Source organism: Capra hircus, chromosome 10 (assembly GCF_001704415.2).
Source record: "Capra hircus breed San Clemente chromosome 10, ASM170441v1, whole genome shotgun sequence".
NCBI classification, from domain to species: Eukaryota; Metazoa; Chordata; class Mammalia; order Artiodactyla; family Bovidae; genus Capra; species Capra hircus.
In genome coordinates, this window is record NC_030817.1 from 90,312,601 (window position 1) to 90,384,689 (window position 72,089).

The following is a 72,089-nucleotide window of genomic DNA, read 5'->3' on the forward strand; positions in this document are numbered from 1 at the left end:
CCTATATCTTCTCTCAGGCCTTTGCCAAACACGGCAGTACATTATAGACTTTCTCCAAAGCTACGTTAGACTTGAGACAAAATTGTGGTCTGCTAGACAAAATGGTACCTCCTAACCATCTCTAGTTACCTCAAATATGTAGACCTTATTTTACCAACTATCCCTTTGAAAGCACAAATACAAGTTTCTATTTTCTTACTGCCCAGCAGGGTGCTGGGCATATAGAAGTTGCTTCATGAACTTGTTTAATGGTTTAATTCTAAACAAATACTAATAAGTATTGATAGTGATTTCACGGCACTGATAATTCTACTCTGAGTGAAACTAGGATTTTTATAGGACTACTTAGAAGGTTACAGGTAGAATGTCCATCAAAGAGTTTACAAATAGGAGCTTTCCTGGTGGTCCAGTGGTTAAGCATCCACTTTGCAACACAGGGGATGCGAGTTCAATCCCTGGTTAGGGAACTAAAATCCCACATGCTGCAGAGCAGCTAAAAGCCATGCACCACAGCTACTGGGCCCTCGAACCATAACTAGAGTCTGTGTGCCATATGAAAAGATCTTGCATGATGCAATGAAGATCCTGTACAACTAAGACCCAACACAGTAAAAAAAAAAAAAAAAAAAGTTTACAAATAATAAATGCTGGAGAGGGTATGGAGAAAAAGGAACCCTCCTTAAAAGAACTAAAACCAGAGTTACCACATGACTGTTATCCCACTCCTGGGCATATATCTGCAGAAAAACATAATTCAAAAAGACGCATGCACGTCAATGTTCACAGCAGCACTTGTCAACAGCCAAGATATGGAAACAAGCTAAGTGTCCATCAACAGCTGAATGGATAAAGATCTGTTTTCTATATATACACTCAGTGGAATATTTCCTAAAAAAGAGTGAAATAATGCCATCTGCAGCAACATGGATGGACCTAGAGATGATCATACTAAGGGAAGCAAGCCAGACAGAGAAAGACAAATATCATGTGATACTGCTTATATGTAGGATGCAAAAAAATGATACAAATGAACTTCTTTACAAAACAGAAATAGAGTCACAGAGATAGAAAACAAAATTATGGTTACTAAAAGAGAAAGGGAGCAAGGAATAAATTAGGAGCTTGAGATGAAAATACACACACTACTATATGTAAAACAGATAACCAACAAGGACCTCTGTGTATAGCACAGAGAACTATTCTTAATACCTTACAATAAAAAAGAAAGTTAAAAAAGAACAAATATAGATATTTTGTTGTACACTGTCTCACACACACATATATCTGAATGACTTTGCCGTACTACTGGAAACTAACACAACATTGTAAATCAACTATATTTCAATAAAAATTTTTTTAAAAGATGAAGGCTACAGGCAGAATGACATAGTGTTTAAGAGTATGAGCCTAGAATGCCTGGGCTCCAATCCTATCTCTATCACCTGTTGGCTGGGTGACCTTGGGAAGGTTAATTAACAACTTTGGGCCTTAATTTCCCTCCCTGAAAATAGGGGAACATTATAGTACTTACCTCATGGAGTCATTATGAAGGTCAAATGTGTTATGTTGGATACTTAAAACAATTTCCAGCATGCAGAAACTGTTCCATGAATGTCAACTATTATTAAATGCTTATCAGACACAAAATGATGGTATCTCAGAACTACTTCCTTTATAAGTGAGTGAGTCGAGGAATAAAGGTAAATAATTGGCTCAAGGTCATAGGGCTATTTAGAAACAAAGTCAGGAAACCGGTTCTCCTGATCTCCATTCAGTATTTGTTATTTTCCTCCCCAAGAATTCCATATCTGAACATGGAAATGACTTATACAAGTTTAGAGTTAAAAGCAACATTAAAGGATTTCTAGTTCATAATGCACCATCACTTGTTACTTTCATCTTTGCTGACAGCACCATTTCCCAGATTCTTAACAACCCAGACAAAGGATCCTAACAGAATCTGTAACACGGCTCCTAAGTTAAGGAACACATGAGGGATAGGAATGGATGCCAAGATCAAGTCCCTGGAGTCCAGATGACCATCACTAGATGAAACTATTTTTAATGTCTATATTTTGAAAAATAAGATTTCTTTTTCAGGGAAAACATTGTCTGGAATACTCATTATAAAATTGTAATTCAGGTCATCCCACACATACATAAATGTTTTGCAGATAGTATACTTCCTGGTAGGAATCTGAAATTATGATTTTGACAAACTTTGAACAATATTCTTTAGCAGCCATAAAAATGCACAGGGGCCAACTACCCATACCATGCATAATTCCTGAAGGTTTCGGCTTTCGGTGTGGTTCTCTGGAACAATACTCAGCCTGGGTGTGCAATCAACTGTGCTAGGGTTTTAAAATTCAATCTAGCAAATATAGACTCTCCAGAGAAACTGCAGTAATAAAAAAACTGCTATTAAATAGATACAAATAAACCTGTGTGTAAAGATTCTCTCATCAAAAGCAATAGCATGCCATTCTCTGTCTCAACGCAATGCTAAGAGATTAAATTTCCCTTTAATGCAAATGAAACTGTCTTTTGTAACAGTAGCAATAAGGGAGAAGGCTGAGCTGAGTAATTAATAATAACTGTGTGTACACAAAGAATGTACATCCACTTTAACCCCCCTCCCTTCCATAAACAAGACTCAAGCAACATAAATTCTCTGTGTACGATTATTTTAAATGCCTAATTGTCATATTTGGACTCTGAGATTTATGGCTTGGGAATTTAATCCTCTAAATAGGGAGTCCAATTACTTGAATCCAAAAGTTGAATTACCTTCTTTATACTGAAGACTACACATAAGTTTCCCCTGATTCCACAGAGAATGTATCATTCCTGCTCTCTGCTTCCACAGTATTTTATTTTTATCTCTAACTTTTCTCATGATAATCTGATTGGTTACACCTAATTTTTGTCTCCTTTGTAGACTATAAACTCCTGAGAATAGAATTAATAACTTATTTATCTCTGTTTACCATCTCAGAATTTTACAGTGTTTTGGACATAGCAGCTGCTCAATAAATATTTTGACATTTAATTTTAATGATATTTATGTTCCACGTTTTCCAATTTTAAGTATTGTTAATGGAATCTCACCTTTGACATAACTTCTCTAACCATTTCTGAGAATTTTCAAACTCTTGCCTTTGAAACATGAAAAAGGACTCTAGCAGATTGATACTGTAATTTAGATGGCTATGTAAATGGTAAGGGACTGTTTAGCAATTACTTGTTGAGTTGTAACTTTATGAAAATTTGCAGAGATTTCTTTTGAGTTTTCAGTTGTTTAAAGGGACCCAACCGTCTCAGGGGCATGGGAAAGGAAAGAGCTCAGAGGAATGCCTGAGAGAATATCCCAGAAAGTCTTCTGTGCCTTCTAGAAAGACACCTGGTAAGTGAAGTCGCTCAGTCGTGTCTGACGCTTTGCAGCCCCATGGAGCCTAACAGGCTCCTCTGTCCATGGGATTTTCCAAGCAATAGTACTGGAGTGGATTGCCATTTCCTTCTCCAGGGGATCTTCCCAACCCAGGGATTGAACCCAGGTCTCCCACATTGTAGACAGACGCTTTATACCCAAGTCCTAATTTCAAGACCCAGAGAGCACATTATGATCAAGGCATTTCCAGGGTCCATCTTTCTTTTCTTCAGTTTTTCTAAGAAGTTGTCAGTTTGATGTTTAAGAAACATGTAGTTCACGCCCACAAGGCCCACAGACACGACTGATGACATGTTGCAGGGCCCTGTTGAAATAAAAAACTCAGGGCCCTCTGTTCAAAAATTATTAAGAATTTCAAAACAATAACACCAGAACATTAAGGCAAGTGTGAGCTTTCTAAGCACAGGTCTCTGTGTAATTGCTTAGGTCTCACACGTAGGAAGCCAGCCCAGTTCTGTCTTCTAAGAACTTTCAGTACACTGAAAGGCAAAAAAGTTTGTATCAGGTAGAAGCTACAATTCAAGTATGTACAAGAGGCTGCAGGAATCTAGAAGTTCCTGACTTCGGAAAACTGTACCAGGGAGATGACCGTTAAGCTCATCTTTGAGGGAGCAGAGCCAGGGAAGAAAGAAAGATATTCCAGACTGAAGAAGGGCAGAATTCTTCAAACTCCAGGAAACTTGACAAACTCCAGGAAACTCGCTATTTTTAGAAAAAGTGTAACAAGTAAACATGCAGGTGACTGAGATTGAGAATGGCAAGAAGCAGAAGCCAAATATACAGGGGAAAGGGGTCAAACAATTAGAGTGCCTACTATGTATGTCTAGTTCTTTACCCCCATGTCACAGTTTTAAAGAGAACAATCTTGTGACTAACCTGCTATACTTAGTTATACAAATGGGTTAGTTTAGACCCAGGGTAGTAATGGTCCAAGGGCTTGGGACACATTGCTTGCTTTAGTCGCTAAGTCGTGTCTGAACCCCATGGGCTGTATAGCCTGCCAGACTCCTCTGTCCATGGGATTCTCCAGGCAAGAATACTGGATTAGGTTGCCATTTCCTTCTCCAGGGGACACATTAGGCGTGCAATAAGTATCTGGGGACTTACTACTGGCAGGCTATCTGACTTACTGCCCAGGACTTTCAACCCCTAAGCCAAGCCGATTCTAAGCATGCGATTAACCCCTCCAGGGGTCCTTCCCGCACCTCTCCGGGTCCCCAGAGATCTCTTCTCTCTTTCTCGCCCCGCCCCCGTGATTCCACCTGCCGGAAAGTAGGTGGCAAAAGCACTTCCGGGATAACAAAGGTCGGCCCCGGCAAGATGGCGGCCCCCTTGGAACTCAGTTGCTGGGGAGGCGGCTGGGGGCTCCCGTCGGTGCACAGCGACTCCCTGGTGGTGATGGTGAGGCCTTCTCCCTGGCGCGGGCGCGGGCAAGAAGGGGCGGGGCCAGAGGCGCGAGGCTGGCTGGCCGGGTCCCGGCGTCTAAAGGTGGTTCCCGCGCGGCGCACCGGCCCGGGCCGGCCGGGACGCTGCTTGCTGCAGCAATCTGGGCTCCCTCGCGTCCGAGAAGATACAGCCTAGCCTGTGTCCCCGCCGAAGCTTCGGCGGGGAAGTCATGGCTTCACCGCTTGGCTCCGAGTGTTTTCAATCATGCAAAGCTGTCTGGGCGGTGGAATGAAAGCCCAAAGCAGGGGGCGCGCGCTCCCTGCTCTGTATCCCTTGAATATTGGGGTGGGGGTGAAATAAACCCCCAAAGCCCCGGTAGCTGGCGTGCCAACGGCGGCTAGAAGTCTGGGGAGGGATGCAGCCCCGGAGTCTGATGTTTCTACCTTTCGGGGGACCCAGATTTGAAGCCAAGCTGCTCTACAGGTTTCCTTTAGTACTCAGTCTAAAATGTTCTATTGCAAACTCTCTTTCAGGCTTACGCCAAATTTTCTGGTGCACCCCTGAAAGTCAATGTCATAGATAACACCTGGAGAGGTTCAAGAGGTACACTGTAAACTTTTAAACGCTCCTTTCTGCCCCTTCCCCCCTCTCATTTAAAGCTAGGAGGCATGTCGCCATGGAGTACCTTGGGGTTTTAGTTCTCACCATGACCTTGATTGTATGTTGCTTATGTTTTGATCATTCTGAGTAATACTTAAAAGGACAAGCCAAATAAATGGAAATTATGAGAAATGAAATGCTCTCCAAAACTCTGTGTGTGTGTGTGTGTATGTGTGTGTGTAAAACTGCAAAAACCTAAAATATCTTACTCATTTTTTCCTCCTCCAAATGTGATTGGTATAGTTTTAAGGGTACTGGGATCTCTTCAAAGGATATCGAAATGCTTCCTTGTGTGTAAAATGTTTTTTGATTATAGGAGATGTACCGGTTTTGACAACTGAAGACAATACTATTTCTCAGCCAGCAAAAATACTAAACTTTTTAAGAAAACAGGTGGGTGGTCCTTTTTGAATAAGTAGATTCTCCATCCCTGCCTGTTACTTAAAAAAAAGAAAAACATTAAAAATATTTGTTTAGAATTCTTTTTTGGAGACACATGCATGCATGCATGCTTCAGTTGAGTCCAACTCTTTGTGACCCCACCAGGTTCCTCTGTCCATGGGGATTCTCCAGGCAAGAAACAGAGTGGGTTGCCATTCCCTTGTCCAGAGGATCTTCCCTGCCCAGGGATTGAACCCCGGGTCTCCTGCATTGCAGGCAGATTCTTTACCACCTAACCACCTTGGAGATACATAGGGTTTGATTAAAAATAAATAGCTGAGAGTCACCGCTCTAAATTATGAGTTGTACTGTGACTCAAAAGCCATATAGTGAGTTACAGTCAACTTACATGATCATGCACTTCGCTTGGCTTTTATTGAAGTTTATGTATAAGTAGATTCAATTTAGCTGTCTTCACTATTACACTTATTGATATGATTATAAATTTAGTTCCATAACTGCTACACATTTTGTTCTTGGTATGAGGTCTGAGTTCCTATCAACTAGCAACTAGTTTTTAAAAGTACTTAAACTAATAGTTGCAGTGAAATGTTTCATGAAATAATGTATCCAAAATATCTGAACATGCCAAGGTTTATATATTTAAAATGTTTAAACATGTAGCAATTTATATAAACGTGAAAGCTATCATCAGTTTTGCCAATAGATAAGGAAGTGCTATGTCAACAAAATTTAGAACTTTTCTAAATGGGGAAGTTTTCTCTTTTCATGGGGAGCACAACTAATTAGAACTTTTCCTTGTTATAAATTAACAAAAATAATAATAGCTTCTATTAAGTTTGTCCTACATGCCACGCACTAAACTAAGGTCATTAACAATCATTGAAATAATAGTTAATTTCAAAAAAAAAACTAACATTTATGGACCTTACTGTGTACATGAGGCTATGCTCAGAACTTTATTTGCATTAAGTAGAATTTGTTACTGAATTTGTATCTCTCTTTTCCTTTTTAATATGTTTGCCATTTTTGAAGAAGAATAGGAGTCCTAGTTTATTTAGCTTCACTGTTTTGGGATGTTCTTGACTTATGAGGTTTTGGGTTTTATATTTTTTAACAGAAATACAATGCTGATTATGAACTTTCAGCAAAACAAGGGGCAGATACGCTAGCTTACATTGCTCTCCTTGAAGAGAAGCTTCTTCCTGCAGTGGTGAGCATTGGTGAATATTACATTATTTTAGTGACTTACTGAGAATGTACTTAGTCTGTTCAGAAGAACAATAATGGAAGAGGCTTAAGAGAAGAAATTTCATTTATGTATTATTTTCGATTGTTTCATGTAACTGTGAAACTGGGTTGAATCTGTTAGACATTCAACTAGTATAGCAACCAACAAAGTGAAAGATAGTGTCATTTTGGAAATAAAAATTCTCTGTGAAAGAGTTTGTTGCTCCATGTATAGATTTGGGCCAACTGTAATTCATTTAGAAAATATTCATTAAGCACCTAGTATGTTCCAGGCCTTATTCTGGATGCTTGGGATAGAGCAAAACAAAACTCACATGTTTAAAAATCTTGGTTTATCCTTGAATCACCTAGCTGGAAAATGGGTATGAAGTTAACTTCACTCAGAGATATTTATGAAAAAGTTTTACATCTACTGAATGATCTTCTTTTAATGAAAGAATATCCTTGTAGTGTTTTTTTCTCCTCCTTTTGCAGCTTCACACATTCTGGGTTGAGAGTGACAATTACTTTACTGTGACAAAGCCATGGTTTGCTTCACGAATGCCTTTTCCGTTGAGTTTGATCCTGCCTGGAAGAATGTCTAAAGGAGCACTGACTAGGATTCTCCTAACCAGGGGAGAGCCTCCCCTCTACCACCTTCGAGAAGTAGAAGCTCAGGTATGGTTGGAATTACCTTCAGAGCAAGGGCTTTCTGCAGGAGGGGCAAGAGAGAGCAGGGATGAAACTATTGGGTTGGTCAAAAAATTTGTTCGGGTTTTTCTGTAAGATAAGATGGTACAGAAAAACCTGAGCAAACTTTTTGGCCTGCCCAATACTTATCAATGCCAGCCTGAAAAGGAGTTCTCGAGCATCTTTCCTACTTTTGAGATCTAATTTCATCCTTATTAGATATACAGAGATGCGAAGGAGTGCCTAAATCTTCTGTCAAACAGATTGGGAACATCTCAGTTTTTCTTTGGAGATATGTGAGTACATTCCCTTATAAAACCATTTTAATGTTTTGTTTGCGTATATCCATTGAGCAGTTACTTAAAGCAAGTTCCCTTGCCTGGTCCTTTTACCCCATCCCCAATGAGTTTGCCACTTAAAAAAATACTTAGTGGATTTTTTTACTATAGGAAACTTTCTGCTGGGGTGATCTAACATTGAGTTCATATGTTGCATATGTGACTTTGAAACTTTTAAGACTGTTCGTACCCAGTCTCTAGTCTCTATATGATGCCTGTGAGTAAATCTTTTAATTTACAACTTAAATTTTCTTCTAAATAAAATGGGTAAGAGTATTTTAAAAAACTACTAATGAGTAAAACCCTAGTTGCTTCCTTTTTATAAGCCCAAATGGGTAGTAAACCTTTTTAAAGGCTATATTGTATACTGCAGAATTGATAAATGTAGTTGAGGAAAAGTTTTTAGCATAATCCCAGATTAATATTTTCTTAGTGCTTTTTAAAAATCCTTAATTCATTTTCAGGCCTTCCACGTTGGATGCCTATGTGTTTGGCTTTCTCGCACCTCTTTATAAAGTACGTTTTCCTAAAGTTCAGTTACAAGAACATTTGAAGCAGCTCTCCAACCTGTGTCGCTTTTGTGATGACATCCTAAACAGTTATTTTAGGGTTAGTCTTGGAGGTAAGTTGGTTCTTCTTCAGCTAATCTTTGTTTGCATAGAATATTTGCATATTCTCCTAAGGATGTATACACCAAATCCATTACTTATTTAAAACGTGTGTATATTGTCTTTAAACCTTGGTTTGCTGCTGCTGCTGCTAAGTCACTTCAGTCGTGTCCAACTCTGTGCGACCCAATAGATGGCAGCCCACCACGCTCCCCCGTCCCTGGGATTCTCCAGGCAAAAACACTGGAGTGGGTTGCCATTTCCTTCTCCAAAATCCTGGTTTATAAAACTTCAAAAAGTGGCATTTTTCCAACTTTATTTTTTTCCCCATGTGTTAGTTCTTCTTTCAGTAGAGAAATATCTATTTGCCTTTTGTCTGTTCTCCTGGATTTTATACAGTTCTCGCTTCTTGTTCTTTAAATATTGCCCCTTTGAAGTGGGTAATTTTCTTCTAAAAGTTAACCACAGGTATTTATTATGTCCCTACTGAAAGATAGCCTTTATCCTAATGCAAATGGGCAATTACTTTAAATGTTGCTTCTAGCATTTTCCTGCGTGAACAGAAATGAGCAGCAGATTGATTTTGGTGAGGTACACTCCCATGATTCCACTACTTGCAAACTGATTGCACCAGACTGGAGGTATAGTAAATAGAGGGCACCTGTCACTTAGGCGCTGCTTCTTTGGGAGCATGGGGCCTTGTGCTTAAGTGATTGGGACACTAAGTTTGTGTGGGGAGAGTTGGCAGAAATTGTCCTTTTAAGAAACAGAAGTCATCAGGACCATTGGCTTAGGAACAGTTTACTTTTTTATATAGTGGGTTATGTGTTTTGTATATAATACACTTGTATGTAACAAGGGAGGGGTTAGTAGTTTGGAAGTCATGAAACAGTAATTTTCAACCTTGTTGCTTGGGAGCAGTGGTTAGCAAACCTAACCACAGAACAAATACAAAATCTTAAGCCCTGTACCAGATTCACTGAATTAGAATAGAATCCATTCCTGGAATAGATCCCAGAAAACTGTATTTTCTTAAAGTCCGTTCAAGGACTTTGGAGGTGTGGATACTTGTTTGGCCCTTAGAAAGCTCTTCAAATGCAGTAGTTGTAACTAATGGCCTATTTGAAATGGGTGGGGAAAAGGTGCAAGTCAAATTTGAGAAGGCAGTGAGGACTGCTGTGCTCTTATTAATGACCTTGGCTGTCTGCCTAACACTTGGCTAACTGGCTCTCCTTAAGGGCACATTTAGTCCTTTGGCTTAGGGTTTGGTTTTGGAGTATTACCGTATGTCTTAAGTTTGCCTTTGAACCGAGAATGGTTTTTCCCTTTGCCTTTTTGGGGAGGTGGGTGGGGGATGGAGCACTTAGCGGGTGGATAGACTCAGTATTCTTTGAATCTAAACAGCTTGTAAGGCTTTCAAAATTTCCTCTTTCTGATTTCTGTCCTGGCTTCTTAGGCATCTCTCCTGCTGGACAAGAAACGGTAGATGCAAATCTGCAGAAACTGACACAACTTGTAAATAAGGAATCCAACTTGATTGAGAAGGTCAAGTTTACTTCAGTCGTTACTTTGTACTAGTTCAGCATTTTCCTTTCTGCAGTTAATATTGTAATTTGGGTTATGCATTACCTTTACCCTTTTCCTTATTTTTTTTAAGTTTATTTTTTTCAGAAAGTTGTTTAAATATACATTTACTAAAGCAATACAAAATACAGTGTTTTGAAGCCAGTAATGGATTGATTGTTTGGGGGAAAGATCTGATAATAGCACTGGGTTTACTTTTGCCACACAATTAGCAGTGCTTTTCAAGTTAGGAGACTTTAGCTTTTAAAAAACAAGGGGACAGCTGGGGAGAGAGAAAGAAACAGAAAAACACTTTTTGCTTGCTTGTCTGCTCCTTTCCGTCTCTCAGGGTTAATGTTTCTTGATCATAAGCTCCTGTGCTTATTCTTTCTTACTAATAGCACTATGGTGCTTTTTCTTTCTTTCACATAAATGTTTTTATTTTTTTCTCCTTCCTATCCTCTGTTCTAAATGTTGTTTACAGTTTTTGGCTAGTGTGGATATTTGCCACTTAGGGACTGCAGGGGAGGGAACCAACAATGGAAATTACAAGGGTGATTCTAGGTGGAAAAAAGAGAGTTATACAGTTTTTTCCTCAAGTGTTTGATAAACTTGCTTTTTTCATATACAAATGGGTAATGCTTCATTCTTGCACAAACTAAGGGGTCATTATGGCCTAATAACACTGGGTAGAGGTTTGGGGGATTGAGTAACAGGCACTGTATCATATGGGCTGTATATGAGTTATCTCATTTAATCTCAAACAGCAACCCTGTGTATGCAGACTCTCTGTTATCCCCATTTTACAGATGAGATAACTGAAGCTTCAAGGGTAGCTTATAACATCATCTGCCTGAGGTCATTCAGCTGGCAAGAAGTAGAGAGAGAATCTGAACCCTAGTAATTGGATTCCAGCATGGGCTTTGTAGTTAGTCAGCTATGTAACTCATGAATGAAATTATGTAACATTACTGCTGGTGGTAATAGCCAGGTTTACAACTGCCACTCTCTGGAATGACCATTTTATTTCTTTTTATGGTATATTCTTGGGCTTCCCTTGTGGCTCAGCTGGTAAAGAATCCACCTGCAATGTGGGAGACATAGGTTCAATCCCTTTGTTGGGAAGGTCCCCTGGAGAAGGGAAAGGCTACCCACTCCAGTATTCTGGCCTGGAGAATTCCACGGACTGTTTAGTCCATGGGGTCGTGAAGAGTCGGACACAACTGAGAGACTTGCACTTCACTTCACTTCATGATCCCCTGGAGAAGAGAATAGCTACCCAAGGATAGCTTGGATTCTTGCCTGGAGGATCCCATGAACAGAGAAGCCTGATGGGCTACAGTCCACAGCGCTGCAAAGAATCAGACACAACTGAGCAACTGGCACTTAACTTCTTACTTACGTACCTCTTGTTAAAGTTTGGGTAAGCTGAATGAAAGCCAAGTTTGTCTTAGCCCAGTGCAGTAAATCTCATGAGAGGAAATACACCAAGAGTTAAGTGTGGATAATGGAAAAATCATTCAGACTGTTGTAGGTACTTTTCTGCTGGATGAAGACTATCCAGTGTAGTTTTCATTTCCATCTGTGGCAAATTCATTTCAGACCCACATTTGCAGAAAGTGAAACCAAGAGGCCCCACCACCACTTCTGTGCCGTTCACTTCAGCATCATCACTACATGAGAGTCTCCTAACCCTGTGTCAGCGCCTCTCCCCACGCCACTTCCCATCTGCTCTTCAGTACGGATCACCGTGTGCTACAAGACAGTAGAACAACAGATTCTCTTGACTACCACTGTTCACCATTTAGACAAAAAATCTAGAGCTTAAAAAAAAGAAAGAGTTATGTTTGAGGAACTTAGTTCTTGCAAGGAAAAAAAGAACTGATTCAAATAGTTCACTGGGAATACTCTTGTCCATTGGAAAACTGAGTTAATCTTCTCTTCTTTTCCTTTGATTATAAACCCCATGTACCTCTGCTGAAACATTTCCTCTGTGCTTTATAAAAGCATCTTGAAAGGAGAGAGTTTTGCGCTACGCATGTTAAAACTCTAAAAAAAGCCTGCCTACCAGCTAGGTGGTAAGACGCTGTATTCTGTTGGTTTTGGGTCATCAATGGCAGCTGCTTTCAAGACTTTTATGAAGTATCTTATCACCAGGACCTTGCACTATGGTTTTGGGGTGCCCTGGTTAAAGGTAGTTTTCTAGGGTCTGACTCAGATCTAAATAACCCCTCTTCTGATGTTTTCAGGGATGCTAATGTACTCCTGAAACTCTTGGACATTTTCTAAATGTGCTCCATGTTACTTTGTTTCTCTGGAGCAGACTTAGAACTGATCCATTGTTTGCAGTGCCTCTGGATGAGGTCTAAAGTATTTATCCTTCTGTCTCTTTTCCTAGCCTTCCTTGGTCTAAATACTCAGAGCCTAAAAGAGGTGATCTTTTCGAGTGGAGTACAGGTCATTTTTATTGAGACATTGAGGTATAGTTGAAAGAACAACAGTGTTAGAATAAGGCCAGGGTTCACATTTCAGCTCTAATGCTAGCTTTGCTAATGCAAATCTGATAACCTTTCTGAGCTTCCTTTTGCTAATCTGTAAAATAGAGAATGATTGTCTTTTTTTCTTTATAATTGTCTTGGGAAGCTCAAATGAGAACATGCTTTGTAACATGTGGAAAGTAGTCTAACAGAAATGTTGCTTTTACACTTAATATTAGAAGGTTTCTTAAACCAAGTTGTACTGTGGTTGAATTCAATAGACTGTTCATTTTGTGGCATTATTGTAATTTTGTGAAGACATCAGGATGAGCCATACTGCTTTTATACATATACTAAGTGAAAGTGAAAGTCACTCAGTCGTGTCTGATTCTTTGCAACCCCATGGACTATACAGTCCATGGAATTCTCCAGGCCAGAATACTGGAGTGGGTAGCCTTTCCCTGCTCCAGGGATCTTCCCAACCCAGGGATCAAACCCAGGTCTCCCACATTGCAGGCGGATTATTTACCAACTGAGCCACAAGGGAAACTCCATACATGTACTAAGTCAGGTAGTATTTAGGTATGTTGTTTAGAATTCTTTAGAGATTATTTGCAAGAAAAGATTTCTCTAGCAGTACTAGAAAGATAAGGTTCTGTCCTCTTCTAGGCTATAGTTTGTATGGGGATGCCACAGTCCATATTAGTGTTACCATAGCTATTAGTCAGATGTACCTTTTGTACTTTCCACAGATGGATGACAATCTTCGCCAAAGCCCTCAGCTTCCTCCTCGGAAACTGCCAACACTTAAATTGACTCCAGCAGAAGAAGAAAGTAATTCCTTACAACGGCTATCACCCTGACAGTCATCATGCTTTGTGTCCAGAGTCATGTAATTGTTGCAGCAGTCTCTTACACTAAGTGTGTGAAGGGCAAAAAGAAAATGCTAAAAATAGATAGAAGGAAGACTCTAAACCAAAAGAAACTGTCTATGACAGCAATTTTTTTTCGTTAGGAAGCTTCTGTTTTAGCTTGGCAATGCACTTTAAATAACATCAGCGTGAATGCTAAATGAACTTGGGTGGGGGGGGAGAGAAAATACATTGTACTGTATATAAAAACCAGCCTTAACCTTGGCAGATTTTTGCCTTTGGTTCACATGTTGCTGGCCCAAAGCTCCATTTCTGTTCTGAATGTGCACACTTAATTTATTCAAGTTAATTTATTAATTTAGTATCCTTAGACCAGTCTGAATATTTAATATGTGGCTCTTTGTCTAAGGCCTTTTCTCTTCTGTTTAGAAATCTGATGCCTAATTTAGACACCAGGAAAAATATATTATTCTAGTATTCTGTTTAATAGAAAACCTGTGTTTAGTGTTAAAAAACAACAAGGAATGTGTTTCTTAATTATCTCACAAGTCTAACCTTTGGGGGAGTTAGTACCATATATATACATATTAAAGGTGGTAACATATAATATTTGTCTGACTATATGCACTTCAATATAACAGTATTTGCTGATGTGTTCAGTATATGTTAGCAAGGGCTGTTTTAATTTATTGAAGCTTTACTGCTGCTGCTGCTGCTGCTAAGTTGCATCAGTCGTGTCCGACTCTGTGCAGCCCCATAGACGGCAGCCCACCAGGCTCCCCCGTCCCTGGGATTCTCGAGGCAAGAACACTGGAGTGGGTTGCCATTTCCTTCTCCAATGCATGAAAGTGAAAAGTGGAAGTGAAGTCACTCAGTCGTGTCCGACTCTTAGTGACCCCATGGACTGTAGCCCACCAGGCTCCTCCATCAGTGGGATTTTCCAGGCAAGAGTAATTGAAGCTTTAGGCCTGTGTATTTGTAGTACATCTTTAACACTAGTCATCTCTTTCTTGGATTGATTTCAGGAGAGCTGAATGTTAGCACCACTTTTATGTTAGGCTGTAAAGTCTTACGACACTTGCTCAGTTGTTAGACCCTACTCAGGAGGAGCCCGCCACCACAGAACTGGAAGCACCTACTATGCATCTGGTCCAAGTTCACCATGCTTGGCTCAGACCAGCGTTCTTTCCTGAGAAACATACCACGTAGTCAGAAGCTTTATGACAACTAATTATTTTCCATAGAGCTTAACTACAGTTGAAGAATTCTTTGGAATAATCGGAAATAGCATATTTTAAGGAACATTTTCCATTTATTGGTTGCTGAACTGTTAAAAGATTTGCTGTGTGGGTAATTTTACTTAGAATCTTGCTTATTTTAGTGGCTGAGGTGCTTCTGCTGTCTTAAAACCACTTCTGGGTTTTTTTTTAAATATAGGACCATGTTTTTGATTAGTGTCTTAAAAGATTACTATGGTGCTCAGCAAATCTTATCTCATCCTGCTGAAACCCCCATGTTAGGAAAACAGCTTTGGAGTCAGTAGACTTGTCTAATTTGAGCTGAGTGGAGCTCAGCAGTGCTTGACCTGCATCCTCTCAATTTGATATGTATTAGGTAGCTATTTATATAGGAGTCTTTAAGTCATCATAAATATTTTTTCTTGAAAGTGTTAATGAGAAACAAGGTAATCTTCAAGGTCTTGGTTGTCTGTTTGGCTACGCTGAGAGAAAGTCACTCCTCTGTTTCACATTACTTCTGCAACAGGTGCGAGAGTGGGGGCGTGGGGGTGGGGGTGGGGGTGTCTGGGGGTGTGTGCGTGTTTTATATTATTAGTCTTCTGTTAGATTCCAGCAGTCGGAAATCTGTAGAGAGGGTGTGTGTGTGTGTGTGTGTGTGGTGGTCTGTGTTAGTCTTCTGTTGGATTCCAGCAGTCGGAAATCTGTATGAATATTCTATGTTGGAAATCATGACTGTAGGACTTTACTATCCTCTGGGAGTAATGTATACTGAAGAAGGGTGGTTAGCATACTAATCAGACATCTGTTTATGCTTTAGTGGTTAGTCATTTTCAATTACGATTTCTATTAAAGCTTTCAAAAAGCATTTGAAGTGACTTACAATTGTTAAACATGTGTAAAATAGGTCAGTTAAAATTGGGTTTTGGAAAAATAAAAAATTTGTAGGAGATAGAACTATACTAACCCAACCCTAACTATACTAACTCTAAAATTGAATGGTAAATTTAATTCCCAAGTTTCCCTGTGGACAAAATCAAAGAATAATACGGGGTTATGTAAAGTTTTCTGTCAATACAGTGACTAATGTCCATGAGTAAGAAAAATATGTTTACATTTTTATAAGAATGTGGGGTATTGTGTTATGACACAAAGATGCAGCCAGTACGCATACTGTAATGTTTGATGTGTTGAAAGTTGAATCAAAAGGTATCATTCTGGAATAGCAAGTTTTGTCCTTTTTTTAGTAGAAAAGATGACTGTAAATATGATTTTATTTCCTTTCAGTCATTCCTGCTTTGAACTGCCTTTAGCTGTGTGCCGTATAGGCCATGATACTTCCAGACTATCTTTGCTAAGAGGCGAAGTATGAGTTAGATAAGTGAGAATTTATGTGCTGGGTTACTTAGTTTTGCTTTTTTGGTAAAAGCTAATGAGATGCTAGGAAGCTATCACTGAGCACAAACCACTCCAGGCATCAGCTGCACACATAGGAAACTCTTGGAAAGGAACAGCTTTCAGGACTCGACAGAGAGCTTATGATCAACCTGTCAGAATATGCTTTGGATAAAGTTTGAGTTTGCTGAGATAAATGATCCACAGTCTTAAACACTGTGGTAGAGGATAATATGGTAAAAAGGATGGTGTTGGTGTTTATGGCACTATAGAATGAGAATATTGGTCAGATAATTCCCATAAGATAAAAATCTTTCATCCGCAAACCGTCATCAGTTGTCCATAAGGCTGACCATTCTTATAACACCAAAGAAACTGCAAAAGACCTCAAAGGATAGTCATTCCTACACAATATTTTTTTCCCCTAAAAGTTTGGCACTGGCAAAGGAATCAAATTTCAATCTAGATATGTTTATTTTTTGAGTGCTAGAGATTTTACATTAAATCCAAAGAATTTTGATTTCCATTTGTAATTTCTGTTCATTTAATATGGCAAGATACATTAACTTAAAAGAATGGGAAGGCTTATTTCAGTCAGAGCTAACTTACAGTTCTCAGAAGTCTACAAAAATGGAAAAAAGTAGACATCAAAAGAGGCAGAAATTGGTAACAGTGATAGCATCTCATAAAACCAATTTTTAAAGGTAGTATCATGTGATAAAAGTGGCATTTAAAGTCAGTAGTGTGTTTTCTTAGAGCCTCTTCCAGGAATAGTCATTTACCAGGTTATTAGAGTTTTTCATCAACTGTTTATTTTTCACAAGCTGTCAAAAATTGTATCCCTCTAAAACCAAAATACAAATGCTTACATGTGAAGACAAGAAGCTGAGGGATGGCTCTCTCTGTACTATTTTTGCAACTTCTTTTTGTGAGTCTGTAATTATTTCAGAATAAAAGGGTTTTAAAAGTAAATTCAATAGAGTGAATTTATCTTTGGATAAACTGATTTACAATTTAATGCTTCAGACATAGTATTCGGGATTCAGTTCCAGATGAATAAATGCATAATATAAATCTATTTCATTCCAAGTTTAAAGACAAAAACAAACTCAACTTTATAACATGATTATCTAAAGATTTGGTTTGCCTTATCAGCAAAGAAAACGAAGCTAAAACCAAGAACCCCTTTTCCTAAGATGTAAAAAATTCTATGATCTTTATGTTTATAATTATATCTTTTCTCCCTATGGTACCTGGGTTTACCTGGGTTTAAAATATTTTGAAAAAAGCTCTTCCATGTCTCCATGTGGTAATCCTTCTTTACTTTGCAGGTGTCCTCTCACTAACAGTAGGACCATGCTTTGATGGACAAAGTGTACTGTGTGTCTGTGTTTTTTGTATTAGGCTTACAGGGGTTTAGTGATTGACTTTGTCTTGGTTTAGTTATTTATCTAATCGAAATCCTGAGCAGAGCCACATAGCATATTTGAGTTGTAATGATGGTATTCTGTATATGTTGTTGGCACTTGAGTTATTTTTTGCCTTTTCTCTAGTTCAGCTCTGTGTAATTTGTATTTACTTTTCAATGTTTTCATATTTCCTGAGAAAGTACTAGATTATTAAGAAATTTGTTAATTACATGAACCAAAGTTCAGTAATCCTAGTCTCAAAGGTTTAACTGAAGCATAATTAAATCTTCAAAATGTTGATTTTCATAGAGACATAGAGTGATTTGCTTTTTTTTTTTAAGCTTTTGTAAAATTATTTATCCCAAAATTCATGTTGGGATATAGTTTCTTTAAAGCCCAGATTACCTGCCCTAGACTTAAAATTATTGTGATTGAGGTGGAGAGGTATTCTCAGAATCAGAAAGCATACAAAAATTTTTTGTCCTGATAAAGAGGCCAATGATTACTGATGAGAACTAACATTCTTGAACAGTGATATAAGAAATGGTTACTTTGAATTGGATGTTTATAAATAGAGAGTGAAATGTTATAATAAAAGACTGTTCAAAGCAAAACAAAATAGTTCCTTTAAAAAATGCAGGAAAATAAGGGTTTTTATATCCTCATTATTCTTAATTTGAAATTATATTATAAGATTTAAAAAAAACACTATATTTTAGTTCTTTGGAAAAGCAGTTCAAGATATATTTTGGCAGAATATATGGTTATTATATGAATCGAGAGGTCTTTGGCCAAATAGGTTTGGGAAATTCTGGGTTAGACAAAGTGAAGTTACTGTAGGCGTCTCAGAATCTTTGATATGTTATTGGTGGTTTCAAACTCCAATGAGGACCTGTATTTTACACACCATTTTCCTATTTTTATGTGGAATTGTTTTTTAAAGTAAGTGTCATGTGGGACTTGTGTTCTGAGAAATACACTTAGAGAAATGCTGCCCTGCGAGTGTTTCTGCTTGCTTGTACTCATTGCAAAGGCTTCCAGCTGTTGGCTGCCCCTCTAGTGAGTGCTGGGAAAATGGGAAGAGAAGGTTAGTACTCCCTTGGACTATAGAGCTGACTGGGAAGTGGCTTTGGGTTTCAGTAGGTTGCTGTTTAGGCGCCCGTGAGGCCTGTGGTCAGTCCAGTCACTTTCTCTGGAATCCCAGTTAGCTTGGAACAGCTGCACAGGGCTGTGAACTGGTGGGTTCAGAGAACCAGCCACTTCTTAGGCATCTACAAGACAGAGGGAACCAACTTGGGAATCCAGAACAAATTTCCAAACTGATTTTGGCTGTGCTTTAAAAGCACCAAAAAGGCAGTGAGTATTTATAGCATTAAAGTCACATACGAGCTGGTTATTTTATGCATATATATATGCATACACGCATAGTGTCGTAGAAAGTTTTCATTTGCTTCAGTGACAGAAGCAAAGAAAGTTTAATATTTTCAAGTTCTGTTACTGAAGACATTGTCTAGACAAAGATTGCATGTTTGTGTATGCTTTTTCTAGGATGAGTGTTTACAGCTTTTATTCTGAGCAGTTTCTATATCTTTCCCCTCCCCCCAGTTTAAGCCTCACGAGACCTTCTTAGAGGACCAAATATGTTTGATTTCATCTCAGAGTACAAAGTCCTTCTCCGCATTGTAAGGAGGCTCTTTGTTTTCTGCAGTGTATATGGTTGCATATTTGGAACTCCATGCTTTGGATATGAATTTGATGGAAAGCCTGCCATTGGATTTGAGTTGTGGTGTAATGGTGAACATCTATTCATGTGCAAAGCAGTTGGATCTTTGTTCTGATTCTTTAGACTTCCTCATGCAAATTCAGAAAAATGCCTTTTAATCATTGAGTTTACATATCCAAGATCCTTGGAAGTCTAGAAAAAATGACTTGCCAGAGTTTGCATCAGTCCTGAGTAAGTCATGCAGAGTAGAGAAGGCTGTGTGCTGGCCATCCACTCTTTGGCCTGTTGGCTGCCTGTCTTGCAGGGCTGGCGTCTCTATTTCTTGGAGAAGGATCGGTGTACTCAAGCTTTTATGTTAACTGCATAAAGATGAGCTTTATTCTTCTTCTGACTTGGTCTTTTATTTTGTAAAATAGGAAATAATGTCTTCTCATTTTTCTGCTCACTCTGAAGTGGAAATTTGAAGTGTTTGTAATATAACTTCAGCTTTCTGAAAGACTGATAGCAAAGAAGACAAGAAATTTATGTATACTTATATTGGTTTTGTTCCACCAAGCTTATCTTTGAATGGCAAACATTTGAAACATCTGTTCTAGTGTACAACTACTATAGTTTTGTTATTAACAAACTTAAGCATTGTTTGTCATAGTTTCAATATTCTAGCCTTGCCTAGTGTGACTATATTTTACTCAGAGATTATGTACAAATACCCAGAAGAGGTGATAATGATCAGTGTTGTAAAGAATTTATTCTGATACACGAGAAACTGGATATTATGTCAAAATAGCTATTTTCAAAATAAAGTCTCAAGTTGCTTGAATGTTTATTAACTCTTGGTTTAATGTTATTTATTTTTTGAGGTGAGTATTTCATTGGGAAGAATTTTGGGATGCTTGAACATAGTTCTGTGCTGGGACTGAGCTACATAGAGGGTTGCTCTTTTTAAAATGCCCATTCTTTCCATGATGCATTGAGGTCATTTGTGCTTTTCCCAGCCTGTGCTCAAGGAGGGTAGGCGCCTGCTCCTAGGCCATGCTTTGTGTGTGGCCTCAGAGAGCTCAACTTCTCAGGGCTCATCCCTTCAGCCCCGTAAGTTGCTTTAAAAATTTCTCTTTTGCTCACCTGGGAAGTCCAGTGATATTCCACATAATTGGATGGAAGACATACACTGAGAAAAATAATTGTAGTTAAAGGGGAAGATATTCATATTTTTTTTGCTGCTTTTTGGAAAAAAAAAAAATTGGGGCAGGATATGGAGGTATAGAAAACCCTGTGAGAGCTGCTAGTTTAGTATCAGCAGGCTCCCTGAGGGGGTGAGTCTGTTAGTAGAGTTTTTTGTTTTTTGTTTTTTTTTAATTGAGGTATAATTTATGTGTAGTAAAATGCATCAGCCTTCCAAGTAGAGCTGTTAGTTATGTATTTCTCACATGGAAAGCCAGCTACATCTTTGTTGATACTTCTGTTCCAAAGAACACAAGTCTTAATTGCATATGAACTTTGGGTTTCAATTCACCCATGGGTGGACTGGGGTGGTTAGTAACAATCACCTGCTTTCCACAAGAGAGCAGGAAAGAAGAGTTGGTATTGGTGGGATTATAGAATTCTTTTGGGGAAAGACAACTCTGAGTCACAAAGCTGAGAACCTTTCACCAAAGACCTGCAGAAATTTTGGTTCTTAATTGCTCAGCTCAGAGCCTTGACTTTGGCCTGGGACAGTTCCGGGTGATCAGATCTCCTGGATGCGTATTGCAATGCGATGCCCCTTGGTGGACAGAAGGCTACAGTGTAAATAGTGCTGTTTTTCTTTTGGCACTAATAGCAGCTATTGATGTTAAGTTTTGCCACACTGGAATATTGTCCTAAGGAGACTGAGATAAAGGGGAAAGTGCTAGGATCACTGAGTACTGCCCACATGTTTGAGACAAGTGTATATGAGAACAGGAAGCAAATGGCGGTGGAAAATGTAAGGACTTGTCTTACTCAAGATCGTCGTACGTACCTAGTTGTAAAGCAAAGGGGATACTCATCCCTTCTTAATCTGACAAGAATTTCGGGGGAAAGGATGAGAAAACAGTACATTTCTCCAGGTACATTAGTCAGCTTCCTGGAATGCTTTAGACATCTGTGATTAAGAAATGAAGACAGCTGTGCATCATCAAAGACATTTCTAATTTCTAACACAGCCAACTCAAGGCCCCAAATGTTGTGCTTCACCAAATAAGAGAGAGGCTGTGATATTTATCCTGCTTTTTGAGTAAGTGAGTGAAAATAGGGAAATCTTGACATTTATAAATAAAATTAGGGGTTGGTGTTTCAGATCTGAGTTTGGGGCAGGTGGTCTTTTCAAGAATTTACATTTTGGAAAAGTTAAGAAATCTTTCGGTATAGAAGGAAGCATGACGCTTTCCAAATATCACAGTTAAGACCAAACAGATTTCAGTTTTATTTTAAATGCAAGAAGCAAGCTGACTTATTTGAGGGCTGTCAGACTGTGTCTGTTCTGATATGTGTTGTCCCAGTTCTCTCCATGAGTGAGGATTTGCCTTTTTCACCAATGAACATGGTTTGGGTTTTATATGACACATAATATCCAGTACACAGCATGACTACTGATAAAATAGCTTAGAAAAAGGTGGGAAGGGCTACAGTAGATGTAGAAAGTAAGAGGAAAGAGAACCAAAGAGAAAGAAACTCTAAATATAATGTAACCGGCTGTAGGTAGGAAGGGGGATGCAACGCAGAAAGACAGTGGATTTTAGAGTTAGAAAGCCTGGCTTAACAGCACACCAAACTAGTGATTTTAAGCATGTCACTTAATTTTTTATTTATACTATTCATTACAATGCAATGGAATAACTGAATCTGGATATATGAATGTTTTTATATGTTTGTTTTTTAAAAATATATATATTAAAATTTAGAAGCTACTGATAAAGAGTCCCATGCCACCTCTTATGAATAACCTGTTTCCATATTGGTATCTAGTCTTTCAGTCTTTCGTTTTCTACACAGACACATATACACACACAATTCTGTATGCTGTAATTCTGTAATACATATTTATACTGTTCAGAGTATGCTTTTTCACTTAATGTTCAGAAAATCTTGTAGGTTATTACATATTCTATATAATTTTTAAAGGGTGTGTGCAATTTCAGTGTAAGATGTTATGTTGTTTATTTCTCACCCTTGTGATTAGGGTAAACTCTTCTTGTAATGGTCCATTTGTATTTGCAGTCCGTTTGTATTTCTTCTGTAAGTGGTCTATTCATACTCTGCCTAAAAGGAAAATAACTTCACTTCTCTGAAACCCTGGCTTCTCCACTGGAAGCTGGGGTTTCCATGTGGTCTCAATGCAGTAACACACGGCAGATCCAGGATACAGCAGGTGTGCAGCAATAGTCTTTGCTTCCATGTGATTTCCTGGATTAAGAGCTCCCAGAGGATAGAGACTTCTTTCTTTATTTATCCCAGCACCTAGTACAGTGCTTGGCGCAGAGAAGGAGCTCAAAAAGTTCTTGAGGAAGGAGGAATAGCTGGGATTCGAAAACGTTTTGAGTATATCAGGAAAAAGAGTGAGAAAAGTCGAAGCCAAGAGCCGATGAATCAGCAGTGAGAAAACTTACTCAAAAGCTTACTATTAAAATGGAAGAATTTAGGTTTTATTCTCAAAGCTATATAAGAAATAATTGCTTATAAAGACATGAAATACCTATAAGTATGTAGTCTTGAAAAACTGAGGTGTTTTTGTGTGTGTGTGAGCTAACGGGTACATACTTTAAGTACACTAAGAAAAGTGACTAGTTAAAGAGTCACCTTAATTATAATGAATTATATCATTATACTTTATATTATAAAGATGATAATTTTTATAATTTATTATATTTACTTATAAAGATAATATAAATATTTATATAATACAAAGCAATATTAGTTGTTATATTACTCATAATTATTTACAATAATATTGAAATTTTGAAAAGTGAAAAACTTCATTTTAAAACATGATTAATTCTGGTTTTCGTGTACCCGATTTGCCTCGACTAGGAGTAAATATGCAGTAACATATGCATATTGTATAATGGTAATAAGGTAAAGTGATCCCGAGCTCTGGTGCCTCAAAAGGAAGGAGGTGAATTGATGTCAGGTTTTGTTTTATCCAACTCGCCCTGGGATCAAGGGGGAGAGAGTCAGTGGCCCGCTAATGAGATCTGCAGACGGCTTTAAATTGAGAGGTACTGTAAACATCAGGGATGACTGAGAAATGATACAAGAGGAGCTGGGAAGGTTGGGAACATGGACAGGAAATCAAATGATTCAGTCTGGAGTAACGCAATCCAATCTGACATCTGGGGCCAAATAAGAAATACAGATATGCCATGAAAGTGACAAACATGGAAAACAGTCATCTCAAAGGAGGCTGAGGTGGGGGCAGTGCAGAGAGGCTGGAGGAAAACGAGAGAAGTAGGAAGCAGGAACTACGCTCATTGCTATGATGTGGCTCTTTATACGCTGATTTCTTTTTGACTAAGGTTCAGCAACTTAGTGCTAGGTAAGAAACGGGGATTTGAAGGTTAACTCAGCACCTAATCACACGAAAGCACAACCTCTCTTCTAGTTGGTCCTAATGACTGTTAGAGTATCGTCAGTATAGAGAAGACCGTGGAAGTGGTCTGGAATCTGAAGAAAAGTCCTAATTGGAAAGACCACTTGCCATACGCCTACCTGGGCATTGCTCATTCAGCGGGTGTTGCCAAGAATTCTTGGAACAGCTCCCTCCAGGCTATCCAGTTGCCTGCAGCATGAGGGGGCCCTACAGAACCTTTGTGAGTTAGTACAGGATCCAGCCTACGCAAAAATAAGATGTGAGTCCATGAGGCAGTCTGTTCCTTCCAGCCATGCCCCACTCTCTCTTGCAGTTGCTGCTGTGTTTGCGTCTGCTTGCCCGTATCATGGCCTCAACATGTTAACCCTTAGCAGCACAGAGTCCCCTGCCTGTGTTGCCTGCTATCCCTTATCCTTCTCTCTTGCTATAAACGTCTAGTGATGATCTGTATTTTCTCTAGATGTCAATAAACTGAATCAGATATATTGGTGATATTGGCCCCCTTCAGGAATTTCCAACTTTTTTTTTTAACGGAACCACCACATTTAATTCTTTCAGTTACGAGAACTTGAGGAATTGGGCCACAATGAGAACTTCGTGGAGATGAGAAGAAGACCAAATAATTCTAAGGAGGACAAACCCTGAGCAGGTAATGCTTAATGTATCCATTCCCCACTCCGAAGAGAAGAGCAGAACATCAGTGCAGAGAATCTCCTGAAGGAGTGAGCTGGAAAGGAGAGGTGTCAAAGGCATATTTCTTGTAGTTGCAGGTCCATCTTGTAAGGTATGTTAATGGCTCATATTGGAAGCTTGAGGCTGAATGTGTTACCTATCCCCAGTCATAGTTGGGGACAGAAGGCCCTTAGGCTAAGAAAATTCATCCGCTTATTCAACAGGTATTTACTGAGTATCTCCTATGTTCCAGGCACTGTTACTAGAACCGAGGATACAATGAACAAAACACAGGTCTCTGCTGTTGCAGTTCTACATTCTAGAAGGGGGGACAATTAACAATGAACCTAATGAACAGCAGAGTATACAATGTGGTGGAAAGTGGTAAGTGCTATGGGAAATGAACGTAGAGCAGGATAAGGGGGTTGGGAGTGCTGGGACTGAGGGCAAGTGACAATACTAAAGGGTGGCATAGGCCCACTGTGAAGATGAGCCAAGCCTTGAATGAAGCGTGAGGTGGCCTGGATATCTCATGAGAGCATGCCGGGCAGAGGGCACAGGTGGAGCAGTGGTCCTAAGGGAAGTTTTGTCGAGCTTGTCTGAGAATCAGCAAGGAGGCCAGCGTCTCTGGAGGAGCATGAGCAAGGTACAGAGTGACAGAGATGAAGTCAGTAAGATATGGGGTGGGGGCAGCCCAGGTAAGAGCCTACGGGTATTTGTAAGCCTTTGTTTGACCTTTACTCTAAGCAGAGAAGTGATGTCGCTGATTGCTTTTTAAAAGGACTCCTTGAATTGTGGTCCTGAGGATTGACAAGAGTGTGAGCAGAAGGACCGTGGGGAGCATTGTATAGTCATCTAGCCAAGAGACGGTAGTGGCTCAGATGGATTAGAATGGCATCAGGGGAAGTGGTAAGAAGAGGTTGGATTCTGAATGTATTTTGTGGGTACCACCACCAAGATTTCTCGACTGATTAGATGTGGGTTGTAAGAAAAAGAGAAAAATGACTTAAGGAATTTGGGCATGAGCACCAGATGGATCGAGTTGCCATCAACTGAGATGGGAAAGACTCTGAGAGGAACAGATTTTGAGAAGACTGGGGGTTTCATTTTTGACATGTTGAATTTGTGATATCTGTTACACATCCAAGTAGAGATGGTGAGTAAGCACTTTTGTAGACGTAAGTTTGGAGTTCAGGAGATACAGCTGAAGAGTCATGAGGATGATGTTATTTAAAACCACGAAACTAAATGAGATCATCAAGGGCTTAAGTGGTAGAGAAGAGAAGAAGTCTAAGAACTAAGACCAGGATGCTGAACATCAAGAGACCATGGACAGAAGCAGTGAGGAAGCCTGAGACCAATCAAGCTGGAGGAAAATCAAAGGAAGGTGATGTCCTTGAAGCCACATGAAGAAGGAAGAGGGAGAGATTAAACACAATGACTAGAGTGATAGCCTGTGTAGGAAAGGGACCACGTGACTGCTGGATTTAGCAAAATGACCCCGAGGAGCAGTTTCCATGGACTGGGGGATAGGAATTAGTTCAAGAGGGACTAGGAAGAGAGGAGTGAGAAGAAACAAATGACTGTGAAATGATGACTGAAAATTGTAACCAGCACAACAGAGCTGGGAAAGATATCTAGAGGTAAAACTGCCTTCCCTTGGGTCCTTGAGCTACCACCAGGGAGGCAGCCACCTATTTATGTATGTATATTTATGTATAGCTGCAAATCAAGTCAGCATGCAGCCAGCAGTGTTGAGCTAGGTCATTAGGAAACCGTCCCCAGTAACAGAGATTCAAATGGGGTTTAATTGAGTTTGTCAAGGGACTTTTTATTTATTACAAAAATATTGCTGCTTCAAACATGGGCTTTTTCTCAAAATGATGAGCGAAATTCTTTTGTGAATAAGATCTAGCATATGAGTATGTTTATACTTAGTTAAGCCAGAGGAAGCAGAGACCAAGTCCATCCCTGGAGTATTCTTTGTCTAGAGGATTTCAGCTTCTGTGGTTTAGGTAATAGAGTTGGTTTCCTCTGTCTAGGCCTGGGGCCCAGAGAACTGAGCCCACATGAAGTAAATCTGCATCTTTATTTTCTGTTTGAGCTACTTAATGACTGTGCATTCATCAGGGGACAGGATGAGAACACATTTGAAAATTAAAGGGTTATTGCTATAGAAAGCATTGAGAATGCCGTGTGAAGCCTAAGTATGTTTCAGGAAAAGCGTAGTGTTTTAAAGGCACAGACTAGTCTGTAAACAAACCAGAAACCCTGGTGTTAACGCTTTCCCTATCTAGTCACTCACTGAGTCCTGTCTGTTTCTCACTGTGGTTATCACTGGAATCTGAACGGTGCCTACCATGGTTCACTGCCATCCTGGGTCACCGCTGCAGAAACACCGTCAGCCTCCCACCTTCTGGTTTGATCCTTTCCAAACTGTTCTCCACAGTGTTCAAGAGCGATCTTTCTAAAATGCATAAAGAACATGCTTCACCCTTGCTTAATACCTTTTAATGGTGCCTTGTGGTGTTGGAGAAGACTTGAGAGTCCCTTGGACTGCAAGGAGATCAAACCAGTCAATCCTAAAGGAAATCAGTCCTGAATATTCATTGGAAGGGCTGATGCTAAAGCTGAAGCTTCAGTACTTGGCCACCTGATGCGAAGAACTGACTCACTGGAAAAGACCTTGATGATGGGAAAGATTGAGGGCAGGAGGAGAAAGCAATGACAAAGGATGAGATGGTTGGATGGCATCACCGACTTGATGGACATGAGTATGAGCAAGCTCAGGGAGGTGGTGAAGGACAGGGAAGCCTGGCGTGCTGCAGTGCATGGGGTCACGAAGAGTTGGACATGACTGAGCGACTGAACTGAACTGTTATGTTTAAGCTCCTCAACACAGCTTATAATGCATTTCATTGTCTGGTTCACGTTCAGTTGTGTCTCACCTTCTGTCCTCACCATGGAAAATCCAGCCACCGAACCACCTAAATCTCCAAATAACCCCATACTTTCTTTTAAATCTTCAGATGAAGAGGCTCCAGTGAGTCACAGAGAAGCCACAAAATCAACCTAACAAGACTCAACAGAGAATTCTATTTTTAGGCTCCATTAAAATAGAAATGGAAGGGAGGGTGCATGATCAGGACACTCAAAATGACTGTTTTCTCGCTTTTTGTTATCTGCTCGACCAGACCCTGCTTCACCTACTCCTTTCTCACCTGAACCTGCTCACCCCCTGCCCCTGCTAGTAACTGTTCTAACCTTTGGGCCAGAACAGCTCCACCTGCTGGTTTATGAAAGGGGAACATCTGCCCTTGTGACGGTGGGTAACCTGAGGGGCGGTGAGGGATGTGCCTAGCTGCCGGTTGCCCTGGTAACTGATGAGCCAGCCCGAGGACAATTCCTCCTGCAAATAGAAGCCCTTTGCTTCTCCCCCAAGGAGTTAAGATTACTGCCACATCCTGTCTGCTGGGGTAGGGTGCCTATTTTTCAGACGTGTAAGATCCCCTCTCCATTAAACCACTGGTGTCTCTGTGCTGGCTCTGGGCTCCTTCTTCAGGCTGGAGGAAGGGCAACTACAAGGCTTGCAGGCTAGTGGGGTGCAGCCCAGCAGAGGTCCTTTGTTTCCGTATTCCGTATATTCACATTTTGCCAGCGGCTTCTCTTTCTGCTTGGCTCGTGCACATGTGTAGAAGCACTGCACCTAAGTCATGTTTGACTTCTCTACTCAGCTCGGGCTTCCCTGGTGGCTCAGATGGGAAGGAATCCACCTGCAATGCGGGAGACCTGGATTCGATCCCTGGAGTGGGAAGATCCCCTGGAGGAGGGCATGGCAACCCACTCCAGCATTCTTGCTTTGGAGAATCCCTCATGGACAGAGGAGCCCGGCGGGCGATAGTCCATGGGGTCATGAAGGGTCAGACACGACTGGGCACTGCTCAGCTTTGAGCGCTCTGGTGGCTTAGTTCTTGGCTATGCTTTCACATTTCACTTCACACACCCACTTTAACACTTTCCCTTGTTTGTCTTTTCCATCTCTGGTCTTCAAATCCTGCCTATAATCTGAAGTCTCACAGACTGATGTCTCCAGCTCGGGCATCTCCTGTGAGACCAGACTCCTGTTCAAAGGGGATCTAAGAGGTGTGCAGCAATCTCAAACTTGTGTCTAAACCTGAACTCTGATCTTCACTCTGCCATAACCTCTTCCTCTGCTAGTCTTTCCCATCTCAATAAACATCGCCCGTACTACCCCACTGCTTAAAAATCAGAGACCTGAAAAGTTACCTCTTTCTCAGTTTGTGAGAAAACCTAATCACATGCCAGGCAATGTCCAAAATAGTTTTATATGTAATAACTCTTTCTTTTAACGAATCTGCAAGGTAGCTATTATTATCACTTACATCATTGATGAGGAAACTAAGGGACAGAGAGGTTAAGTGATTTTCCCAAGGCCACACAGCTTACTGAATAGTGGAGCTGTGATTTAAACTCAGATGATACAGCGTCAGAGTCCATGTGCCTACATCAATTTCTACACAAACTATTATTCTTGGAATCTCTTTGTGATTCACTCCTGATCAGTTCACATCCAGCTTATCAGAAGTACAAACAGTTCAACCTCCAAAAATGCCTTGAATCCATCTTTGCATCACAGTTGCCATCACCCAGCCTTTTGCCAAGACTTTCATAATATTGCCTTGGAGATTTCTAATTCTGCTCTTGTCCTTCCCACCTCCCTCAGTTCAGCATCCCCAGCCATTCTTTCCAAAGAAGTCAGATCTTAGCTTGAATGTTTGTTTGTTTGTTTGTTTTTTCTGAGAAGCATACCTTGACTCCAGTAAATGAACTAATCCTCCCAATTATTCTTTCTCTCATCACCCTACTCATTCTTTCATGGTAAATTTCATAATTGATAATTATAAATGTGTCTTTATTTTCACACACCCCCTGAAAACAAGAGCTTTGCTTTATTTTCCACTATCTCTCTAGTACCTAGCAGAGAGCTTGGCCCATAGTGGGCTCTTAGTAATATTTGTGAATGATTGGATGGATGAGTGGCTAGTATTGAGTAAGACGTGACTATAATTTTTATTTTATGTGTTATCATGAAAATAACAGTTTCACTTGTTTATAGTGGACCAATGGGAGGAAGCTGTATGATTTACTGAAAAATATACAAAGTATGATTTTTTTTTAAATAAAATGTAGTTTTATTATTTCGATGAAGGACTTTGTATAGTTCTACTAAGCACTGCTTTCACCCCAACACTCCTTTCTAAGAGATTCCACCCCTGCCCTCACACCCCTAACTCAGCTCACTGGACCAGGGACAGAAACTGACCCAAGCTGAGCTAATGACGGGATTCTCCTTGTTCAGACTTCAGAGTCAAAAAACTAAGGAACAGGTTTTTGAGGCAACTGCATTTCATTCAGGCTTCAAATATTTGTCAAGCATCTGGAATAAATGATCATTGGGGATATAATGAACAAGATACTTCTCTCCTTGAAGGCATTTACAGTTCAGAGGGAAAAAACGTGCTACTGCAATCCAGTGAGTTACACGCCATGACATGGGGATTACACAGGAGTGCCTGGGAGAGGTACCTTAGGCAGTACTGAAAAGGCAGAGAAAGCTTCCCAGCAGAGGTAATGTCTCAGCCAAAAGAAGGCGTCATAGATCCAGAAGAGAGAGGGCATGAGGGGAAAGGGTATTTATTCTAAGCAGAGGGAACAGAAAATGCCCACTTAGTACATTCAGTCTGGTGTGCAACGACAGGGGAGATTTTCCTGAGGGGGGAAAGCGGTCTCCATCATGAAGGCCCTTGTTCGCCTGTGCAAAGTCTGGACTCTATGCTGAGGGCCGTGAGTGTCTGAACAAGGGTTTTTAGCAGAGGAGTGTCACGTTCAGATGTGTGCTCTAGAAAAGTCCCTGTGGTCTCAGTTAGAGGGAGCATGCTGGAAGGAGATATCCCAGTTAGGACGTTGCGAAAGAAATCCAGACACAAAATGATGTTGGCAAGAATAAATGGGGGACAGTGGGAAGAGACAGAGTGGACGGCTAAAGTGTGTTTAGGGTGATGATAGATGGGCAGAGAGGAATTAAGGACAATGTCCAGGCTTGCAACTTGGGCTCGAAGGAGACTGTGAGATCATGAGACAGGAGACACATGAGGGACCTCAGTGGAAAGGTCAGGGCTGGAGCCGTAAATGGGAGTGTTGTCTCTGAAGAATTATTGAAGCCTTTGGATTGGCGTTACCCAGTGAGTTTGTGAAGAAGAACGAAAGAGCCTAGGGGTGGAATCCCATGTAACTCCAGCATTTAAGAAGGTGAATGAGGAAGAAGAGCCTATAGACCAGTTGGAGAAGATATATTCTGAGAGCCAGTTGGAAACCCAAGGAAGAGTGATACTGGGGAAACCAATGGGTAGACCCTCTCCAGAAGGGTGTGATGAATGTCAGCATTCTAACAAAAACAAGGACAGACTTCCCAGTAACTAAATGCTTAGTGATCTCTAACAGACATGCTTCTCTTGATTACATAAACGTCATTCTTAACAATCAAGGGCAGTATTCATCTCTTTGTCCCTAAGAAGATTCCTGATAGTCCCCTTACCTTCACTCTCTGCAGATTCTCTAAGAGCAGAGAATGCTCTTAGAGAGCATTCATGAGGGTTTTCTGAATTTGGTTTTCAAATGTTATTACATGTCGGTTCATGAAGTACACTTGAATGTCAGAGTTGAGAGTGTGGAAAAAAGGAGACATAAGGAAATTTTATTTAAAAAATGTTTTTCAACTTTCAGCAAAGCATCTAACAGCCCACTAAGTTTAGCATTTCATGTGTGTTTATGACCTGTCAAAAACTGCCAGAACTTGACTTGGGATCAAGAAGAAAAAGATGTTGCCTGTTTGTCATCTCTCAGAGCGTCCAACTTCTGAAGGCCACTCTGCAACCAAAAAAGAACTTTCCTTCATCAGGGGACATTTGTCGAAAGAGAGGAACGTTAGTGATAGGATCCAGGCCGTGTTATGTTCATTAAACAATTAGATACTGATGCCAGTCAGTAATCGCTTTTTTCCATTTTATTTTCAATAATGTCAGTGTTCCTAAGAGACTTGCATGGGATTGGATCTGGTATTTTAATCAGAATTTTAGTGTATTTTCAGTATTGGTAACATCTCCCTCCCTCCCACTTACACTGAGCAATAGACTCTCCTGGGCCTGGTTTGTGCTCCTATTTCTGAATGTTTAGTCAATTGAATATACACAGTGGACGTATTCTGGGGGAAAAATGCTAGGCTTCCCAGCAGAGTATTTTAAAGATTAGGTGTTGTTTAAAAACAAAGCCATACCATTCATCACAATTATAAGGCAGGAAATACAGCACTCTGCAGTGTTTGATAAGAGCTTTCCTTTAAGGACTCTTGTTTTCCTGGCCTCACAAGCACTCCACTTCTCTGAAGGTGATTTTGTGACATCCCTCTGAAGTTTCATGTTCTGGAAAAACTCAGTCCTGTTTACTGAGTGCTTTCCACTTAAAACTGTTTCACCAAATGATTGGTGGAATGGGAAAGAAAGCACAATCAGAAAGCAAGGCTACCTATCCTCAGGTCCGCGACGGAAGCTCTGAGTCTCACCAAAGGCCTGGGCCGGACCATCAGCACTGTCTTTTCTCTCCTGGGTTCACACAAGAGGTGTAAACATGGGTGAAAGGGCTCCAATCTCAGCCCACTGACTCTAGGTTTAAGAATAACTTGCTTCATTTTCTCTAACGGCTAAATTCCCAACGCCAAGCTCTTACTTCTCCCAGCTAGCAGAAAAAAACAAAACAAAAAAAAAACAAACAAAAAAAAACCTAAACAAACAGAAAATGCACAACCCCAGTCTTCCCTGCAGAGCCCTCCCTACAGCTACTTGTGCCAGTCTTTCTGTTAGGTGGCGCCAAGGCCTCTAGGGTGGGGCCCACCTGCCCTCCTCTGTACAGTCCACCTCTGAGCCAGCCCCCTGCCCCTGCCCACCTGCCCTGGTCCTCAGGCCAAGCCCCTCTGTGCCTCTGGCTGCATGTGACTCCCTCCCCGCCTAACTCTGCCCCCAAGCACCTCTGTACCCAGCTGACGGCACTTGCCCAGGAAGCAGGGCTTGCCCGTCCTTCTCCCTGTCACCTCCCTCCTCACCTCCTCCTAGGCGAACAGAATATCGTCCTAGTCTGGGGAAATCACTTCTTCTTTCCCTGTTCAGTACAGTCTGCCTCCCCACTCCCACCCCTTTTCTCTTTCAATTGAGTCTTCTTCTGCCAAGGGCTTTGGCTTTTGTTCCCAAAGCTTGGAAGCAATGTCTTTTCTTTATGCCCTGCCACAAACCTCCTGTGAAGCAGGAACACAGAGTCAGCTGTTATCTTCTTGAACAGGAAGGAAGGGAAAGAGGGAAAACAGGACTACCATCTTGGTAGATAGATGGCTCAGCATCGTATCCCACCTGAACACACATCTCCCCTGACGACTGCTCCAGACACCTGGACACCCAGTGTTTGTTAGACGGTATCACTGGTGGCTCAGATGGTAAAGCATCTGCCTGCAATGCAGGAGACCTGGGTTCAATCCCCGGGTCGGGAAGATCCCCTGGAGAAGGAAATGGCAATCCACTCCAGTATTCTTGCCTGGAGAATCCCATGGACAGAGGAGCCTGGTGGGCTACAGTCCACGGGGTCGCAGAGAGTCCAAGATCGAGCGACTAACTTTCACTTTCACTGCAGCCCTGCTGGCCACATTTCCTGACATCCAACGGCCCAGGAGCCTAGGGGACTCATATACAGACGTGCGCACTGAATAGCGGAAGAATAGCCTGGGAGAAACTCTTCCCTTTGGCACAGGAGGGAGCGCTGGCCCAGGCCACTGAGCACAGCACCCACAGCGTGAACCACTCAGATCCAGCCCTGGAGGCCACAATGCCTTGAAGGGGAGGGCCATGTGGAGAGACAGAAAGAACTGTAACCCACATAAGGATCCAGGTAAGGCTGAGACTGGTCTGCATCTTCCTGCCCCTGCCACATAGATGCCAAGTGAAACACAGACGGGTGAGACACAGAAGGCAGAGTCCTTTCACTGCCGACCAGAGGCCGGGGGGGTAAGCAGAGACACCAAGGAGCCCAGGAGCAGCTGGAGGAGGAGGGTGGACGGCGCAAGATGTCCTAGAGGTCCCGGGTGGTTCCGCACCACTGGGCGCTTGGCAGGTGGTTGGAAGTCACAGAGTGAGCACTATGCAGCTGATCAGAAGGCCAGCAGAGAGAAAGAAGAGTAATGCAGGCAGCGGCCTCAGTTCTGGGGCCGAAACTCCCTGTGCCATGACTCGCATGTCCTCAGAGACACAGGAGAGATTACGAGGAGTTCTGTCACTGTGCAGGTGGGAACAGGCCCGGGAGGCGCTGCTGCTTTAGCAGAACTAAGGACAAGCTGTTAAGGAACCTTAACGAGGATCTGTAAGCTGAAAGGAGTCAGCAGTTACCCAAAGCCACCACCCCCATGTCTCTATATCAGGATTTTAATCTGAGCACCAGAGTGGAATGGCATGCACCTTTCTTCCGGGAGGGACCTGAGTTTAAATTCCAGGCTCGTTTCTTAGCTATCAAGTTCTTTGGCATATTGCAGGATCTCTTTCCCTCAGCTGTAAGTGGGCACAATAGTCTTATAAAGTACACCTAGCATATTACCTGCTGTATAATGAGGACCAAATAAATGAGAGTTGCTACTGTTGTTGTTATTATTACTATCACTGTTTTCATCTGATCCCTTGATGTCACTCGTGAAAACCCAGAGCAAGCACCTACAAGGTTTTAGAGTGTCTTTGGATTTTTGCATTTAGGTCAGGTAAGAGACCAGAGCATGTAATCAAATGTCCAATGGGTGACATCTGAGAGACCTTAGACTCACTCTGTTCACTCATTAGGGTCACACACTTGGATTGCCATAATTCTCTGGGGGTTTGGGGACTGAGTCTGCAAAAAAAGATGGCATTTGCTGAACCTAAGCTGTGAACAGCTGTGCTGGGCTAGAAATAGCTTCCCAAGCAATGGCTTTCTTTGCCAAGTCAAAGGCACCGCTTACAGTGGACTTGGAACCACAGAACCTCTAACAGGAGAGGCCCCTTTCTCAGGGTGACACCCAGCAATCTTGCACCTTGAGGACAAGGCAATGACCAATTTCTAGAGCACATTCTTTGGCCTGATTTGGGACAAAGACACAAGAAAAGACTCAGAGGCAAGAGAAGCCTCAGTGATTTATTATAGGGAAGTAGGTTCATTAAATCAAAACCCCAGCAGGAACTGTGAGTTAGAGAACTTCCAAAGCTTCTGACTCCCACATCTTCTGTTGCCTGTTGTCAGGCGCATTTGTGGATGTCATAGCCAAGTCTGTGTCCCCAAAATCCAAGCCAGCTGAAGAAAGCAATGCATTTGGTGCAAAAGTCATAAAAAATAAAGACATCCTAATAAAGCAGTTGGACTGCTTTTTCCCACTGCATTTTGACCAGAAAGGGGAGCTATGGAAAGATTCTGTCACCATCTGTGCTCTACTTGCCATAAAATCATAAATCAGAGAAGGCTGGCAATGGAGGCACTTCAGAGGTATAACCCAGCCACTCATCCATGCCCAGAGTCTTACAGCTAATGTGAGGCAGCTTCGGGACTAGAACCCAGGGCTTCGAGTCCCAGCCAGGGCCTTTTCTACCCTTCAGGCAGCTGTCCCAGAGGTGGCAAGAGCTCACGTTTTTGGAAAGTACTCCGAGCTCATCAACGAAAAGGTGCCAGTTAATCGCCAGTTCGTACTTGCATCTGGGGATCAGGGACAAGAACAATACTGCATGTTGAATCCAAAGGGACCAGGAGGCCAACAGGAACCCAGGCTGCCTTCTGCTCAGACTGTGCTCCAAGTTCATTTCCAAGCCGTTTGTTTGGACAGCACAGCGTACAATAGAAACAACTGTATAGGTGGTTAACTTCCCAGGTCAGTCTAGAGAAGCTGGTTTAATATATAACTTTATTGTGATACCTGACTTCTCCTGATATTCCAGCTCTAACAAGCCACCATTTATGTCTGTTTCATAAATAGAAAAGACAAATTCCAGGCTTCCGCTTGGAAGGCAGCAACATCGTGCCCATTTTTCCCTCCAGTGGGAGTGGTTTCCCTCACAGTTTCTGGGACTCAGGTCTGGGGGACAAGGGAAGAAGCAGAAACTCTTCCCTAGGCTCTGGGAACTTGCTCTTACACTGACCCTTAGGAGATGCTGGTCACCAGCAAAGGTCTCAATGGTCTAAGGTAAAATACAAGAATAAAGTTCCAGGGCAGAAAGCTTTTCACAAGGCAAAGTGTATTCAGTTCAAAGAACCATCCTTGTATTCTTGAGATGACTCTGATCGATTCTGTGTGTTGAATTATCTTTTTGGAAATGACTGTAGTCAATGGTACTTGTGTTCTTAATATTCTTTCTCGGAAAAAACCTATGGCAATCCTATGTTGACAGTCTCCAGAACTGCATTCCAAAATTCGGAGAACCACTGTTCAACATGTCCCCATTTCTCGGGTGAGCTGGGGAAGGTTTTTGCTGTACTGTCCATCCCTCGGGGCTCTGGGAGAGGTGAGCCAAGCCAAAGCGAGCTGATGAAGCGGGGATATCCCTCATCTTTTACCCTTAGTGTGTGGAGCCATATGGCTCTCTCATGAATTTAATGTCCCAAAAGCAGGTCTGGTTGGGATTAACTTTCTCTAATGATTTAGGAGACAAATTCTGCATGGGCCAGGGGTACCTCTCTTAAACTTGTAATTGAGACTGTGACAGGAGATAGATGGGCCTCAGACTGAGCAGCTGGAGTCTGTCCCCACGTGGACAGATACTCCAAGATAAAGACAATGGCAGGAACAAGGAGGAGCTGAGTCCTGCCTAGATAAGAGACAGAGACCACATATTTCTCATTCTTGAGGTCAGGGAGACCTTCCTGACTACACCAGCACAGAAGGGCCCCTTGGGGGTCACAAAGAGAGGGGGTGCCACCCTATAGTAGGTGATATCAACCTACTCACAGGCCTCTTCGCTAGAACCCATCTTGGCTAAGAAATGCAGGCACATACATGGGAGGACCCTGATTTAAACCAAATACAGACTCAGCGGCAGGCAAAGCAAGACGGCCAGAGGAAGCGTGGAAGAAATGCCCGTGTGAGTGAGCAGACGGCCACGAGGGCGCTGCTGAAAACACTTTGCCTGTCTCACTACTTTCTATCTCTTTGTGAAAATTCATTCTCTACAAAGCCATACAGGCCAGGGTCCTGTCACTGGTCTAGCGTTTAGGATTCAGCGCTGTCACTGCCGCGGCTTGACTTCAGTCCTGGCCGGGAACTGAGGTCCTGTTTCAAGTTGCTGCAGGCCGAGGCCACCTGCGATGGAGACCGATTAGAAACCTGTGATATTTCAGGTGGAGACTAGTCATTCAGTTAGGAGCTAGCTACCGCATCATGAGGCGTGTATGAGGAGATGACCAAGCAAATCAAACCACACGTTTTCAGGGAAACATTTAATGTACCCAGGAGTGGGGCCCTCAAAATAATGTTAAAACATCAATCTGATTAAAATATTAATTAAAAAACTTATTATCAGATATTTTTGAGACAGATTCGGTAGGCCTTGTTAAGTAAGCACTTTTTATTTGTGTGCTCTGTTCTTGAAAGCAAAGCAAAACCAAATAAAAGCAAAAGCCATATTCACATCCTGTTGTTCTCCTTTCTGTGCTCGTGGAAATCGTGCCTACGCAGCCCTTTACTTCTTTCCTCTCTCGGATGCTGTCTTAATCCAGGCTCTCATCACTTCCTGCCCCAAACCTGGTTTTCAGACTTCGATTTTAAAATCACAGCATACTTTCCTCAAAGTCTATATGGAAATCCAGTTCATAAACAGAAAACTGCTTTACCTGGACCAGGGTGAGGGCTGGTTCCCAGTGGCCTCACCCCTTGCCTCCGTCATTCATTCATTCAATATAGTAATTGAAAACCACTGGTCTAGTCTATCAGCTTAACTTCCTAATTGGGCCTCCTGCTTGGAGTCACTTGTCTCTATCATATTCTGCCCATCCTGTTAGTAGGACTACATTTCTAAAACTCAGATCTGATCTCGTCACTGCCCTTTTCAGAAACTTTCAATTCTGTCCTTACTGTGTGTGATGTCTTGACTCTATGGTGTCAGCCACATCGGAGCCTTTACCAAGGAAAAGGATCTAGATAGAAGCTATAAGAGTTGATTTTATATTTGCAAATGATGCAACCATCAGGGCTTAATTTTCAAAATAAACAGCTCATACAACTCAATAACAAAATAACAAACAACACAATTTAAAAATGGGCAGACGACCTAAATAGATACTTCTCCGAAAAAAGACATACAGATGGCCAACAGGCACATGAAAAGATGCTTATCATCACTAATTTTAGAGAAATGCAAATCAAAACTACAGTGAGGTACCACCTCACACTGGTTAGAATGGCCATCACAAAAAAAGTCTACAAACAATAAATGCTCTGGAGAGGGTGTGGAGAAAAGGGAACCCTCCTACACTGTTGATGGGGATGTAAGTTGGTGCAGTTACTATGGAGAAGAGTGTGGAGGTTCCTTAAAAGAACTAAAAGTAGAGCTCCCCTATCACCCAGCAATGCCACTCCTGGGCACACACCTAGACAAAACCATAACTAGAAAAGATACGAGCACCCCTGGGTTTATGGCAGCACTATTCACAGTAGCCAAGATATGGAAGCAACCTAAATGTCCATCGACAGAAAATGCAGTACATATTTACCAGTAATAGAATATTACTCAGCCATAAAAAAGAATGAAATAAAGCCATGCCATTTACAGCAACATGCGTAGACCTAGAGATCTTCATACTAAGTGAAGTCAGAAAGAGAAAGACAAATACCATGTGCTATCACTCATATGTGGAGTCCAAAATAAAACACAAGTGGACTTATCCATGAAACAGACTCAGACATAGAGAGATTTGTGGTTGCCAAAGGAGAGGGGAGAGTCAGGGAGCGAAGGACTGGGAGTTTGGGATTGGCAGATGCAAACTGTGATACAGAGAATGGATTAACAACAAAGTCCTACTGTAAGCACGGGGAGCTATATTCAATATCCTGTGATAAACCATAACGGAAAAGAATATAAAAGAAGAATATATGTGTATATATATATATATATGAATAATTAAATCATTTTGCTGTATAGCACGGAGAAGGCAATGGCACCCCACTCCAGTACTCCTGCCTGGAAAATCCCATGGAGGAGGATCCTGGTAGGCTGCAGTCCATGGGGTCACTAAGAGTCTGACACGACTGAGCGACTTCCCTTTCACTTTTCCCTTTCATGCATTGGAGAAGGAAATGGCAACCCACTCCAGTGTGCTTGCCTGGAGAATCCCAGGGACAGGGGAGCCTGGTGGGCTGCCGTCTACGGGGTCGCACAGAGTCGGACACGACTGAAGTGACTTAGCAGCAGCAGCAGCAGCTGTATAGCAGAAATTAACACAACACTGTAGATCAACTCTACTGCAGGAAAATTTTTAAAAATGAGTTTATTTTATTAAAGGCTCAGTGAGACATGGGAGGACCATGGGAGATACTTCAGTGCAGGTAGTAAAGTGAGGGGCACGGCCTCCTCAGCAGCTCCAGAGAGGAACCAGCACTGCTGCGTCCTGGTTGGAGGTACTGGAGTGTGTACCCCTGGTGGATTTAGCAGGGGACCACTAATGCCCGGGGTCCCGGCGTCCAAGGAGGATGTGTGTGGGGTGAGGGGTGGGCCCACGGCAGAGTGGGGGCCGTTGCACCAGCAGTGGCAGGGGTCTTTTTTGGGAGCATGAGCGAGCCTCTGGGGAATGCCAGCACTGTTTATAGGACACTCATCCACTCCAGTGTTCTTGCCTGGAGAATCCCAGGGATGGGGGAGCCTGGTGGGCTGCTGTCTATGGGGTCGCACAGAGTCGGACACGACTGAAGTGACTTAGAAGCAGCAGCAGCATTTGGAGCAGGTAAGCAATGAATAAGAGCCTGTGTAATCCCGGTTAGTACCATCACTTTGCCACCTTTATTCCTATGTTCTGATGAGAGCTGAGGTTGTCTTGGGTCATAGAGACTTTAAGAAAACAGTTCCTGAGAAAGTTAATGAGAAATAGTTGTCAGGGTTAAAACATATCCTTCCATCACCCTTTCTCAAAGAACTGAGTTCATATTATATGGAAGATGTTCTGTAGTGGGGACATTTTGACTGAAGTAGCTAATTATGGGCTGACACGGAGACCTGGAGTCCTGGGCCCGTCACAAATCTCCCCAAGGCCTTGGCTGTGGTGTCAGCAGATTTATGCTTTGTAGGCAGTTTGCTCCCTTACCTGGTTTGCAGCGACGGGATGGGGTGAAGGTGAACAAGACGAGTCATCTTACAGCGGTGACTTCTGAAGTGGAATATGGCTTGGGGTTCCTTAGGGGATTAGAGGCGACCTGTATTTAAATCTCATGTGTCTGAGTGGGGTGTAGCCCCAACTAAGAGCTATTTGACATATGAGGCAAGGATGCCTTCAAAGTGTCCTGGATGGGTCAGAGCAGGACTAGCATTGTCTTAACCAAGAGACAGGCCCACATTTTAACCTGCTGTTCCTTGGGGTCCTTCCCTGACTTCAGCACCAACATGATCAGGACCTCCTGGCTGCCCAGCGGGCGTGCACAGGCTTCCCACTTTAGCTGCTGGGAGGCAGAAGTTCAGTTCCTCCCAGGTCTGCTTGTTTAAACCCCGATCACGAACCATCTGTTTCCAGTGTTTTCCCAGGTTGCCCGCTGAATGCAGGGAGGATGGAGTGTTTTGCAAACTCTGCAGCTATTAGCTTCCCTGCTGATCACACTTCAGAGCAATGGGACACTTTTCTAATGGTAAACTCTCCTTAAGCTTGAGTCATTTAAAATGTTCGCAATCAGCAATGTTCAGTTCAGTTCAGTTCAGTTCAGAGGAAGCATATTACAGCTGACCAAGCAGAAAGGCCTCTGTAAGTCTCTGCCTCTGCTCTGTGATCCCATGGTCCAATTCTCCTTTCTCAAATAAAGAATTTAACCTTCAGGAAGGATGGGCTGGAAATTTTTTCTGTATCTCATCAGTGATTTCAGCAAATATGGTCTGGCCTCCCTTGCTTGCTAAATGGCAGAGGATACATTTGTAACCCATATCTGAAGGCTCCGAGGAGGTCTTGGATACTCTCCGTGTAAATAAAAGACAGGGATTGCCCCTCGTTCTGAGTGGGCAGAGCTGCCCCAAGGTGCTCTCATCACGAGTCTCATTTGCATGGCTGGCTCCTGCCCTGTTGGGAGAGGTACCCGAAGACCTCCTGGGCTGTGTCAGGAAGGAATTTGATCACTAGCTCTCTGGTGAATTGTTTGTGTGTTTATCAGCTAATGGCACATTATCTTCTATATATTGCTTGTTCAGATCTTGTTTATTTTTTTTTGACTCGCTTAATGTCTGACTCTTTGCGACTCTGTGGACTGTAGCCCACCAGGCTCCTCTGTCCATGGGGATTCTCCAGGCAAGAATACTGGAGTGGGTTGCCATGCCCTCTTCCAGGGGATCTTTCCAATCCAGGGATCGAACACAGGTCTCCTGCATTGCAGGCGGATCCTTACCAGCTAAGCCACCAGGGAAGCCCAAGAATACTGGAGTAGGTAGCCTATCCCTTCTCCAGCGGATCTTCCTGACCCCGGAATTGAACTGGGGTCTCCTGCATTACAGGTGGATTCTTTATCAGCTGACTGGTTTGTGTTTTCTAGAGAGTGTCTCTTGTGAAAAGGAAATACCTCCTGCCATATTAATAAACAAAACATGTCACAGCCATCAGCGATTTCTGGCCTCCAAATGTGAACGAGAGCTCCCAAAACTGTATTCCAACGGATGCTACCCACCCGCCAGGGTGATTGCTGAGGAGCTGGGGGAATGCAAGAAGCAAGGTGAACTGGGAAGCAAACAGGATTGGTCCAGATAGCTCAGGTGCAGATGAAAGGAGAGAATGAAGTGAGCCCAGAGGCTTGCCTCTTCCCATACACTGAATGCTAAATTCCTTAACGTGACACCTGATATTTGATGTTCAGACTGCCTGCTCCCTTTGTTGAAAACTTGTATATAGCCTGACTCCCCTTCCTGCCTCCTTGAAGCAGTTTTCTCAGAGCTACTGAGATGCTGTCTCCTGGGCTCCGAGTCCTAAACATTCCCACCAAATAAAATAACTTTCTACTTTCAAGTTGTGACTGTAGTTCTTACACAACACTCTCGAACAAGGATCAGAAAACTATAGCCTACTGGTTGGCTGCTTATTTTTGTAAATAATATTGAATCAAAAGATGTGCATTAAGAACCTTCCTACTGTTGGTAGGAGTGTAAACTGGTGCAGTCACTATGGAATACAGTGTGGAGGCTCCTCAGAAAACTAAAAAGAGAGTTCCCATATGATCCAGCAATCCCATTCCTGGGCATATATCCAGATAAAACTATAATTCAAAAAGATACATGCACTCCAATGTTCATAGCGGCGTCATTTACAACAGCCAAGACATGGAAACAACATAAATGTACTTTAACAGAGGGAAGAATAAGGAAGATGAGATATATATACACAATGGAATACTACTCGACCATCAAAAAGAACGAAATACTGCCATTTACAGCAACACGATGGACCGAGAGATTTTCACACTAAGTGAAATAAGCCAGATAAATACCCTATGAGATCACTTATATGTGGAATCTAAAATATAACATAAATAAACTTATCTAGGAACCTGAAACAGAATCGTGGACACAGAGAATGGACTTGTGATTACCAAGGGGGAGGGGACATGGAGAAGGGGTGGATTGGGAGTTTGGGATTAGCAGATGCAAACTATTATATACACAGTGGAGAAACCCGTCCCTGTAGCGCACAGGGACTATATTCAATAGCCTGTGAGAAAGGACAATGGGAACAATACGGAAAAGAATGTGTGCGTATATGTGAGCTCAGTTGCTTCAGTCGTGGCCGACTCTTTGCAGCCCTAAGAACTGTACCCTGCCAGGCTCCTCTGTCCATGGGATTCTCCAGGCAAGAATACTGGAGTGGGTTGACATATCCTCCTCCAGGGGATCTTCCCCACCCAGGGATTGAACCAGCGATTGAACCAGGGTCTCCTGCATTGCAGGTGGATTCTTTACCCCTGAGCCACCAGGGAAGCCTCTGTGTGTGTGTGTGTGTGTGTGTGTGTGTGTGTGTGTGTGTGTGTAACTGAATCAGTATGCTATACAACAGAAATTAACACAACACTGTAAATCAACTATACTTCAGTTGGAATACATTTTTTTAAAAAGAGGCTTGATAACTTTTGAATGAGTGTCTGTACTTCTAGGGCAGGGTCACATAGGAAACAGAGGATGATTCATCTAAAATATTTACTCTCTAGCCCTTCATAGCAAAAGTTTGCCGAGTCCTGCCTCCATGGTGTACCTCCTTCTAGTGATAAAATAGTACAAATTGTAACCACAAGGAGATACCAGTTCACATACTCATCAGAGTATCAGAAATCCTGAAGTGAGAAATGAAACGCACATATTAACACAGAGACATGTGTGAGTATGTTTGCTGTAGCCTGTTGGACGGAATTCTTAAACTGGGCAATTTTTCACCAGGAAAAAAAGATTTTGCTATATGCATATAGTAGAGTACGTTTTTGAGATTTTAACTTGGCTATAAAATTTCAAAACACCAAGCTGAGTGAAAAAAACAAAAAACAAATAATATGCAGAATGATGCAAAGCCCCAATACTTTGGTCACCTGATGCAAAGAGCCAACTCATTGGAAAGACTCGGATGCTGGGAAAGATTGAGGGCAAGAGAAGAAGGGGGTGACAGAGGATGAGGTGGTTGGATGGTATCACCAACTCAATGGACATGAGCTTAAGCAAAATCCAGGAGATAGTGAAGGACAGGGAAGCCTGGCGTGTTGCAGTCCTTGGGGTTGGAAAGAATTGGACATGACTGAACAGCAATTTACATAAAATTTGTAGATATGCAAATATAATCTGCTCCTGTGGGTGAAGGATACATAATGAGCTAGATGAGTCTACAAAGGCTGGTCTAGGCCCATGGGTGGAGGGCTAGGCCCATGGGTGGAGGGCTAGGCCCATGGGTGGAGGGCTAGGCTGAAATCCAGGTTGTGTGGAGGGGAGATGGGACTCTTCCCCAGGCTTGAAGCTCCAGGTTTCAACAGCTTTCTTGCAGTGAAGAAACCCTGGGCAAGAGACCTCTTAACTGTGGATTCACTAACTGTCATGCCCTTTTAGTCTGGAAGTCAGTGTACTCTCATATGTGAATTTCTTGCCCAGTTATAAATGCCCACATTTTATTTGCTGAATCATCAACCTCTTCAAGGTTCTAGTTAAATGGACTGATCATATATAGGATTAATCCATATAAAATACATAAATATCAAATTCAAGAAAAGAGTACCCCTGAGAGGAAGGTGGAGGACAGAAGAGAAGGGGTTAAGAATGGCTATAAGATATCTATAGTGATTTGTCTCTTTATAGCATAGGAATCAGTATGACAAAATGTTATGATCTAATTAAGCTGGGAGAGGGCATGTGAATGGGATCTATGGGTGAATGGAAGTTGGCGGATAGAGGCGGATAGAGGATTGAGCTTCTTGGTAGAAAATGAGAAACATCTATTTTTGTGAGAAGAGGATGGTCAGAACTGGTACCCAGTCTAGGCCAATATGCTAACTGTTCTATACTCTACAAACATTTGTTGAATGGAGGAATTTAGCACATTCTTAATAGGCAGCATGTGCTAGGCACAGTAGGTGGCAGGGGTCCAACGCTAGGATGAGACACAGCTCCTGCCTTGAAGGCACGCACAGTCAGTGAGGGGAGTCCACCACGCGCCAGGACTGAAGCTCCTGTGGAGAGGGATGGGAACACAGCACACCCGCCTGAGCACATGGCTGTGGGGGCAGGGGGACCACCGATGGGGAAAGGAGGGGGAGAAGAGGATTCTTCAAGCAGGGAGTAGGAACTCAGCTGCTGAGGCACAAAAGCACCTCCTAAGGAGGAGAAAGGGCACAACACGCTGAGGGAAGGGGGGACGCTCAGCTGGATGTGTGTGCCAAGTGTGTGTGCGCACGCGTGTGTAGCATCACCGAGTAAAAACTAAGGCCAGATAGAAGGGGTTGGGAAGGCTCTGACTGCCTTTCTAGCTTGTACTTCCTTCCCAGGCATGAGAGCTACTGAGGCTGGAAAGCTTGGAGTGTTAGAAAGGGTGGTGTGACAAGACCTGTCCTCAGAAGTATTTCCCAAAACCGGAGGGAGAAGTAAGTGAGAACAGCAGGCCAGAGGCACAATGGAAGGTGCTGAAACATGCCCAGGCAAGAGATGACAGCAGCCTGTGTTCAAAGAGTGGCTGTGGGGATGGAGAGGCATGGAGCGAGCGATGGCTCTGTGGAGGCCAGGCCGGGGGGTGTCATAGTCACCTGAAGGCACTGACCCTCCAACCCTCACGGGAGCTGCGTCTCCACAGGAGATGCCCTTGGACAGAGGCAGATGGCCACGAGTTGCTCTGGGGTCTCTGGGGCCGGGATTGCGTTTCCCCTCAGCACAGCTCCCCACTTCCCCACAGAGGCTGGTACAGAGCTGTTTGCTTAGTAGGCGCTCAGTTACTCAGGGGAGCAGAAGGAAGTGATAGGCTGTGTCAGAAACCCTGGCGGGTTTTCTTAGCTCTGGGCACTTGAGATGGAAGGAGGCAAACTTCCAAAGCCTCGGGGTCACCATCACCCAGTCATAGAGGGGCAGCGCTGTGACCCTGATCACCCAAGATGCACAGACAGCTCCGTGGAGCAGAGGGAGCCCAAAGGGGGCCTGAGGGAGCCTGAGCTCTCTGTCTTGCTCTGCTTCCTCCTGACAAGACCCACTCTGGCCCTCAGCTTCCTCACGAATTGAAGGGGGCAGGGATCAGAGGATCTTGACAAATCCTCTGTCAAGATGATTTGGCTGCAGGCAACAAAAATTCACTTCAGCAAACTGAGGCATGAAAGGAAATCTATTACAAGCATACGTAATAGCTCTCAGAATTGAAGGGCAGAGTGGAGAACAAGGTTTGGAAGAGGACAGGAAGCAGGACAGCTGCAGAGTCCCGCTGGAAGGGCCGAATCCCTGGTCTGTCAGGTGGAGGAAGTAGGGAGTGCGGGCCTCTCAAACGCTGGAGCTCAGACAGCCTCCCCATCCTTATTTCACTCAGACCGATATTCATATCTAACTGGCCTCCCCAGATCACAAGTCCATCCCTGCTTGGCAAAGATAAAGGAGGGTGTATGGATTGACACGTCTTCTAAGCCACACGCTGCAAGGAAAGGATAATTCCCTAAAGAAAATGTGATTGTTGTAACCCCAAGAAAGTAAAATGGATACTGACCGCCAACAGTGCTTTACAAGTTCAGGGTTTCCATGGGGCTCTAAAATTCAGTGACCCATAGCATATGGTGGGACATGGGTTGTAGATGGAACCACAGAACTGAGGGGCCAGAGACCCCTTGCTCTCTCCAGTGGGGTGAAGGGGTGGTGGGGGGTGAAGGGTAAGTAGGGGTAGGGAGAGGGGCCTCAAAATGAGGGGCCACAGCTTGGGGGTTCTGGAAATTCTTTCCTCTCCTGAGGGCACTTTTCTTTAATTGAGAGCTACAGCTTCCCTGGGGGCATTGTGAAATTGCTGGCTGGATCCTTCTGGAGTCAGAGGATTAGAGGTAATTCCAAAAAGTCTCCTTGGAGTCCCTGCCTCAAACAGCCCAGACTAGGCCTAATGAGGAAAAGGGGCCAAGGAGCTAATATTTTCAGAGGACTCTGGGGAGGATCCCCCAGAAAATGTTCTCAAATTCTGGGGAAAAACGTTTTTAAAAAATAACTAAAACTGGAACCTATGACACATCGGCCAATGGGAGCTGAGTTCTCGTGAGGACAACCATGAAATCAGGAATTATCCACAGTGAAAGGAAGAGTATTTGTGGGTTTTCAGAGAGCTTCAAGCAGGACTGAAATGCAGGGTCTGGTGCCAGGTGTGTCTAGGGACATGGAGAGGGTCGCTTCAATCATCACATGTCACTCAACCCAGGGCTGCAGTTCCAAGGTCTGGAGGCAGGGCAGCATCATAACCTGAGTCCCACAGACTCCGTTTCTGAGGAGGCTCTGAAGGCTACAAATGGTCCAGCACAACCTAGACCTAAAAACAGGCTCAAGTGAAGGCATGAGTTGGGACGTGTGGGGAAGAGAGAGGCTAGGAGGTGGTGACTCCAAGCGCAGTCACTTGAAGGAGGGGGCAAGGATTGAGCTGAAGAGTTCCAGGGCATCCAGCCTGGGCTACCCCTGCTTGCCAAGGAGCTAAATGTGGGGCTGCCTAAATGTGATGTCACCACAGCAGACGGGCTCCGTTTGCACATCCTTTTCATCCGGGAAGAAGGAGATCTTCTCTGCCCTCAATTGCTAAATCTTACCCACATCTTCATCCAACAAGCGATCCAACTTGGTCTACAGACACTTCAACTTGACCCAACACCTAAGAATGGTCTTTGGGTGCCTGAGATCAGGCAGGATGAAAAGAGAGAATAAAACAGGTGGGGCTCGAAACCTCATTCAGAGGAGAGAAGTGGAAGGAAGCTGAAAGGCTGGTTCATGTTGTGGAAGCAGGGGACATACCTTGCACATGTAAGAGCTTGGGTGGCTGAGAGCAAGAACACTGGGCTGCTCATGGTACTCCTCCAGGAACTCTAAGTCAGTATATGCCTGGGAGAGCATTTCACAAAGTGGTAGGCTCCCTGGAAGCCTTTTTGCTTGATTTTTTCTGTTTGTGTATGTGCAGTTATTGTTTACTTAGGTCATTCCCTCTGTGTTAGAGTCTGTTTCACATCTGTCTGACAGTTCTTTGAGGTCAAGAATGGTGTCTCAGTGATCTTGGCATCTCAGAATCTGGCACCATCCTTCACATGTCATCAGACCTGTCACTGTGGTTGTGTTGAATGGAAAGCACCATGGACACAGGGTTGCTTGCAAAAGACACCATGGCATCCGCTTGTGCTGATTTAGACTCTTAAAAAAAAAAAATCCATAATGACCACCTGGTGTTAATTATAGCCAGCTCCTTACTGGAGAAGGCAATGGCACCCCACTCCAGTCCTCTTGCCTGGAAAATCCCATGGACAGAGGAGCCTGGTGGGCTGTAGTCCATGGGATCGCTAAGAGTCGGACACAACTGAGTGACTTCACTTTCACTTTTCACTTTTATGCATTGGAGAAGGAAATGGCAACCCACTCCAGCATTCTTGCCTGGAGGATGCCAGGGATGGGGGAGCCTGGTGGGCTGCCGTCTACGGGGTCGCACAGGGTCGGACACGACTGAAGCGACTTAGCAGCAGCAGCAGCAGCAGCAGCAGCAGCAGCAGCTCCTTACTGCGTTTCCCCACCCTATAGGTCCTCAGAAATGCAGCTCTATCTGCACACACTGACTCAGAGTTGTGACCATTTGGGTGGCCCTCTGTTTATCTGAAGAGGAGGGAGAGGCACCTGCCCTAAGTGGAGGCTACTTGGGTAGCCCCAGTGCCTACCTCTGAACATTCCAGGTCCTCCCATCCTCCTCGTAAGCTATTGCACACATTTATCTCTTGTTGACAAGCATCTGGCCAAAAGAAAAAAAAAGGGATAGGAATTATCAATGAGAATGAAGAAAAGCGCTTTCCCATTCAAGCATTTCAAACTCAGCTGCCTTTGCTCTATTGGTCCAGGACTTTAGGGACGATTTTGAGGATAAGGAGCCCGGGACTCTTACCCTCCTGGGAAACAGTGCCAACAGGGGATTTTTTGGGTAGTCTCTTGCTAACTGGCAATATGAGCTGGACATTGTAATGAGGGGTAAACTATAGTTTGAGGAATAGACATTTTTTCTACTTTTCAAAAAAAAAACTAATAACATTTTTATCTAGAAGGTTGTTGTTATTCAGTAGCTCAGCATGTCCAACTCTTTGCGACCCCATGGACTGCAGCATGCCAGGCTTCCCTGTCCTTCACCATCCCCCACAGCCTGCTCAAACTCATGTCCATTGAGTCGGTGATGCCATCCAACCATCTCATCCTCTGGGGCCCCCTTCACCTCCTCCCTTCAATCTTTCCCAGCCTCAGGATCTTTTCTGAGTCAGCTCTTCACATCAGGTGGCCAAAGAAGATATTTGTACCATCTCACTTTCCTCACTAGGCCTGTGAATATTCAGGTAAGCCCTTCATCAATGGGGCTAATCAGGGATGTGGACGAAGACACACTTAGCTGGGTGAGCCTGGGGTGAGTTCCTAGGGCTGCGGAGGGTGAGAGGCATTGGCTGACGGGCACGGTCTGTGCGTGGGAACCAAGGAGCAGTCAAGAGAAATGTGCACACCTATGTATTTCTGGTGCGTATCTCTGGAAGGGGAAATAGGTGCTGATATTTATTTATTCTTTGTTTTTTCCAGTGGTCATGTATGGATGTGAGAGTTGGACTATAAAGAGAGCTGAGTGCTGAAGAATTGATGCTTTTGAACTGTGGTGTTGGAGAAGACTCTTGAGAGTCCCTTGGACTGCAAGGAGATCCAACCAGTCCATTCTAAAGGAGACCAGTCCTGGGTGTTCATTGGAAGGACTGATGTTGAAGCTGAAACTCCAATACTTTGGCCACCTGATGTGAAGAGCTGACTCATTTGAAAAGACCCTGATGCTGGGAAAGACTGAAGGAGAAGAAGAGGATGACAGAGGATGAGATGGTTGGATGGCATCACCGACTCAATGGACATGGATTTGGGTGCACTCTGGGAGTTGGTGATGGACAGGGAGGCCTGGCGTGCTGCGGTTCATGGGGTCACAAAGGGTTGGACACGACTGAGCAACTAAACTGAACTGAATGTTTTTCTGTATCAGTTGGATTTGGGGGTAATAAGCATGGAATACTTAACAATCAGGAAAATTAAACAATCATTTTTGAAAGGGATATTGTGTGTTCTCCAAACACATCCTGCTCAAGGCAGCCCCCTCCCCAGCCTGTTCCTTCTTGCCCTGCTGGGGCTACTCGTGTGTGCGCTTGTTCTCAGGGGCTCCCCAGCCCCATATCTCAAGACCTGTTCCTTTGCAGAGCACTCCTGACAAGACCCCAAAGATATCCCTCCCTCACACGAAGCTCAGCAATGCCTTCAGACTGAGACTTTCTCATATCCTTGTATTGATATTTTCCCAATTTTTATAATTGATTTCAGTATATTTATAATTGGTTTTTAAATGCTCAAGTAATGTGGACTAATTCTCCTTGTAAAAATAAAATTACCCCTGGTTTCCTCCCTCCAGAGCATTTAAAAGGGTTAAATAACTGTTATCAATTTGTGTGTTTCCTTCCAGTTTTCTCTGTTATGTACTTACTTAAATGCACTCATAGATACTATATCATCTGGTTTTTTTTTCTATTTTCATAAATAGTATAATTTCAGGTATTCTAATTTCCTTTTTTTTTTTTTTGCTCAACAATATGTCTTGAATATTTACCCATTCAATATTTCTTTCAGTGCTACATAGTATTCTAAGGTATATTTAGTAATTCTCCTTTGTTGCGTATGTAGATTGTTCCCAGATTTTCATGGTTAAAAGTACTGAATGTCTTAGGAATGCCTCTTTCTGCATAAGGATAAGTGTTGCTTGAGGAGAGTTACTGAGAACTTTTCACTTCTGAGTAAGATGGTATGCAATTAAAAAAATTTTTTTGTTGCTGTTGTTAAGCCACTCAGTAGTGTCCAACTCTTTGCAGCCTCACAAACTGCAGCACCCCAGGCTTCCCTGTCCTTCACCATCTCCCTGAACTTGCTCAAAATCATATCCATTGAGTCAGTGACGCCATCCAGTCTTCTTGTCTTCTGTCGTCCCCTTCTCTTGCTGCCTTCAGTATTTCCCAGCATCTGAGGCTTTTCTAAGGAGTCAGCTCTTCACATCATGTAGCCAAAGTACTGGAGCTTCTGGTTCAGCATCAGTCCTCCCAGTGAATATTCAGGCCTGATTTCCTTTAGGATGGACTGGTTGGATCTCCTTGCAGTCCAAGGGACTCTCAAGAGTCTTCTCCAACACCACAGTTCAAAAGCATCAATTCTTCGGCACTCAGCTCTTTATGGTCCAACTCTCACATCAATACATGGCTACTTTAAAAACCATAGCTTAGACTATACAGACCTTTGTTGGCAAAGTAATGTCTCTGCTTTTTAAACACTGTCTAGGTTGGTCGTAGCTTTTCTTACAAGAAGCAAGCATCTTTTAATTTCACGGCTGCAGTCACCATCTGCAGTGACTTTTGGAGCCCAAGAAAACAAAGTCTCTCACTGTTTCCACTGTTTCCCCATCTATTTCCCATAAAGTGATGGGACTGATGCCATGATCTTAATTTTCTGAATGTTGAGTTTTAAGCCAACTTTTCACTCTCCTCTTTCACTTTCATCAAGAGGCTTTTTAGTTCCTCTTCACTTTCTGCCATAAGGGTTGTGTCATCTGCATATCTGAGGTTATTGATATTTCTCCAAGTAATCTTGATTCTGGCTTGTCCTTCTTCCAGCCCAGCATTTCTCATGATGTACTCTGCATATAAGTTAAATGAGCAGGGTGACAATATACAGTCTTGACGTACTCCTTTCCCAATTTGGAACCAGTTTTTTGCTCCACGTCTGGTTCTAACTGTTGCTTCCTGACCTGCATACAGGTTTCTCAGGAGGCAAGTAAGGTGGTCTGGTATTCCCATCTCTTTAAGAATTTTCCAGTTTGTTGTGATCCACACAGTCAAAGGCTTGAGCATAGTCGATGAGGCAGAAGTAGATGTTTTTATGGAATTCTCTTGCTTTTTCAATGATCCAACAGATGTTGGCAATTTGACCTCTGGTTCCTCTGCATTTTCCAAAGCCAGTTTGAACATCTGGAAGTTCCCAGTTCACATACTATTGAAGCCTGGCTTGGAGAATTTTGAGCATTACTTTGCTAATGTGTGAAATGAGTACAACTGTGCAGTAGTTTGAACATTCTTTGTTATTGGGATTGTACTATTATTAATAGTTCGCTTTCTGAAGTGATGTGCTAATTTTATTTCCACTAGAATCGTGTGAGTATACCTGCTGCCCCACACCCTTGCCAAGTCTGAACAGAATCAAATATTTTAATTATTTCCAATCTGATAGTTATAGTATATGATTGTCCAAAAATTTCCCTAATTATCAGAGAGACTGAGCATCTTTTCTTCAGTTTATTTGTACTTTATTTTATATAAACTGCTTGATCATATTTTTTTCATTTTCCTTCTCTGAGGTGGAGGAAAATGTTTTTGGAAGAAGAAATTTGTGTGGGCTGTTTCTATGTTCTAGATAATAATCCTTTGTCATTTACATGCATTGCAGACATTTCCCTCAGACTTCATCTTTTTTCTTTTAAACTCTGCGAATGGGGCCTTTTGGACAGAAGGTTTTTATGTTTGTTTGTTTTTTTAATAGGGTCATGTTTATCCATCGTTTCTGTATGTTTTACTTTCTATTGGTTCAAAAGCATTCCTGGGTTTGCATTATATATTTTATTTTTCTTTTTTTCAACTTCCTGCGCCTACTCCACCTTGCTAATCTCGGCATGCACGTGCAGGGAAAACTGTCTGAGCCCATCACTGCCACAATACATACCGCTGAAGTATTCTGAAATCAGCTCCAGTGACCTGCACCAATTCGTCCCTTGCTAGAGTATTATGAAAAATCAACTTGTTGGAAAGACACAAGCCTTTGGCTGCAGTTTGGAATTATTCATGGTTGTAGACATTTGTCTGTGTGAGGTCTTAGTTATCTTTAACTCCCCACTCCAGAAAAATACATATTATTACTAGACAACCAAGTACACATGGGGCCCAGAGGTAGAGGGAACACAGAAGGAAAATAAAAAAGTTAATCCTGCTGGCGCTTGGCTTCGCTTACTTGAAACCAAGGAGTCCCAGACCCTGAGTCGGCAAGTCACAGAAGTGACAGAACCAGAGATCAAACCCGAATCACCTCCAGGTAAGCCAGCCGCTCCCCTCTAGGTCCTGTGGCCTCCACCACTGCAGCAAGATCTCCATTTACAGATGCTGTCGCTAAATCTCAAGGATTCTTCTGCGGGTGGTGTGGGAACAGGAGAGGAAAACTGTTTTGCTACAATAGCACAGCTGCGGAAGATGGGTGACAGATGTGCTGTGTGAATCAGATTTATTTGCCTGTAAACACTTCACAACGTTGTGTGTCTGGGTATGGGAAATACACCTTCGTTTCAACAAACAGTGACACCAGGCTGCATCCCCTTCTCCATAGCTTGAGCGATTCTAGAGAGGTATTGGATTACAACAAACTGGAAAATTCTTAAATGAGATAGGAATACCAGACCACGCTACCTGTCTCCTGAGAAACCTGATGTCAAGAAGCAACAGTTAGAACTGGACATGGAACAACAGACGGGTTCAAAATTGGGAAAGGAGTATGTCAAGGTGACATATTTTGTCACCCTGCTTATTTAACTCCTATGCAGAGTACATCACATGAAATGCCAGGCTGGATGATTAACAAGCTGGAATCAAGATTGCTGGAAGAAATATCAACAACCTCAGATATGCACATGATACCACCCTTATGGCCAAAATCGAAGAGGAACTAAAAGCCTCTTGATGAAAGTGAAAGGAGAGTGAAAAAGCTGGCTTGAAACTCAACATTAAAAAAAACTAAGATCATGGCATCCAAACCCATCACTTCCTGGCAAACAGAAGGGGGAAAAGTGGAAACAGTGACAGATTTTGTTTTCTTGGGCTCCAATATCACTATGGATGGTGACTGCAGCCATGAAATTAAACGATGCTTGCTTCTTGAAAGAAAAGCTATGTCAAACCTAGACAGCATATTAAAAAGCAGAGACATCACTCTGCTGACAAAGGTCTGTATAATCAAAGCTATGGCTTTTCCAGTAGTCATGTATGGATGTGAGAGTTGGACCATAAAGAAGACTGAGCATCAAAGAATTGATGCTTTTGAACTGTGGTACTGGAGAATTCTTTTGAGAGTCCCTTTAATTGCAAGGAGATCAAGCCTGTCATTCCTAAAGGAAATCAACCCTGAATATTCACTGGAAGGACTGATGCTGAAGCTGAAGCTCCAATACTTCGGCCAGTTGATGCAAACAGCTGACTTATTTGAAAAGACCCCGAAGCCAAGAGAGAAGACAGAAGGAGAAGGGGACAAAAGAGAATGAGATGGTTGGATGGCATCACCGACCCAATGAATACGAGTTTGAGTAAACTCCAGGAGTGAGTTAAGGACAGGGAAGCCTGGTGTGACTTAGTGACAACAAATTAATAATTATCTGCAAGCACATCCATTGCATTTCGCAAGTTTCATGGGCGTGTCTTTTGGGGGTCATAGGTGTATGGTTGGGAAATGAAAGGAATAAAAGGTGCTGGTTTTAAGACACATCTACTCTCCCTTCTCTACTTTCCCCAAATTCAGATTCACTCTTCAGAGAAACCTGAAAGTGTGGTAGACTGGCTGCTTTAAGAGTCCCCAAAACCCTTCACCCCTCCGTGTCCAGATCTTTCACCAGGTAATTTTGCAAAACTGTCCCCACCCCACAAACACACACACACACTCTGAGTCTGAGCCAGGTTGTGTATTTTGATTTAGCTAATGGAATGTTGGCAAATGAAATGGGAGGTCAGCTGAGGCTTGAAAAAACGTTTTGCCTTTCCACCCTCTTGCTTCTCTGAAGTCACCATGAGAACATGGCTACACTAGCCTAGTGGGGAGATGAGTAAGGGCTGCAGAGCTGAGTGACCTCAATCAAAGCCATCCTGGACCAGCCAGCATCCGTCTCCACCCCAGACACGTGCACAAGCTCAGCAAGGACCACAGTAGTCGACAGTTGTTGTTTAGTCCTTTAGCCATATCCAATTCTGTGCGAAGCCACTGGCTACCAGGCCCCTCTGTCCATGGGATTTCCCAGGCAAGAATCCTGGAGCGGGTTGCCATTTCCTTCTTCAGGGGATCTTCCTGACCCAGGGATCAAACCCATGTCTCCTGCATTAGCAGGCAGATTCTTTACCACTGAGCCGTCTGGGAAGCCCATAGTTGACAGAGCCCAGGATGAATCAGCTACCTGCAGACTTCAAGCTAAATAAATGCTTACTAGTATACGCTCATCAAAGATTTGTGTGTGTGTGTGTGTGTGTTTTTTTTTTTTTTGCAGTGTTATTGCAGCAAGTGATAATGGAATCATCTGACAAGACGTGTCTGCATAGACCACTGTGGTACAGTCCTTGGGCACTCACTCATCTGGTTAGATTTTCAAACATTTTAGATCATCCCAAAGCAACTCACTATAACCCTGTCCTCATCACCAGTGCTTAAGAAAGAGAAATTGCTCTATCTCCACTTTCCTCGGCTATTGTGTATGAAGCAGAAGCGTTTAACTGTGGCTTTGTGGGTGAAGTCTGTCCACTTCCCTAGAGCTCAATTAGTCTTTCCATAAACTCCACTTTCAAAGGAGGTCTAACGGCTCCCCTCTCGCAGAAGAAACATAAAGCCCGCTTGGTCTCCTGAGGAGGGCGTTTACAGCCACGTGGTGGGAACAGCAGCAGGCACTGGGGCTGACAAGGGCGCTCCTGAGGCAGGAGCACTGGGGGCAGTTCTCAGGGCCGCCCCACAGTGAGGCCAGGCCAGGCCCACCAGGTGTGCAGAGTGGACAGGAGCACTTCCTGCGGGAGGGGGAGCTATGGAGAAAAAGGAGGAGATGAGGGAGTCCAGAAGAACTGCTCTCCCAATATGCATGCCACCAGGTCCCTAGGGCAGGGATGCCTCACCCTGACCAGACACCATGTCAGTCCTGAGGCAGGAGGTCTGGACCATGGAAACTGATCTCCCCGACTCTGCAATGCTCTGTTCAACTCGGGAGGGGCCCAGGAAGAGTTAGAGAGGACCAAGAAGAAGAGGCTGATAGAAAATGAGAAAGGCAAAGAGGAGAAGGTGCCTTAGATTCCATCCAACACTAGCCTGACCCTGCTCTTGAATTCAAGGACCAAGGATGAAGGCTGTGGGGACACTTAGAGAGGTGTCAACTTTTAATTTTGCCAAATGACAGATTTATTGTAGGAAAGGGGACCCCTTCCAGGGCCTGAAACTGGGCTCTTTTGTCTAACACTCGGAAATGAATTGTCCGAGGAGACACATGTGCTGACAAAGCAAGAGACTTTACTGGGAAAGGGCGCCCGGGTGGAGAGCAGTAGGGTAAGGGAACCCAGGAGAGCAGCTCTGCCACATGGCTCGCAGTCTTGGGTTTTATGGTGATAGGATTAGTTTCCCGGTTGTCCTTAGCCAATCATTCTGATTCAGAGTCCTTCCTGGTGGTGCGCGCCTTGTTCAGCCAAGATGGATGCCAGAGAGAAGGATTCTGGGAGGTGGTCAGACATGTGGTGTCTCCTTTTGACCTTTCCTGAACTCTTCCGGTTGGTGGTGGCTTATTAGTTCCGTGTTCCTTAGCAGGACCTCCTGTCGTGAAACAACTCATGCAAATGGTTACTATGGTGCCTGGCCAGGGTGGGCGGTTTCAATCAGTATGCTTCCCCTAACAGATTAATCAAAAACACACCTCCAAATCTACCATCTTTTGTCATACCTGTATTAGAACAGGACTTCTTGACCCCGAATAAATGATAAATGCATAATCTCAGTATAGAATGGCCTTTACCCCAAAATGAGTTACTAATCTTACACCATCTCATATATAGATATGACTATATATATATATATATATATAATAATATTATGATAATATAGTGAGTGAGTGAATCACTCAGTCATGTCCAGCTCTTTGCAACCCCATGGACTGTAGCCTACCAGGCTCCTCCCTCCATGGGATTCTCCAGGCAAGAGTACCGGAGTGGGTTGCCATTTCCTTCCCCAGGGGATCTTCCCAACCCAGGGATTGAACCCGGGTCTCCCACATTGCAGGCAGACACTTTAACCTCTGACCCACCAGGGAAGCCCATTATGATAATATATATGACTATAATTGTATATTTAATTATTCTTGTTTTTCTCATTTCGTGTTAGACTTGTGACGATTTCATCACCGCTCCTGGATTCTCTGTTTGCTGGGTGCACGTTCCTGCAGGACTAGTGGTGAAAGGGAAATGATTTCATGGGCCTTTGGAAGATCCAGAAGATGGAAGATGCCCCCTATCCCAAAGGAAGTCTGAACTCTGGTGGGTAAGGTGGTGAGGGGCGTGGTCAGAGGCACAGGCTGTAAACTGCACTCACTGTGCTAAACAATCAGGCTGGATGGAGAGGCTCCACCCCCGGCGCTTGCCTGTAACAGTCTAAAACCACCCACATCTTCCTCTTTTTCTCCCACCTACTTCCCAGTTTTCTCCTATCCATCTCCCCACTTCTTCCTGCTCCCACCAGCACAGTGATTCGTAGTGTGGTACTTATACTTAATGTTTTAAAGTGAAAGTGAAAGTCCCTCAGTTGTGTCCGACTCTTAGTGACCCCATTGACTATACATTTCATGGAATTCTCCAGGCCAGAATACTGCAATGGGTAGCCTTTCCTTTCTCCAGGGGATCTTCCTGATCCAGAAATTGAACCAGGGTTTCCCACACTGCAGGTGGATTCTCTACCAGCTGAGCCGCAAGGGAAGCCCAAGAATACTGGAGTGGTTACCCTATCCCTTCCCCTGTGGATCTTCACAACCCAGAAACTGAATCGGGGTTTCCTGCGTTGCAGGAGGATTCTTTACCAACTGAGCTATCAGGGAAGTCCACTTAATGTATTAAGTCATTAAAAAAAAAAATCCTCTACCATCTCGGTCTTTGCTTTTAAACATTCAAAATTTAAGGAATGTATGACCTGCTTAGAGAGAAGGATAAGCTGAAATCATTTTCTGTAGTTGCACAGCAGGCCACTTCTATTCATGGGCTTTATGCTCCTGGTGTGTCTGCGGAGGGGACCGTCATTCCAGGATGGCAACTGTGAGCACAAAACCGTTTAGCATTACCTCGACCCAGGGCTCTGATTAGCAGATGGGAGAAGTTGAAAATGCTAATAATGAGATAATTGGAATAGATAGGGACTCTCTCTCCGGGGCTTTGCAGGTGTTGAGACATGAACAATGTAACCATTTAAATGGAAAGAAACCATGAAATAACTTCCACCCCAAATTAATGAGAAAAGATGGATAAGGCTGGGGAAGGCAGCTGGAAGGGAAGGGGGAGCAGAAGGAAGTCTGCAGTCCCTGCCCCTTCCGTGTGCCTATGGAAAGTGATGAACCAACCTGGGCTTGGCAGCCAGGGAGCAGCTCGGAATCCGACTCGAATCAGAATACATCCTCCCATCCCAGTACCTTTGAGGGCTTGATTTAACACAAGGCTTGGGATGGAAGTCATCATAGGAAAACATTACTTTTCTTTCTTTCCCTTTTTCCTTTTTTTTTTTTTTTTTTTTTTGTTTTTTAGAGACCATAATTAACATTAAAGATTCAGTTTGTTTAAAAATAGAAACAGATTAAGTCTTTTTACTAGCAACTTTGCATTAAGGCTGCTTGAATTGGCAGCCTTCCTACTCCTACTCAAGCCTAGTTTGTCTTATTTTAAAGCCCTCATTTGCTTCTTTGGAGGTCAAGAGGCATGCAACGCTGGAGACTTGCTGATGCACGGCCTCCCGTCTTGTATCTCAAGTTAGCACACGCTGGGAGGCGGGCAAGGGCACGCGCAGGCCTGGTGCTCAGAATGCCTGAGACAGAGGTCTGTGGCTGGGCTGGGCTAGTGGGAGGGGCCACATCTCCAGGCAGGGTGAGCTGAGCTGAGCTCAGAACTGGGTGGAGGGTGGAGGTAGCTATACCATAAGGAATGCTAGCACATTAATCAGAATGGAACAGGATGGAAGAAGTGTGTTGACTGGAGCTATTTTCAGGAAGAGGATTGCAAAGACTCGTTTGATAAGCTGCTTTAGGGTAAAGGGGAGACGTGGGGACTGCGAAGCAAATAAAAGTTATATGGGGCTTTGTTTGCCTGGGCAGAGGATGCAGGCTGGGGTCAGAGCTGAACTGCCTAACCCAACGGAAGCAAGCAGAGTGATGCCACCAGGACACCTGCATATTAATCCTCGGCATTAATTTCTGAATTATCAGAAAGCTGACAATTCAGCCTGTTCTCTAAGTAGTTGCTAAATAAACCTTTCACAGTTTTGAAGAGATTTCAGACTACTCAGGATGCCCACAGGCCTGAGGTTCTGCAGTGGGGAAAGGAACACAGAGGCGCCTAGAATGGCTGCCAGGAGCTCCAGGACACGCTGTTCCAGGGGACAGACTAGGAGATCAGTTACACACCAGGGGCCAGACCACATGGGCCTGAGAACTGTCCCCTTTCTGAAGGAGATGAAACAGGAGGGAAGAGGGCAGGGCACAACCTTTAAAAGAATGACTTGGTCATAGGATTTGACAGAAACTGGTTAGAACCAGTCAGGTTCAAGATGGCAGAAGATTCGACTTCCAGTAGACTTTGAGCCTCTTTATACGCTCTTTGTAACACATCAGCAAGCTAAATATCACACCTGCCAGCACCATGACAGTTCCAAGGCCAACCATAAAAGGTTAAAAAGCGGGTAGTGGCACAATTCCCAGAAATCTTCACCCATTCCCTGAAATAGTTGGAATAATCTTCCCACTCATTAGCCTATGAAATGATCCAGCCCATAAAAACTAACCAAGCCATACTTTGAAGCGCTCTCATCTTCTAAGATGGCCCACACTCTGCCTGTGGAGTGTTTCTCTCTAAATATACCCACTTCTTACCTATCACTTCATCTTCAAATTCTTTCGGCACCAAGCAAGGACCTCAAATTAACCAGCCAGAGGGAGCAGCTTTCCTATGGATGGGCAGCCCAGCAGCTTCTTTGAGGTTGTGGTATGTATGGTAGCTCAGTCAGATTATGATCGTATCAGACAGGGTTCTTCAGAGAAACAAAACCAACGAGACGTTAGCTATCGATAGCTATGGCTATGAAAAGTGAAAGCGTTAGTCACTCAGTCATGTCTGACTCTTTGTGACCCCATGGACTGTAGCCCACCAGACTCCTCTGTCCATGGGATTCTCCAGGCAAGAATACTGGAGTGGGTTCCCCTTCCGTTCTCCAAGCTATGGCTACAGACATATAGGTATAGATGAGGAGATTTAGTCTAGGAATTGACTGCAAGCTGGAGAACTAGGAAAGCCAGTGGTGTATTCAGTCTGAGTCTGAAGCCTGAGAACCAAGAGCACCCGTGTCCAAGGGCAACAGAAGATGGATGTCCCAGCTCAAGCAAGGGAAGAAAAGTTGCCCTTCACCTGCCTTTTTGTTTGATTCAGGCCCTCAGTGAATTGGATGACGTTCATGCATTGGTAAAGGTGATCAGTCTGCTGATTCAAATGCTAATCTTCTCCAGAAGCATCCTTATAGACAGACCCAGAAATAATGTTTTACCAGCTATCTGGACCTCTCTCAGGCCAGTCAAGTTGGCACATAAGATTAACCATCCTAGTGATAATGTGAACTGAAAACTCTCTTAGTTATTCCTCCAACGTTCTTACCTGGATTCTCAGAAGCAACCCTGAGTATAGGAGGGCCAGGAAAGGCAGTCTATGTCTGATGGACTAGGGGAGCTTTCCGCAGATGATGAGTCCCAAGAGATAAGGGCTGTGACTCGGTCGGCTTAGTTCAACCCAAACTCTGTGTGCTGGGGCCTGGTTGGGTGCTGAGGATATGTGATAGAGAAGACAGATTGGTCCCTGACTGAACTCACAAGTGAGCAACAGAGCAAAGTGAAGGATGACACAGCGGAGACAGTGCCATGGGGGGAAGACACTCTGCCAACAGCGGGTGGCTGGGCCCTGCTCTCCCACACCTTCACCAGGACTCAGGGACATGATTTCAAAACTCTTTAAACAATTTGATGGAGTAAATGTTTAAAGGAACTTGTCTGAATCCTGAAGTGATTCTTATGGCAGAGCATGGCATAGCTCCATTTGGCAGAAGCAAGGGAAGGAAGGAACAGGGGATGTTTTTTGGCAAATGAAGTAAGAGCAGAGTATGGCAGGTCTTAAACGCCTGGCTAGAAGAGCCATCTTCACTCTATACACTATCAGTTAGCCTTGCAGACGAAAGCTGTGTGTACTGGCTCCCTTAATACCCAGCATGCTGAGGTGAGACTGTCTGGCATCCTCTGATGCCCATTTCTCCACTCTACACGTGCTAGATACCTGCAGAGACTCTATCTCCCAGCCTCCTTCACAGCTCAGTGTGGCCATGTGGCTAAGCTCTGGCCAGTTAAGATAAAGTGACATGTACAACTTTCAGACCAGATCCTTGAAAGCTTGAAAGGGAAGCTTTCCCTTCTTCCTGTGATGAGGACACAGACAGGACACAGCTGAGGCAGCTTGTTCCCGGTACACCTCAGGGGCAGAAGAGCAACAAAGAATAGGGAGTCTGGGTCCCTGCATGGTCTCAAGGAACAGAGATTCCTGCCCGTTCTCAACCACCCCTACTACAGGCAGGTACTGCTAAATCATGTCTGACTCTCTGCAACTCCATAATTGCAGCATGTCAGGCTTTCCTGACCTTCACTGTCTCCCGGAGTTTGCTCAAGCTTATGTCCATCGAGTCAGTGATGCCATCCAACCATCTCATCCTCTGCCCCGTCTCTTCCTACCTTCGATCATTCCCAGCATCAGGGTCTTTTCCAATGAATCAGCTCTTCACATCAGGTGGCCAAAGTATTGGAGCTTCAGCTTTAGCAACAGTCCTTCCAACGAATATTCAGGGTTGATTTCCTTTTGGATTGACTGGTTTGATCTCCTTGCTGTCCAAGGGGCTCTCAAGAGTCTTCTCCAGCACCACAATTTGAAAGCATTATTTCTTTAGCGCTCAGCCTTCCTTATGGTCCCACCTCTCACATCCATACATGACTACTGGAAAAATCATAGCTTTGAGTATACGGACCCTTGTCAGCAAAGTGACGTCTCTGCTTTTTAATATGAGAAATGAACATCTGTTACATTTGGACCCTAGTATTTTGGGGGTCTCTTGGTTATAACAAGTTAATTTGTACCCTAACTATTACACTGGGCTCAGTATGGTTGAGCTCTATTAAATTATTTTTGGAAATTCATATAGAAAAAGTCAATAAATGGCTATGGAAATAAACAAAGACCAACCGAATGGAAAAGCGAAAATTATCTATCCAAAGCTTGCTCTACAGCAGGGAGACAGCCACTGTCTTTGTATTTGGCAGAGACTCAAAGGCAGGCAGAGAAGTGGGAAAGCTTTACAGTGGGAAAAAGGGAAGGCTTCAGATATGCCCTGATTAGAGGCTGGTGGCTGGGGGAAGCTGGAGGCAGGCTAACTAGAAGCCAGCATCCTATGTGATGGTTAGGGGGACATATTTGTTTTTTTTTTTTTTTTCCGACAACAATTAGGCAGGCTGGAAGTTATTATTTAAGTCCTGGCCATTTGGGGCTGACTGTGAGAGAAGTTACTGTATGGCTTCCTGGTTGTCATCAGAGACAGCGATCTGGCTTGCTACAAGTCTGACTTAGAGCAGGCTGGCTTCCTGGGCTGTTTATTGTAGATGAAGAGGTGGGTTTTCTGGGCAAGCTGCTCCAGGTTGTGGGTTAGCACTGTCTTTGTATGTAGGTTTGGTCCTTGTCTGTTTGCATATTCAGTTTCTCGTGGCTGATGAGAAGAGCCCTATCACAGAGGAGAAATGGCGTTGACAGGTTAGTGTTTTCAAATAATCTCCCTGGCACAGAACAGTGGAAGGAAGGAGATTTCATTTATTCCTGATAGACAGACAGAGGGCTGTGCTGGGAACTGGCCAAATCACAGAGACAAAAAGAGAGGCCTCAGGGCTGAGGAACAGGAGTGCTACGACCCAGCAAGGCAACGGGATTTCACTGGTGCGCACAGCCAAAGGGCGTTAGGACTTGAGTTGCTCCTGACACTTGCCTGGGGGAAAAAAAAGCAGCCTGTGGGCTCAGTGCTGTTGTGTTCCCCCGGGGCTTGGGCTGGAGGACAAGGCTCCGGGCCACCCTCCTCATCCATTATGACCCCCAGAAGCCCAGCGGGTCCCAAAGCATGCTTGGCGGATGTGACAGACCCGTGGTCACAGGAGAGGTTTGCTTTTCTTAGCATGAAGCCAGGCGTGAGCGGGCCGGCACCGAGGAGGCCCCTGATTGCCCGCAGATGTCTGAGCGACGCCCAGCTGGCAGGCCTGCTCGCTTTCAGGTCTGGTTTCCATTCCAGTGGCGAGTGGGATGAGGAGACCCATCTCATGGAACCGAAGGCAGCGCGCTGGGAGCCCGCCGCAGGCCGCGTCCCTGACTGGGGACACCTCTCCTTCTGGTCACGAGCTGCACACGTTCAAATCAGTGCACTTTTGGGTCCAAGAACACTGAGTGTTGATGTTTGCTGGAGACAAATGCTGCTTTATGCTTCGTTCTCTCCATGGTTACTCAGCCTCAGCCTCGCAGGCTGCTTTTTCTGCAGGCTCTTCAGGGGCCCCAGGAACCTCAGGCAATCCCCAGGGAGGAGGCTGGGCTCTGTCCTCATGTGGAGCAGGCCTAGGGAGGCCACTGGCCATCCCGAGGCAGGCTCCCGAGTTTCCAAACTTAGCATTTGTTAAAGGAAACCCTTGGTTCTCTCCTATAATCCTGCCCTCTTCTCTCAGTCTTGCTCGTGTCTGTAACTGGCATTACCATCTGCTCAGTGGATCAAGCCCCAACCTAAGAGCCCTGCCTGACGCTTTTCTGTCCCTCGCCTCCCATTCTGGTCAGTCCCAGCATGGCCCCCTTCAAAGTGCATCTGGAAGAGCCTGTTCCCCTTTCCTCCCACCATCCATTCTCTTGCCAACAAGAATGATTCTCCCACTCGTGGAACGGCATCTGGACAAACCATAATTCAGAGAGACACACGCACCGTGGTGCTCATAGCAGCTCTAGATTCACAGCAGCCCAGACATGGAGACGACCTGAACATCAACAGAGAGCAGATGAAGGGGAGGCGGTACACACACTCGCTGGAACGCTGCTCAGCCTAAACAAGCAGGGGCAATGCCGTCTGCAGCAACGTGGATGGACCTAGAGATGATCAACCTAAGTGAAGAAAGTCAGACCGAGGAAGACGACACCATATGTACAATCGAAAAAATAATACAAGTAAATCTCTGTATGAAACAGAAAGAGACTCACACACATAAAAACAAGTTTATGGTTACCAAAGGGGAAAGGAAAGGGGAGGGATAAGTCAGGAGTTTGGGATTAACAAACTCCTAGAATTAATACAGACAACCAACAAAGGTTTATTGTATAACACAAAGTACTATATTCAACATCTTGGAATAAACCGCACTGGAAAAATTTTTTTAAAAGATTGTATATGTGCGTATAATGGAGTCACTTTGCTGTATAACAGAAATTAAACACAACATTGTCAATCAACTATACCTCAATAAAATTTTAAATGAATAAATAAAAAATTAAAACAAACAAAAAGATTCTCTCAAACTGGGCAATGCTCTGCAGGAAGCGCTTCCATCCTCTTCGCTCTGCCCTCTTCACAGTGGTTTCCTTTCCTTTCTTCTGCATATTGAACTCTTTCCCCCTTTTAGGACCTTTCTTGGTCTGAAATATTCCCACCATTCCCACAACTGACTGCTGCTGCTGCTGCTGCTGCTGCTGCTAAGTCACTTCAGTCATGTCCGACTCTGTGCGACCCCACAGACGGCAGCCCACCAGGCTCCGCCATCCCTGGGATTCTCCAGGCAGGAACACTGGAGTGGGTTACCATTTCCTTCTCTACAACTGACATCTACTCATTAATAATTTTTGAGTTAAGCCATATGACCCAGCAATCCCACTGCTGGGCATACACACCGAGGAAACCAGAACTGGAAGAGACACGTGTACCCCAATGTTCATCGCAGCACTGTTTACAATAGCCAGGACATGGAAGCAACCTAGATGTCCATCGGCAGACGAATGGATAAGAAAGCTGTGGTATATATACACAATGGTATATTACTCAGCTATTAAAAAGAATGCATTTGAATCCGTTCTAAAGAGGTGGATAAAACTGGAGCCTATTATACAGAGTAAAGTAAGTCAGAAAGAAAAACACCAATACAGTATATTAACACATATATACAGAATTTAGAAAGATGATAATGATGACCCTATATGCAAGGCAGCAAAAGAGACACAGATATATAGAACAGTCTTTTGGACTCTGTGGGAGAAGGCGAGGGTGGGATGATTTGGGAGAATGGCATTGAAACATGTATATTATCATATGTGAAACAGAGCGCCAGTCCAGGTTCGATGCACGAGACAGGGCACTCAGGGCCAGTGCACTGGGATGACCCTGAGGGAAGGGATGGGATGGGGAGGTCGGAGGGGAGGATTCAGGATGGGGGGACATATGTACACCTATGGCTGATTCATGTGATTGTATGGCAAAAACCACTACAATATTGTAAAGTAATTAGCCTCCAATTAAAATAAATTAATTAATAAAAAAAATTTTTGAGTTAATGGTGGATGGATGACTGGATTGGTAGGGGGACAGTCTTTTTGGGGAAGCATAGGACCAGAGCAAATTCCTTATAAAGGTCACTTGCCTCTGTGATTCCCAAAACTGAGCCAAACTGTGCCTGGCCTTAGTCCATAAGTTCAGACAGGTGTCGATTCAACTCAATAAATATTTATGGAGCACTTACAATAGTCCCTGGAGATACAATCAGGAACAAGACACAGAGCTTACAGGAAAGAGGAGTGGGAGAAAATCAAATATGCAATTCTAAAGTAGAATGGTGCAGTCTATAATTATGATACGAGAAGGAGGGTGCTGTCAGAGCATACAAAAGAAGTGAGTGAACGTAGTCTGAGGAGCTCAGGGAGAAGACAAGACCGCCTTTCTGAGCACTATGACGGCTCATCGTTCTAGGCACTTCCCTAATGATGTTTCTTCTCCCTGCAGCTGTCCTGCCAGGGAGGTATGAGTATCACCACACTACAAACGTGGAAACTGCAGAAGCAAGGCCTGTGCCTAGTCACTGTGTCAGAACAGACCCCCTGGGACACTGACTGAGGCGGACACATTTGCACACAGGGGTGCTCTTAGAAATGCCCTCTTGAGGGGACACAGACAATAGGGTCAGGCAGAGGGGCAGCTGAGCGGAGAAGCAGATCCCACAGCAGCCGCTGTTGATACTGTGGGGGCTCTGCAGCTGGGAGGACTGTTTCTGAATTAAAGCAAGAGGGTGGGCTTTGAGCTCTGAACTGACCAGTCACTGAACCCAGCGTGTTCCTGAGAGAAGGGTGTAGGCTTGGGTATGGTAGCCCCCTCCCTCTGATGGCAATTCCTGGAATGGCGGGGGTAGGGGGACTTAACTGTCAGCCCTTGGGAGAATGAGAACTTGGTCCTAACCTTGGTGCCCCCACAGCCCCTCAGCCCCTGCGTGGGTACCTTGCACTTTCAATGTTGATGTCATGTTGATGTGATATCTTAATATGATGTCATGTTGACAGGCTTGGTCCCATCTCTTTCCTGTCTACCATCACTCTTAATGACATCATAGATTTGCACAGTTTTAAACACCATTTATAAGAGTCCACACTTATATCCTTATTTTAGGCCTCTCTCGTGTGCTTCAGACTCACATACCACTCTTTACGTATCATCTTCACCTAACATTTCCAAAAGCAACTTCTGAATTGTTGTGTGTGGTTTTTTTTTGGCCAAGGCTTTTGGAATCTTGGTTCACCAACCAGGGAACAAACCTAGGCCCAAGCCAATGAAAGCGTGGAGTCCTAACCGCTGGACTACCAGGTAATTCCCCAGCCTCTGGATTCTTACCATCCCTGCTGTCAGCTCCCCTCACCCTTCCTATCTCACTTAACAGCACCTCCACTCTTCCGAGCTGCTCAAGCCAAAAGCCTTGGATCACTGTTTTCCTCTGAGCCCTGAATTCGATCCATTCTTCAAAATACATCCTACAGCGTCAGCCCATTTCACTCAAGGTACGTGCTCACAGAGGCCTGGTCTCCCGCTTTCACGCCTGTCTACCCCTGCCATCCCACCCCATCCATCCAGACAGGAATGGGGTGGATGGAGCCCCACCCCCAAATATCTTTCTAGTTCACTCCTTCATCCCCTTCAAGTCTTGCATCCACCTGTTCAGCAAGGATTCCCTGAGCGCATTATTTAAAGTACACTCTTCATTCTCATCCCAGTTTAATTTCTTCCTGAGCACCCATCACCTTTTAACATATAATTATGTATTTCCTGGAGAAGGCAATGGCAATCCACTCCAGTACTCTTGCCTGGAGAATCCCATGGATGGAGGAGCCTGGTGGGCTACAGTCCTTGGGGTGCTAAGAGCCAGACACGACTGAGTGACTTCACTTTCACTTTTCACTTTCACGCATTGGAGAAGGAAATGGCAACCCACTCCAGTGTTCTTGCCTGGAGAATCCCAGGGACGGGGGAGCCTGGTGGGCTGCCGTCTACGGGGTCGCACAGAGTCGGACACGACGGAAGCGACTTAGCAGCAGCAGCAGCAGCAGCATGTATTTCCTGCCAATCCTCCCCACCCCCCGCACCCCAACTACACTGTAAACTTCACGAAGGCAGGGACTTTTCTGTTTGTTCACCATGGTCTCCTGGCGGGCTAGAACAGAGCCTGATACACAGGGGCATTCAGGAAGTGTTTGTTGACTGACTGATTGACTGAAGCAGGGGAGAAGGTATTCAAGTGGTTCTGCCTGGTTCCAAATGCATGATACTACGCACACACCACACCGTAAGTCTCCTACACAATACAACTCCCTCAAGATAGACGTAATGCTGTTGAGAGGCCAAAACCAAACCTTGGCCTTGCATGAAGTGACCTAACATAGTGGGCCGGGGTCTACATGTCAAAAGTGATTCCAGCTGGGCTATATTTGCTGAGCCAAAAGAATTTCTCAGGGTGCTTCAGAGGTGAAAACCTGGCCCGCAGGGTCCCTGTGACTAGAAAGAGAAGGTATCAGGGCTTCTGGAGTCCTCTGTGAGTGAAGCAGGTGCAGATTCTCATGTGTTCAGTGACCTGCAGAGCTTCCTCTGGCCATCCACAGAAATGGATGGTTCACTGCTGACACGGGGAAACCTGAGCTGTACACTCCTCAAGCCTTTTCTTTCAAACAGGCCAGGCCTGCCTGTCTGCTCAGGCTTTGACCCACTGTCCATATTCTGATGTCATTCAGAATTTGTTGTCAAAGGAAATCTGAGGACAATGGGTTTGGCCACGTTACTTTAATCAGACCAACGTGTAAGTGGGTCATCTTTATTTTTAAAAGAACCAGAGCCAGCATGGGGTAGGGGGGAAAGGCTCTGGTTTTAGGATTAGAAGTCTGAGGTCAAGTTTATATTCTATCAACAGTGTAGGAGGGTTTCCTTTTCTCCACAACCTCTCTAGCATTTGCTATTTCTAATTTTTTTTTAAATGATGGCCATTCTAACTGGTAGGAGGTGGTACCTCATTGTAGTTTTGGTTTGCATTTCTCTAATAATTAATGATGCTGAGCATCTTTTAATGTGCCTGTTAATCATCTATATGTCTTTTTCAGAGAAATGTCTATATAAGTGTGAAGCCCCTCTTTTAATTTTCTTTTTACATTAATTATATGAACTATTTATAGTTTGGATATTAACCCCTTGTCAATGGCTTCACTGAAAATATCTTCTCCCATTCCATAGGTTGCCTCTTTGTTTTCTTGGTGGTTTCCTTTGCTGTGCAAAAGCTTTTAAGCTTCATTAGGTCCTATTTGTTTAATTTTGCTTTTATTTCTTTTGTCTTGGGTAACTGATCTAAGAAAACATTGGTATGATTTATGTCAGAGAATATTTTGCCTATGTTCTCTTCTAGGAGTTTTATGGTATCATGTCTAATATTTCTATCTTTAAACTATTTTGTCCACGGTGTGAGGGAGGTTCTAGCATTATTGATTTCATATAGCCTGGACGTTGGCAATTTTTAAAAATGGAATCTGACTGCCTCCAGGTGGGGTCTGAGGTCTCCGTTTTACTACAGTCTGTACCACTCCCTGTTGCCTTTCACCAGAGTCACTCATCTGTGTTACCTGCCTGGACTTGAAGGCAGCTGAATTCTCTTTCCAGTGATAAAACTCCAGTGCTTCTAAGAAATATAATTAGTCAGACCCAATGGGTGATGACTGTGTGGGGAAAATTCAAGAGATGGGAATACCAGACCCCCTGACCTGCCTCCTGAGAAATCTGTATGCAGGTCAGGAAGCAACAGTTAGAACTGGACATGGAACAACAGACTGGTTCCAAGTAGGAAAAGGAGTACGTCAAGGCTGTATATTGTCACCCTGCTTATTTAACTTATATACAGAGTACATCATGAGAAATGCTGGGCTGGATGAAGCACAAGCTAAAATCAAGATTGCCAGGAGAAACATCAATAACCTGAGATATGCAGATGATACCACCTTTATGGCAGAAAGCAAAGAGGAACTAAAGAACCTCTTGCTGAAAGCGAAAGAGGAGAGTGAAAAAGTTGGCTTATAACTCAACATTCAGAAATCTAAGATCATGGCATCCGGTCCTACACTTCATGGCAAATAGATGGGGAAACAATGGAAACAGTGACAGACTTTATTTTCTTAGGCTCCAAAACCACTGCAGATGGTGACTGCAACCTTGAAATTAAAAGACACTTGCTCCTTGGAAGAAAAGCTATGACAAACCTAGACAGCATATTAAAAAGCAGAGACATTACTTTGCCATGAGGTCCATATAGTCAAAGGTATGGTTTATCCAGTAGTCATGTATGGATGTGAGAGTTGGACTATAAAGAAAGCTGAGCACTGAATAACTGACGCTTTTGGAACTGTGGTATTGAAGAAGACTCTTCAGAGTCCCCTGGACTGCAAGGAGATCAAACCAGTTCATCCTAAAGGAAATCGACCCTGAATATTCACTGGAAGGACTGATGCTGAACGTGTAGCTCCTGTACTTTGGCCATCTCATGCGAAGAGCTGATTCATTGGAAAAGACCCTGATGCTGGGAAAGACTGAAGGCAGGAGGAGAGGACGACAGAGGACAAGATGGTTGGATGGGATCACTGACTCAATAGATAGGAGTTTGAGCAAACTCCGGGAGATGGTGAAGGACAGGGAAGCCTGGCATGCTGCAGCCCATGGGGTCACAAAGAGTGAGACCCAACGGAGAGACTGAACAGCAACCGTGGGTGATGCTGGGTGAGGGAGCAACAACTTTTGAATTCTAGAATGAAGAGACAAAATTTATATGTTGATCATAACATCTCATTCTGCTGTGCTTTAAGCTACATTAATTTCATTGCAATTCATTCTTCAAAGATCAGACATTATTACCCTTTAAGCACAAGCTGGAATCAAGATTGCCGGGAGAAATATCAATAACCTCACATATGGAGATGACACCACCCTTGTGGGAGAAAGTAAAGAAGAACTAAAGAGCCTCTTCATGAAAGTGAAAGAGGAGAGTGAAAAAGCTGGCTTAAAGCTCAACATTCAGAAAACTAAGATCAGGACATCCGGTTCCATCACTTCATGGTAAATAGATGGGGAAACAGTGGCTGACTTTATTTTCTGGGCTCCAAAATCACTGCAGATGGTGACTGCAGCCATGAAATTAAAAGACGCTTACTCCTTGGAAGGAAAGTTATGACCAACCTAGATAGCATATTCAAAAGCAGAGACATTACTTTGTTAACAAAGGTCCGTCTAGTCCAGGTTATGGTTTTTCCAGTGGTCATGTATGGATATGAGAGTTGGACTGTGAAGAAAGCTGAGTGCTGAAGAATGGATGCTTTTGAACTGTGGTGTTGGAGAAGACTCTTGAGAGTCCCTGGACTGCAAGGAGATCCAACCAGTCCATCCTAAAGGAGGTCAGTCCTGGGTGTTCATTGGAAGGACTGATGTTGAAGCTGAAACTCCAATACTTCAGCTACCTGATGCAAAGAGCTGACTCATTAGAAAAGACCCTGATCCTGGGAAAGACTGAGGGCAGGAGGAGAAGGGGATGACAGAGGATGAGATGGCTGGATGGCATCACCAACTCAATGGACACGGGTTTGGGTGGACTCCGGGAGTTGGTGATGGACAGGGAGGCCTGGAGTGTTGTGATTCATGAGGTCGCAAAGAGTCGGACACGACTGAGTGACTGAACTGAACTGAACTGACTGAAAGGTCTCTAAACATACGCGAGTGTATTTCCACCATGTAGAGGAAATGGAAGGAAATTTCTCCAATAAGGGACCTTAGCTGATGGAGATATGCCCCTTTCCTCAACACACGTGTAGAAGCACTAGAGTCTAAGCGTGAAGGAAAATGAGTTTCAAGGGGAAAATGTATAACTCTTCGGGTGTCAGAGACAGAGAAATAAAAGCCAGTGCCACATGCATGAGCTGGTGTGGAGGTAGCCCAGGGAAGCTCTCCACCCAGACCTGGATTTCGGGGTGAGAGACATGGTCTGGAAAAGCGACAGATGCAAAGCCAGGATGCTAAGTGGAGCCTTCTAGGTAAGCCTCAAAGAGGACTCCTGTTCAAACGATTAAGGCATTGCAAGGAGAAATAGAAGCCATTAAAAAAAAAAAAAGAACAGTATGTTTGAAACAGGCATGTTTGAAAAAGAACAGAGCTTTGCTTGCCTTAAACAACCTCCTCTGCTACAAGAATACTCCAGCTCTCACTCCTCTGAGCCAGTGCATGAAGGGATGGGTCAGATCTTACAGCCAGTAAAGTGCATTTTGATCCTTCAGATCTTGAGATTTCAGATCCTAAGATACTTACTGGAACATCTAACACTGATTGATGACCTTCCTCATTCCAGGCGCTGGTGGTCTCTGTGCTCGAAATCTTTCATGACTCCCTGGGCTTGGGATCAAGCCTCACATGATCAGGCTTCTCTGGGGGTCCCTAATACCAGCCAGATGCCCACACGGTGCTGCCAGGACCGGGCCGTGAGAATCTGCCCCATCGTGCGAAAGACTGACTGCTCTTTCTGCTCCCAGCCCAGTGTGCCAGTGGCAAAGCCCAAAGAGAAACATTATTTTTTTATTTGATGGGAGAAGTTGTTTTTTAAGATTCTCAGTATCAAAAGCTATTTTGTTGGTGGCAGGGGAAGGG

The 72,089-nt window shown here is 43.7% G+C and overlaps 1 protein-coding gene across 4 annotated transcripts; it reads left to right on the forward strand.

Moving 5' to 3' along the window:
- MTX3 (metaxin 3) lies at window positions 4,755-27,297 on the forward strand. 4 transcript variants are annotated; one of them, XM_013966735.2, is made up of 10 exons: window positions 4,755-4,852; window positions 5,371-5,440; window positions 5,814-5,890; window positions 7,020-7,112; window positions 7,625-7,807; window positions 8,039-8,115; window positions 8,622-8,779; window positions 9,310-9,406; window positions 10,222-10,310; window positions 13,558-13,657. In XM_013966735.2, the coding sequence occupies exons 1-9, from the start codon at window positions 4,772-4,774 to the stop codon at window positions 10,286-10,288; spliced, it is 903 nt and encodes a 300-aa protein (XP_013822189.1). In that variant the 5' UTR covers window positions 4,755-4,771; the 3' UTR covers window positions 10,289-10,310; window positions 13,558-13,657. The 4 variants fall into 4 exon arrangements, with proteins under 4 accessions (XP_013822189.1, XP_005685144.1, XP_013822190.1 ...); XM_005685087.3 differs by lacking the exon at window positions 9,310-9,406 and having other exon boundaries at window positions 13,558-14,441; XM_013966736.2 differs by lacking the exons at window positions 9,310-9,406; window positions 10,222-10,310; window positions 13,558-13,657 and adding an exon at window positions 24,604-27,297.

Coding starts and splice junctions, on each gene's coding strand:
- MTX3 (XM_005685087.3), top strand. CDS start 4,772: ATGGCGGCCCCCTTGGAACTCAGTTGCTGGGGAGGCGGCTGGGGGCTC. Junction 7,113..7,624: donor AGAAGCTTCTTCCTGCAGTG/GTGAGCATTGGT, acceptor CTCCTTTTGCAG/CTTCACACATTCTGGGTTGA. Junction 8,780..10,221: donor TTTTAGGGTTAGTCTTGGAG/GTAAGTTGGTTC, acceptor CTGGCTTCTTAG/GCATCTCTCCTGCTGGACAA.